This window comes from Opisthocomus hoazin, chromosome 18, assembly GCF_030867145.1.
Source record: "Opisthocomus hoazin isolate bOpiHoa1 chromosome 18, bOpiHoa1.hap1, whole genome shotgun sequence".
In the NCBI taxonomy this organism is placed as follows: domain Eukaryota; kingdom Metazoa; phylum Chordata; class Aves; order Opisthocomiformes; family Opisthocomidae; genus Opisthocomus; species Opisthocomus hoazin.
The window spans coordinates 16,262,349-16,334,437 of record NC_134431.1 but is presented as its reverse complement, the minus strand read 5'-3'; the positions used below and the strand labels follow the sequence as shown (position 1 = coordinate 16,334,437).

The 72,089-nt window shown below is 46.9% G+C and overlaps 1 long non-coding RNA gene across 3 annotated transcripts; it reads right to left on the bottom strand.

Moving 5' to 3' along the window:
- Positions 1–13,987: 13,987 nt before the first annotated feature.
- LOC142363555 (uncharacterized) lies at positions 13,988–41,012 on the bottom strand. 3 transcript variants are annotated; one of them, XR_012765810.1, is made up of 3 exons: positions 40,850–41,012; positions 40,081–40,291; positions 13,988–14,642 (listed from the first exon to the last, which is right to left on the bottom strand). It is a non-coding gene; the product is annotated as an uncharacterized LOC142363555 (long non-coding RNA). The 3 variants fall into 3 exon arrangements; XR_012765809.1 differs by having other exon boundaries at positions 40,081–40,239; positions 40,790–40,862; XR_012765808.1 differs by having other exon boundaries at positions 40,790–40,860.
- Between the last annotated feature and the right edge of the window lie 31,077 nt (positions 41,013–72,089).

Genomic DNA, 72,089 nt, shown 5'->3' with positions numbered 1-72,089 from the left:
TTCCCTTCACTGCAGTCACCCATCAGCGGAAGAGCTGAGAAATAGGTTTTTGCTTATCTTATTTTCTGAAAGGTCCCCTTGAGATGTGTCCTCTACCTGCGCACCTCTGGAGCAGCCGTCACCGCTTGCCTCTGCAGGTACCTCTGTCCCGAGGTGGCTCACGGGGCTGCAAGAGAATCTGGAGAAGATGGGATTATTCTGGGAATCTTTATGGGAATATCTTTCCCTGGTGTTTGCGCTGTATATATCCTCTGGACCTCCTGCCGTCTCAGCTATACACAGATTTTGGTCCAGCTCCGTCCCATTATAAAGATTAACCATGGGCAAGCCCCGGCCAGCTCCATGATTTAGATTACCCATTTCTGTAATGGACCGAGCACTTGCCTGGCTGCGAGATGAGCTGATATTTATAGACACACTCTGGATCCCAGATAAAATGCTGTGTCTTCAGTGGAAGATGCAAGAGATGATTAGTGTCCTTTCTGTGGGATATGGTTTAAAGTTGAGGTACTTCAGGAGTGCCTTAATGCTTTGCTGACCGGGGACCTACATTCAGAACAAGCTTTGAAATTAAGAAAGGCAGAGAAAGGAAAATAATTGGGTGGATTGTGCTGAAAAAGGTGCTAGGTATGTCTGTTCACTCCGTCTTTTTTTAATTTTTAGGCTTTTCTTATTGCATTTTCCCTCCAGGAGGATGAAAAATTGAAAGAGCTGGGCAGACAGTATCTCCTCTTCAGATACAAGTGAGAAGTACACACACGGATATTTATTTACTGGAAGGAGGATAACTCCATCACACAGAGGAGTGAACATGTCTTTTTCAATTGCCTCTGCAAACACGGGGCCGGGGAAGTCACGGAGGGAGCTGCCAGCAGCGGGGGGTCAAGCACAGGGAAATGAAGCTCATGCCCTCACAAGACACTGCGTGCCCTATTTCCAGGTAAAAACTGGGGGTGAAAAAGGCACCTTGTTGGCTGTACATGTGCTTAGACCTGAATTTCATGCTTCGTTAGTCTTAGGGGTCCCTGGAGGCTCCTTCACGCTGCCTGGGGGGATTTGACCTTGGGAGAGGTTTGCTGGTGCGGTGCAGGCTGCGGCTCACGCTGTCTCCTGCGATGGCAGGATCCGTGCTGTGCCCGCCGGGATGCTCAGCCCGGCTCCACACCGGCCAGGACGCAGCTGTGAAATCCCCTTTGGGACAGGTTAGTGCTGCTCAGGTGCAGCCGCTTTGCGGTGGCATCCAGGAGCGATGCTCCGGCACATCTGATGGATGAACCCTCCCCTGACACGTGCGGTAAGTGGGGCTGGGCAGGTTTGCTTTTCACCAAACACTTTCCTTCCAAATGCATGTGAGAGACATTTGTAGTGATGTGATTAGCAATGGAGGCTGGCAACTCTATTTTGAGCCCCAAAAAGGTCTTGCAAGGTTTTGAAATGGACTGCCAAAATCCTCCAAGTGACCCAACCCCTGAGCAACTGAAGTGTAGCAGCTTCAGCAACTCTAGTTTCAGGACACTGACTTGTTTTCCTGCTCTCAGTTAATGCTACAAATCCAGAGGCTTTTCCCCCAAAATACATTAAATGAGGGTGGGTTTGCTGTCCAGTCTTCACCCATGATCCAAACCCAGCGATCAGGAATGTGCTCGTCCTACCCCATACACCCTGGGGCGTTGCAAACCCACCCGCAATAACTCTGTAAGGATTCTAAAAGGATTTCAGGAGCTTTCTGGGGTGCAAGGACAGATCCTGCACCCAAGGAGGACGATGGACCCTATCCCTCTGGCCTGTCCTGCAGCCGATGTGCATCCAGCAGAGATCTCCAGTGTTTGCTTACTCGGTCACTCTGGTACATGCAGACTCGCAGGGTGGTTTCAGCAACTGGATATGGTAGTGATGTGTAAAAATTGAAACAATTTAATTAATGGAGGGCAGAGGGAACAATCCAGCAGATTGTTTGTAAAGATTCAATCCTGCTTCAATTTTAACAGAGCTGTGGCCCTGTCCCCATGCACCCGGGCACTTGCACTCCAGGAATGAATATCATAAAAATGCATCTGCAGCACGGATGTTGGTATGGGTGTCTGAAGAGAGCTCCAGCCGCGTCACTACCCGGGCAGAGGAGGAGGTTTGAACTCTGAGCTTCGGACACCGGTTTCAACATGCCTGAGTTCCTCATAGGTATGTGTGCCTGAGGGCTTGTCCCTTCACAGACACCGGCGCATCCCATGTCCTGTGCAAGGCACCGATGCAGCCGGAGTGTTAGCGATGATCCATAGCATCAAAATAACACATTTGCAGACCAGAAGTGATTTTGCTATGAAATCTACAATTTCAAGCAGTGAAAGTACCTGATCAGAGTATGTTATGCTTTGCTAGTATACAAAGAACAAGCAGAAGAGGGCATTTCATTCAGTAAAGCCACATGTTTTGAAATAACCTGAATTTTTCTGGCCCAAATTACTAATTGCAAATTATTCACCCAGTTCTTGTAGAATGTCCTGTTTTCGCTGAACTAAAACCGACCTTATAATACCCTTTTAGCCTACTGGGCTGATCTCCAGAGCTCAAAGCTGTTCAGCTTCCTTGTGTCTCTTCTCCCTCTCATTTATTTTCCATATGATAAATAATAATAAAAAAAAGTTTTTTTAAAACAGAATAGGACAGAAGACTTCTTTTTTAGTGCACAGTTTGATGGGGTATGGGGAGAAGGCTGGAGAACCTGAACTATTATCAAGAATGCCACTCAAATTACAATATAATTGTCTGAAAAAAAAAATCTGGCAGCTAATTCTGATTGCAGTGCACATTTCTGTGCCTGTGACAAATGATTTCTAAAGTTAGACTCAAGGACACCAAGCTTCCAAGAGGTCACTCATCTACAGGGTTTATTTTATTTACCACACTAAAAGCAGTTTTAAAACAGTTAAATTAAGAGGAGGGGTGAAAATAATAAAAGGAAGAAAAGCATGGATGATCTGAAAAAGATTGAAGTGTTTTGTTTTAAAAGGACTGATGCTTGGAGTCGTAAAGTATGAAATACAGGAGGGAAAGCAGATTTGGGGCTAACCTACAATATCACATTAGACTTTAAAGGTGTTCCAACAGACTAAGCATTTGAGAAAGAATCGGAGCTCTTTGTGATAAGTTGCTCCTCTTATCGGCAAACTGTCATCTATCTTGAGTGAGAACATTTTGTCCACCCTACCAAAACAAGTCAGAAAAATTGGATAAAAACAAAAATATAAATCAGAACGGTAGCTGGGAGCAGAACAGAAATGATGGCAATTTCCTGGCAAAGATCGCTGTACAGCTAAATGTCAGTTGTGGCAGAAAGAATTATATTTTCGACTTGAGGTCAGGAATTATGTGCGAGCATGTGGTGGCCAGACCCCCGGCCAGCGCAGCCAGCGCGGGACCCACGTGGCCTCCAGTGACAGCCACGGTGGCTCTGTGGGCAGCCATGCTTCTGTGTGTCCTGGCTGCAAACTGGCCGGGAGCACAGCAGCTCTCCCATCGCTGTCCCACCGGAGGCTTTCCTCCTTCCCTGCCCTGCTCCAGAGCCTCCCACTGATCTTGGCAGGGTCCACGCTGCTGGATCACACCCCTTCTGCTCACAGCCAGGAGCAGAAGGTCATGGTTCCTGAAGCTTGCTGAGGGTCTCAAGTCAATCTTTGCAACTGGAGCTAAGTGTTGCCGGAGTCACCCTGCACCGTGCCTGGCTCGCTGCAGATGCTTTTCCATGGGATAAGTGGCTTGCAGATAATCACGAATTAAGTGCTTCCCAGGCTGTTTCTAAAGCTAATCATTTCTCTGCATTCCCAAAGCCCTCTTGGAGCTACAGCAGTGTGTGCAGCTCTCCCAGGGTGCGTGCATGTGTGTGGGTTGTGGGGACCAGCTGCACCCGAAGTGCTGGGCTCCTCCGGGTCTCCCGCCAGGAAACCCCGCTCGGGTCGGGGGAAAGCAACTGAGTGCGACCTGCTTCTTGGAAGTGATGACTGTGGACAGCCCCTCTGTCTGCCCTTCTCTTCTCAGACCCGCATCGGGAGGCATTTAGCTGCACACACAACTCTTGGTGCTCCTAGTTCTGAGGCCAAGGGGATGGTGCGTGGCAATCTCGCAGGCACATATGTGCCTCCAGAGCATGGAAAAATACACAGGGACATGGGGATGATATAATGGCACCACCTTGGCATTTGAGCTGGAGGCAAAGCGGGATGTCCATAACACCACCAGGGACGGACTGTGTTCGTCTTTGCCCAGGCAGAAGCTCCGCAGCCCGAGAGGGCAGACATCACTTTGTGCTTGAGGCATGTTCCCAATTTAGACTGGGAGCAGTGGGAGGCCCAGGGACCTCAATGTCCAGGGCAGCACGGGTGGAGGGGAGCCAAGGTGCAGCCCACCAGCCCCTTCCCTGCACTGCACTTGACGCTCCCAAGTGTTTTTCTCCTTCACTTCAACACATTTAACACTGTGTTCCCACCACAGCAGCCAAGCTGGTATCACTGGAGGCAAGACCCGAATCAGATCCTGAAAAAATCAGCTATGTAGATGCAGCAGAGCTTCTCCTCTCTCGGCAGCAGTTAAACCATAAGACACCCAATTGCAGTTTGGAAACAGAGGTACAGTGAGGGGAGATTTGGAGCCACCCTTTTAAAAAATCATCTAATAGGAAAAGACAGATCCTGGGCAGAAATGAGGTGTGTGGTCCATCAAGTCGTGAGTGGCAAAGACGTGGCAACGTCAAAGGCTTGGGCAGCCTGGGGTGAGGAGCAGTACCTGCGAAAGCAGGCAGGGGAGGAGACTCTCCTCTGCCCCTAGTAAACGGGCAGCTGAATGGGAGTCACTGGAAAACTCACTAAAACCCTTTGCGGGTGGGGAAGGGAAAGCTGGAGTTGCTGCAAGGTCTCTCAGTCCCCGGCACCAACTCCCTGCCCAAGCTGCCCCAAGGTCACTGCACCCCAGCACCCAGCAAACCCCTTCCTCGGCCCCCAGCACTGCAAGAGTGGAGCATCTGATACGGCGGGGTTGTTGGGACTGTGTTGTGGTGAGCTGTTCTGCTTCAATTTGGGTTTGAAATTTTTTCTTACATATTATTCGTTTTGCAAAAGTTTGGTCCTCAAGACACTGCAAGTTCTTGTGTAAATCCAGATGAATGAGCAATAGCTGAGCCTTTGCTTCAACCCAACTTGGAGCAAAACCTCTTAACACACGAAGACTGGGTTGCCGGGTACTGCAAAGCCCTGGTGCAGGTACCGACAGCAAGTGTCCATCTCAGAAAGACGAAGCGATTTGTGACAGAGGGACTGGGATAAGCGACAACAATTTATTCCCTTTTGGAAATATCCCAAGGGCAAGGACATCAGAGCTGCCCTTTAAGCAGAAGCTGCTGAGAGGCTGGTGCAAACTCATCTCATAAGAATAACTTATAATGCACATTTTGTTGCAAGAGGAGGGGTGACTCAGGCAGGGGTTGATCATGGCTGTCCTGTGCACCTAGCACATAAACACTGTCCTTCCAGCGGGGTGGGTGCGTACACATATCTATCTCACATACACAGGTATTTATCTATCTGTGGCATGTGGGCTGGGGAGCAGACAGGCTCTCCTCTCACCACGGTGGGGTGTGGGATGCCGCAAGAATTCTCTCCATTGCTTCTTTGGAAATCCTGGCAAGCCCGGGGGAGCCTGCAGTCAATCAGCGCCGTGTCACCAGGCACCGCCATTGGCAGCCGGACATCGCTGCGGCGTTTCGGGCAGCCCTGGAGCAGCCATAGCCCAGACACCCACATTCCCCCCAGCGCCCTAGGGATGGCTGAGTGCTCAGCCCCTCGTGGGCTTCACCTGCGAGGTCGCAGCCTTGATGGTGAGACCTTTCAGTCCCATTTAGAAGTACCTTAATAGCTTTTTTTTTGCACTGTAATGCCCTAACATCTTTGTTGATATGAAAAAGCTTCTGCGTTGGTTGCTTTTGGTTGTGTTGTTTGCTTGCAAGGATTATCTTATTCCCTGCCTGTACTGCACCACTGACAATAAATCCAAACCAACTGGGGCCCGAATTTTTAAACAGGTTTCCCGAAGGGAATGTCAATTACCTTTCCCTTCCAGCACCGCCGACGTCCTCTGGCACTTACAAATCCCAGTTTTATTTTGAGAAATGCAGCCACTTGCTTTAAGTATTCAGCCTGCACTCTAAGACGAGCAAAAAGAAAATACATAGTAGGTAAACTTGAAAAGGCAAGGGGTGGTTTAGATTGGTATGCTTGTGACTCCAGGCATGAAGAAGTACAACCCCTAAAAAAGACAGTGTGTGTGTATGCAGCTATCTGTATGTGAAGGTGTGGAAGGGGTGGGAGAACATTGTAGATGAACTCCTGAGGTCTCATTCTGGGTGACTTTCCTGTCTCAGGCAGCTGAGGTGATTGCTTTTGCTGTTGGGGATTTGGTTAGAGAAAACAGTGCCATGACCTGGCTTGGTATTTCTCTCTCTGCCTAGCACAATTACTCCATTCAAGCCCACCAAGAGCCCTATGCTTTCCTGCGCTGGTGGATGTGGCATCATCAGCTTTGAAAAGGCAAACCCAAGAGCCTTTGGGTCCAGAGGAGGATGGAGAAGAGTCTTCCTTCCCATGATCTACCATCGCCACAGGGACCAAGGAATCCTGCTGATGCTGGTATGGAAACACCGGGAATTCCTGGGAAGGAACTGCCCTCCTCTGTCCTTGGGTGATGTATTCCCCTTTTAGCACTGGTCCTCCAGGTGCTTTGTCTCACTCCATCCCCACACCTTCCCCAGCTCTCTCTTCATGGGCTGCCACACTCCTTCCACATTTAGACACCAGTCTGGCCTTGCTCATTGCTATTCTCCACCCATCTCGTTAGCTCAGCCTAGTTTCAAATGCAAATGCTTTGTCAAGGTGCCAGGCTCCCCCGGTAGAGATGAAGGTTGGTATACCAATGCCATGAATGTCTCCCACAGCATGGGCATCTCTGCACATCTTGAGTCCGGAGAGAGGGACCAGATGTGCTGAGGACCCTCCCTGCAGCAGCACTTCCAGATTTGCAGCCCCACCTCAGCTGCCAGCTTTACTCCAGCATTTGGCTTTCCCCTGTGCTCACCAGCCCAGCTATGAGCATTGCGGTATTTGGGAACCAGCAGACTTAACTGTCTTAAATCTCATTATCCTCTTTCCTACGATCCCCTCTTTGTTCCTCCTTCCACCCCTCTGTGTCTACAGGCAGTGGAGAGCTCTGTCTCTCACTGCAATTCCTCATAACACTACCGCGTTCCAGGACAACTTGCATATGAGCCACATGGGATTTTCATGTAAATCACCCCAAAAGCAAGGACAAAATCCAAGTTTCATTGCTCCTGAATCACAGCCAGACCACAGGCGGAGACACCAACTCAAGAAGATGCAAATCCCTTTGTAGAAATGCCTCTGCCAACATCATGCCCCATTGCTGACAAGGGCTTTGCAGGGATTTCCAGCCTAGTCCCATGGGAGAAAAAAGTGCTGTCATCGTGGGAGACAGAGTCTGGCTTTTGTGATTTGTATTATTTGCAAGGAAAATAACCCTGTTTGTCTCAGACCAGTTCGTTCTGGAATTTTAGAAATTAGGTGTCATTACTAGGTGACATTACTCTGCGGGAGTAAAGTCGCACCTGGCCAGCAACACAGCTATCTGCAGATAGATGAGGAGGATAATTTGATTCCATCTTTGGAAATGTCAGATTTTATGGGTGAATAAAACACATTCCATTTTCTTCTGTTTATCAATATTGGGTGAAAACAGACCAGAAATTACTTATAAATGGGTAGTGTCAAGAGAGAGGCAATCTATTTCCTACCCCAGCACATGCCTAGTACTGCCACAGCCACAGCCACCTCTGCACAGTGTGTAAGAACCACGTAAAGCAACAAAACAAGGCACTGATGGAAGAGTAACCCCAGATACTCTCCATTTACAGCTGTTGCTGTACAAGTAGGTTCAGGTCCGGCAGTCGATAGTCGTGGTCACACAAAATGAGATGGTCTCAAAGCCACTGCAAATTATTGGTCTTGAAGGGAATTTGAAGAACGTTGGTAAGGATGTGCTCACCTGAGCTCTGAGCCAAAGGCAAAGCAGAGACCTGAGGTTGAATAAAGGGAGGCCCATACCCTGCAGAGCAGCCAAGCCCCCGATCGCCCGCCGCCAGAGCAAGAGGGGGCAGATGGGGCTGGCCCAGTGAAACGCTGGTTGCTGGTGTGCTTGAATTGCTGAGCCCACGCCAGGTCAAAATCTGGGCACACAGAAAGGATGTGGTCCCTGACAGCACAGTAATGGCAAAGGGAGAGATTTCAGGAAGGAGAATAGAAGAGTGGTGAATGAACTTTTCAGATAAATTATAGCTAAAGAGGAATGAAACATTATAGTTTCAATTACCGCTGTGCCCAGCCACGCAGGTAGTAATTCAAACAAGAAACAATTGGTGGATTGTCACCCTCAAATCAGACACATACCATTTAATTCCATTTACTGAGGGTTCACTGACTGTATTTTGAATCAAATACAGCCATTAATGTGCAAAGATCTGAAAAATGCATGTGTCCCTTTTACAAATGTGACAGCGAGACGCTAATTCCTGTAAAACCCTTTTTCTTCAGGTTGGGCTGTTCCTATTGCCTGTAGTTATGCAGATATTACTTCTTAAAAGTTTCAGTATGCCAAGCTAGTTCTTTTGAAATGGCTTGTGCCTTTTTGTTCAGAGCACATGAAAAGCACAGCCAAATTCCATCATCCAAAGTTAACAAATTGATTCGAATGAAGAAAAAGCTACTTTCATTAAAACAATTAAATCCTTACTATTATTGCAGTGTCTGGCTATTACAGCACAAATATAAATCATCAGTTACAGGAGCTAAAAGCTTTCAGACAGAAATGCTCTAACATCTGCCCCAAGCAATGGGCAGAGGAAGGATGAGGTGCACCAGGCTGCGTCGTGGGCAATGTTGCTGCCTAAATAGAAACCTGCCATGTTCAGAAAGTGAATATTCTTGTGCAGCCCTGTTTTCGCTCCAGCAGAAAAGCAATGCATGCCTACGGGCAGGGTGAGTGGGAGGAAGGGTGCTTGGGATGAGAAGAGCTGGCACCTTCCCCAGGTGATGCCTCCTCCCCTACCCGGCCGTCACGGGTTGCGTGCGGCCCCGGCTGGGTTTTGCACTACCTGAACCGTGCCATGGCACTACACAAAGCTAAATCTACGCCCTCCCTCACCCAAGAAACAATTTCATGGGTGAAAACGCCCTGTTCGATGTGATATGGTGGAATTGTTCAGGCACAAAGATTTTGGGGATCATCTGGAGTACTTTTGCTTTCCTTTTTAAAACAAAACCTGCATGTATCCCCTGTGTCTGCACTGTCACATGCTCTCAATGGGGCCACGAAATGTGTCACACAATAAAAACACACCGTCCCATGAAACTGCACTTGCCCTTCTGATCTAGTTGAGATTGCGTCAAGGGGCAGATTATTTAAATATAATTTCACTGGTTAGTGAGTGGGTTGTCAGAATGGGGTATGAATTTCAAAGCCTTTTCTCCTCCTGCTCTTCACATCATTCCAGGTCACACTTCCCTACAGGTGCTCCCTGTTGACTCAAGGATGCTTCCAGGCAGCAGAATATCAAAGGAGCAGGTATGGACAGGCCAGCTCCTCCTACACATTTTAAATTTCTTAAAAAGGCCCAGAAGCCTTTTTGCCAAGACAGTCTGTGTCAGGGACCGAAATCAGTGCTCAGCATGTGGCTTAGACAAACAGAGCGGTCATTAGTGACTGTTGTCATTGCCACACTGGTGTAGACTGTTAATTCAGCACAGGAGTCATTAAAAACAAGCCTCACTGGAGAAAGGGTTTTTTGTAAATTCTAGATGACTTGGCACAAAAATGAAGACGACCCTCAATATCCTGTGCTGCTCTGCTTGTAAATTCAGCTCAAAAACTCCCAGGGATTTTCCAGGGACAGGACTAGGCACTTATTACTTTCTTATGCTGAACACTGTTGAAACCCAACCCTGCTTTTCCTCGCTGCATAACCAAGCTAAGCTCACCGGTCGTTCATCTGGTCCCTCACTTTCCAGAGGGCATCACCGCTTCCAAAGCTTTCACCCCAGCTTTGCTCCTGGGTTGAGAAGGTGATATCCCCGTCTCCCGTGCCATCAGCTCGGGGAGACATTCAGCTCCATCGCACTGTGACTGTTCCCATGTGTCTGGGAGCGAAGGGCTCGGTCTGCACCCGCTCCAGGGCTCCAGGGCTTGAAGTGCCTCTGTGCTTGCAGTCAGAGAGCAGCATCCGCTGTGCTGCATGGGTGTCCCTCCGACAAAGTTCCTCCTTCCAGGTGCTTTTAATTTATTTGTATTTCCAGCAGCGATAATTGAGTTATCAATTTTGTGCTCTTTTGGGCCAGAAGCAAAGAGATCAGAGAGCTATTTTATACACCTAATTATAGATTATTTCCCATAGCTATAAAGCCACAGTGAGACAGATCCAGAAAACGTGTCGTGAGGTGCTCTGTGTCCTCTTCATCTCTACTGACTTCTCTCTATTGCTTCCTTAGGCTCCAGGCTGAACGTCCTCCAGACGAAACAGTTGTCAAAAGCAAGGGATACATATTTCCCCACAGGGCAAAATCTCTCCCCACACCAGCAGAGAGCTGCTTAAAAATCAAGCTCAACTTATACTTAAATGATCTGTTTAAGCCTTTAGCACCTCGTAGAGTCAGGCTGAGATTTATTCCATTTCTGTGCAGTTTGGATATAATCTGGCTCATAATGATGGCCCAGGGTCCTGCAGAGGAGTGGTAAAATTGATTTTCTTTCTGTTTTTTGAGGTGTTGCATTTGGTGTGGCCCTTCCTGCCCCTGTTAGCTCCCCACTCCCTGGGTCCGGCTGCGGTGCCGCAGAGCCACCCTCCATCCCACGTGTGCCCGAGCTGCCCTCAGCACCTGCAGATCAGCCAGAGCTGCCTGGAGCACTCTGCAGTGCGGAACAAGTGCTAAAGTCCAGCAGATCCTATTTTTACATTTACGGAAAGAGAAGGGAATCGTCTGTGTGCCGGTATTAGGTTTCTGGTGGTGACATGAAGAGGCCATCCAAGATGTATGACCTAGCAAATGTACTGTAATGCACACATCACATTTGTTCTCCAAGTAAATAGATATTGTCTAGGGTACATTACATCTGTGCTTTCATTTTTAATTTAATGTAAGTGAACTGCCTTAATTTCTCTAAATTGTAGTAATAAACATAATACTAACAGTGATATTGCTAATAATTTATTTTGCAAGTGATTAATCAACAATGAACTATTTTAATTACCTGTTCTGAAATGCCAAACTCTAAATTAATTATGTGTCATTATATGAATTCATGTGTGTGTGCATATATATATATATACTTATATATGAATTCCAAGGCTAATTAAAATGAATAAACCATCAGATCTGGTGAATTCATAGAGCTGAGGGAGAATCTGCTCTCCCCTGCTCTTCTGCCTTTTTGCATTTCATCCCCAGCACGAAGAGAATTACATTCCAGTGCTTTAAGCAAGTCGTTTGCGCTCCTGAAAAATATATTACCCAGAGAAAGCAGCAGCATCCCTGGGTCCCACACTGCAAACAGAAGGGTTGCTGCGTGGCAAGGGCAGGGCCGGGGCTGGTGGGAGCGGGGCTGGGAAGGGTGGGCTGCAGCACTGCTGCCAGGGGGACACGCGGAGCGGGACTCCTCCGAGCGATCTCCGTGCCGGACCTCGGAGCTCCCTGGAAATCAAACCAAACGGGAACCCGAATGGGGGATAAGGAGGTGATGCGGATTCCCTGTCCTCAATTGCTTGCAGGAAATTTTGGAGGGAAACTGGGGACTAAATTGACAGGTTTGGGTCACAACCAAAGAGTTATTCTTTTTGCCTGGGGGGAGGGCTGCAGCTAGAGACGATACGAGGCACAAGGCTGACAGCGCCGGGGTGTTCAGCAGCAGAGGCACCCCTGGGTGCCCCGAGACGAGACTGGGCAGAAAGGGGAGACCATCTCTTGTCAGGAAGACTCAAGCCCAGAGCTCACGGCCAGTAAGTCCCCAGCCACCAGCACTGGCCCGGCCAGCAGCAGTGGTCCCCAGCGGGTGGGTGCTCCCCTGGCACGTGCAGCTCGGAGGGCCAGGGGAACTGCAGGGGAGGGAATCTCTAATTTAGGGATGGGGAGCGAGGCAGTTCTAATGCCTTGTAGCACCGGCTTGAAGAGCAGGATGATTAATGAGAGCAATGGCATGAAGGAACCAGAAAGGAAGTAATGAGACCTTTATTTGATACATAATACCACTGGGAGCATCTATAAAGAGAATACCAGGAGTAGGGCTAAATTTCGCCAGTTTGGGAATGCATCAGGAAGGGGGAAAGTATTGCTGACTCTGCAGCCAAATGCCTGGGCTGTACGCAGCCGGGGCTGCAGTGCTGCTCAAAGGAAGCCTGGGACAGGTTAATTTGGTCGTATATTTTCAGATGGTGGAAAGACACCCTCACTTTTGATTTAGTGTGCTGCATGGATCTGTGCAATGTTGTGGGTTTAAAATGCGGTGTCCAGAGCCTGATTTAGTCACCTGCTGGTTGAATTCCAGCTGGGAGATGAAGAAAGTACTATATACATAACAAGAACTTCCAGCCAAAAATTACTTATGGTTTCAATTGAAGGAGAAGAAGTTGCTGATAGCTTAGGTATGGATGTCAGAAACACAGCAGTTAACAGCAGAGATGAATGAGAGATTGGGAGGTGATAACTTAGATAAATTGGTGTCTCATCCATATTAAGGAGACAGCTCATCCTCGGTTGCTGCTGGATGACATGAACAGTGGAGTGTATATGGATACTAAAATACATTGGTCTTAAAGTTAAATCCCCAAGAACCATCAGATATAAGTCTCAGAAGCCAAAGTGAGATCTGACGCGCGCTGCAAAAATATGCAGTCTGTCAGAGCACACTGCTCTCTCCATATAACTTCCACCGTTTGTGGGACAATTATAGAGAAAACGATACTGTGATCTGTAAAGCAGTTCCTGGAGTGGTTTTATTCACTAACTCAATGCTATGCATAATCATTGCCAGCAACATCTCCAGAGGTGTGTGCATAATAGAGAGACATCAAGTCAATGAGTCAAAACATCAGAAAATAAAATTCAGATGAACATCACATTCAAAAATTATATCATCTGTCATTTAACACTGTGTGAAGACCTCCTTATTGAAATAATACATCTAAACCAAAAGTTACCCCAGGCAGCAATACCGTATTGCTCCGTGTTTAGGATCTACCAGGAACTGGGGTTTTCTGCAGCCGGAGCTGGCTACCAAAGGCGATGAGCTGGGTTTATAAACCCTATGGGGATCTTCAAGCTGAAACACCCAAAAGACTTGTAGAGGGGAAAGGCAGGGTGCTGGGAGGGTCTGTTCCTCTCATGCACCCACTTCAAAGCCTGTCAAAGCGAGTAGTGACCCCCCAGCATTGCCTGTTTCCTTTGCCATGTGGATGTGTATAATAATTTTTCTTTTAACATCCAAATTAACCTCTAAAATAAGTATTGTATCCAAATACAAAACTAATTTACCCTCACTGACATTACGCTTCCTTAGATTAGATTCTTCATTCCTCTTGTTCCAAAACAGCCATCGAGATAAGAAGATTCCCTTTTTGAAAATGCAGGTCTGGAAGACCTTTAAATCCCCTAACTAAATTCTTATCTTGCCGTATTCCCAAAGCACCAGGTATAGCATCGCCTCTGCGCTACAGCTTGAAAGGAACAATTCCCTGCAGGCGCATGCATCCGAGGCCGGGAACATCTGCTCCCAGGTGCTGTGGCAGGGAGATCACAGCACGGGCCGTAAGGTATGTGTCTGTATATGTATATAATGTATATGTACATGTATATGGATTTTTTTTCTAATATATATACACACGCAAGTATTTCTTAAAAACCAAGGCTTTTATTCTAGGCTTGATTTTCTGTTAAACCATATGAAGCCGTAGTCTATTCTGTTGTACTAAAGGGTAATAAAAATTGCCAAGCTGCTTATAATGTCCCACAAGTTCCTAGTTGTAGGTACAAGGAGAATGATAGTTTTGCCCCCACCTTTTTTCTAGCTGCCTGGATCTCCGCACCAGCAGCGAGCGCAGGTGGGAAGAGCGAGTGCCGCGTAATAAGTCCACGTTGCTGCGGGGTGTGAGAATGAGCAATGAGCATCTCTGCTGGAAGCGAAATCAGGAACTTGGGTGAGCTTTGCCACTTAGAGAACAAATCACTGGGTGTGCTTGAGGGTTCATTTTTCATTGGAAAATGCAGGTGAAACGAGTATTTTGCTGCTTCTCTTTATTGCTCATCGGTGCTTCTTTGCACTTCATTTCTTGGAAAAGGCATGGGGCTGGAGCGGGTTGGAGGGTGGACTGTGTGAAAGAACTAAGCCACCTTTTTAATCCCAAAGGCTTCGTAAAGGGTTCATTTTGCTCTCCAGGAAAATCTCTGTCTTCCCAATTCACTCGTCTCCCTCTCTCCCCCATCCATCTAGGTTGCCTTGTCAGCATCTCAAGGCATGCTTGCCATCCTTTGAAGAGGTAGTCTCCTCTAAAAAATCAATAGTTAACATTGTCTTTAAATAGTCTGACATTTACCTTTACTGCAGTTTCCATTTCTTTCTGGAAATGGTTAGACATTTGTATTAGCCATGTACCTTCCTTACTTCTCTGCCTGTAGCCACCGAACAGGAGCTCTGCAAGAACGGCAATCCTGGTGTTGTAGCTCACGGCCACAAATAAGGAGACTTTAGCAAAATAGTTGAGAGGACTGGAACTCACTAACAGAAGCATCTTTAATTTATGGAAGACATCAAGTGAGAATAATTACAAGCAAAAGGGTAGCGTAAATCCCTGAAGAAAATATATCCTGAATGCAGCTTTCCCAACAAGCAAATCTGAATGCTGGCCCAAAGGTCAAAAATAAAAGACTGTGAGCTGCAACCTCTCGAGCCATCCACTTTTCCTTTCCCCCCTTGTCAAGAAATTGTCTAGGGGTTCATTTAGAAAGCTGCTTGTTCAGAGCAGGGCTGTTTGCAATCTGGGAAAGTTAAGCAAATTAGCAGAATTATTAGGTAAGAGGCAATTCTCCACAGCCTGCAAAGCAACTGCTTGTTAAATTAGCTCACACGAGAGAGTTGCGCTGATCGAATGATGGTTGCAGTGTTTGCAGAGAGAAGGCTGTGCAGGCATTTTCTCTGAAATAACACTGCTGTACTCTAGCTGGAAAATAAAAAAGGGGAGTTTGTGCAGCTTCCCTGGCAGACTGGGACAGGCTCCTTGAGCAGACGTACTGGAAGACGCCTTTGTCTTTTACACACATTCCTGCTACCAAGTTCCTTCTGTGATGATAAAAAAAACTAATGAAGAAGAAAACCCCAATACCTTCAAACTAGCCACTTCTGAAAATAGGGAGGGCTGCAGGAGAGCCGATGCCGGGAGAGCCCTGGAAGCAGGTGGCTCCTTACACCCGCTCCCCTTGGGGACTTGCAAGGACACCTGGGGCTTTGCAGCCTCACCGTCCTGGGGCGAATCTAGGAATGGATCTTTCGGCAGCAGAAAGAGAAATCAGAGTCCTCCAAGAAGCCAAGGAGAAGGTCACTCACACAAGCCAAGGAGAAGGTCGTTCACACATGGTTTCTGATCACTCAGTCTCATTTTTATATAGCCTTTGGCTATTGATTTGATATTTTTATACCTTATGTATTGCACTTAGAAGTGAAAAAAATGGATTAACCAAGTAAATGCGCTTTATTAGTGGGTCTCTGATGGAAAACTGTGTCGGTTTTCCATTTAAAAGGTGCATCAGATTAATCCACTCATGAATCAATTTGTTCATGCATGAAAACCTACTAACATTCCACATAAAAATTCCTAGTGCCAAACTGCAAGCTGGATACAGTAATCAAAGTTTTAAAATGACGAAAAGGTGTTATTGGGAAGGCTTTAGTACTTCTAAAACAGCTGCGAATGAAATGCTCGTTCCCAAAGTCAAGTGAGGGTGTTACACCAGGCTTAAACCCAGCTTCTCTCATAGGAGACGAAGCCATCTGAATAAAGTCATGGAACTGCATCCACCAACAGCAGCGCAAGCAGCAAACCGCTGGGCTTTTCCAGCCTCACCCTGCCCATTCAGCAGGGCAAAACGCACGCACAACTGCAAGTGGAAGAGCTCTGGAAACAAACAGTGCCTAAAACCAGGGCCAGGACACCTGCCGGCTCCTTCCTAACTGCACCACGTAGTCTGACAACCCATTACAAGCCCGAAGAGCTGGCAGTGTGGCTGCCGCGACCCTGCAGTAACCCTGCCAGCAGATCGATGGGAGGCTTCAGCGAGCCCCAGCTTCTCTGCAGCCCTGGCGAAGGCAAGGCTCCCGTGGGTGCCATGGGGGGCATTTGCCCCTGGGGAATCTGCAAAGTCAGGCTGGATGCATTCACCAGATAAATCCTCTGCAGTTGCTGGTGATGGACCTCAGCCACGATGCAGAAGCTCTGGATCCAGATTGAACTAATCTCCCAGGTTGAAAATGTACAGGGTCTGGAGTCGGTTTAAGTCTCTGCCCAGCTTTCAGTTAATAGTTACATTCTGGCTGTTACCTGGTTTCCTAAAATCCGCCTTTTTTTATTGACTGCTTCACACTCCATCATCTGCTTTAAAATGGAGAAAGATACAAATATTAAGCATCTACAGGGGTAGTTCTGGGGTCAGCATCACGGGATTTGGGAAGTGCTGGCTTTTGGACACTGTCCCATGGCACAAATGGAGCAGTTTGGGTTTTTTTTCTTTTCCTGCTTCTTTCTAAGACTGTCAGATGTCCCAGCTCAAAGGGTTGTCCCAGGTTTTTCTCTCCTGGGCTTTTTTGGTTCATTGGGCCACGCTCCTCATTGTGGAAGGATGGATTATGCCTTTACTTTCCAGGTGATTCACTTTTCCCCCTAAATACTTAACAACTAACAAGTTCCCCTCCTCTTTTCGTTGTGTAAAAACCTCATACTTTCTTGCAGAGATAGATGGAGCAAAGTAGCTATGATTACTGTCCATCTAGGAATGATGCTGCCATGGTATTAGGCAAAAGTCTACTTATATTTCATCGTTGTGTTTTATTACTAAAGCACAGAGCATGCTGGAATTTCACAGAAAAGGAGTTTAGCACAGGAAGGGAGAAGAGGGCTCAGGGTTGGAAATTCAACTTCAATTCTGCAGGGGTCCCTGTAGTGGAAAGTTGCTTCATTAGACATGTCCCAGCCATCAGCACTCGGACCCAAAGCGATGAGCACAACTTGCTAAAGCAAACAGGCAGGTAGGTCAGCTCAGCGCAGGGCACCACCAGCCACGTAAGCCACCCCGTGAAGGGACACAGCTCTCCTTCCTGCTCTTTGAGTAAACTAGGATGGCACAAAATCAGGGGAGCAAAAGGGATTGAAAAGAGGGGTTGTCAAACTTTAGAGCGGGCGCCTGGGGAAACTCAGACCTGTTTCCATCCACAGTCAGGGGCACGAGCAGACAGCGTGAGCTAATCGTCCTGCAGTAAATTGTCCAGCAACCAAGTGTCCCTTAGCAAGGGGTGACAGAGGCTGGGAAAAAGCGGGCTCAGGGGAACGAGCTGCCTCACGAAGGGAGGGTAGAAATTAATTCCTCCTACAATGTTGAGGACAGACTGCAGGATAATTCATTATTTGTTCCTGTGCATGTGCAACACGGGGCCACCTCTTACCCCTGGCAGGATATCAGCTCATGGCTGAATATTTGCATATTTGGGAAATAGTTTCAAATCTCTCCCTCTCTCACTATTTCCCCCCCCCTAGCAGTAAAAGGAGAAAGCAGAAGCTATCTGTCATGCACTGCACAAAATGATTTATGGGAGTGGGAGGGCAGAAAGAGCTGGTGGCAAATTTTATCAGAGGAAGGGGCTAAGTGATGTGAAATACCTGTCCCACATGGAGGTGGACAAGAAGTTCTTGGTGTTCAGTCTCTTGTACCTTCAAGAGAAATACTGGCCATGCTCTTCTCCCATCATTCGATTATGCAGCTCGGTGTAGCCCATCTGTGGGCACAGCAGCTACTGTGCTCAGCCCCAGCTCTGTGGTGCAATCCCACCTTGCAGCCCTGGGACTACATGGAACATCATAGTGGGGTTTTTTTGGTGTTGTACAATAAAAGACAACTACCTATAGCCAGCTGAGATACCTGGGCATACATTAACATCACAAGCATAAGAGCAGACGAACATTAAAGTAGCGAGTCTGGCCAATCCAGGCAGACCAATTGCACAAGATAATAATTTGCATGGGGCATTGACAGGCTATTTTCTGTTGTAATTCTGTTTGCTGAATACCCCAAAATGAAGGATTTTATTCCTTGCGAGGAAAAGGAGGACTTCTCCACACCCCAGGCTGCGGTGTTACTACAGCTCAGCACTGCCGCAGTAACTGAGGTAATGCAGGAACCCACCAAGCTGCCACGACCGGCTGCGCGCTTGCTGTCTGGCCACGTCAAACATGAAGGAAAGGACGTTTGCTTAAACCCCAGCCAAAGGAGTACACGTGGACATGTTTTATCTCGCGGTCACAAATAGCTCAGGCTGAGCAGGCAGTCGCCGTCGCACAGCTCGTCGGGACTGGGCGGCAGAGGAGTAGCCCGCACGTAGGAGCCGAGGCATCCTTCTTCTGTTCTTGCTTGGATGTACAGAAGATACCACCATCCAGCCCTTTATTCCTTTGGAAAACACGTGCAGCACATCCCGCTGTTTACATTTAATCCAAACAACGTCCTACGGCTATCATATGCATAATTATGGCAGTCATTTTTAATTAGGGGTTATGTCAATAGTATTGACATTTTTATCACTTTTGAGGGAAGTAGAGGATATTTTCCTGCAGGTGAAGTCCCCTCTTTGCAGTTCTCTGTCCCTCCAGCTGCACCCACTGTACGAAAGGGCTGTACAGCTTATTAAAAAAATGTGAGAGTATTAAAGCCATTATCTGTGCAAGTAAATTACAGCGACTTATGCAACACCAAACTCCAGGAATGCAGAAACACAAATTCCCTCCACCCTATCACAAGATTTACCATCTTATTCTGAGTGCAATATTTATTATTAACAGAAGTAGTAGCAGGACCTGGGCAACGCTGGTGGCCCTGTGATGAAGAGGATGCATTCAATAGCTTGCTGGGAAGTGAAGTCAGATATGAATGAATGAAGCCACTCATGAACACACCACAGGACCTATCATTCACCCAGAAAGAAAGGGGAAGGGAGATCATTACATTTATTGGTCATAGATTTTCAAGAGTCAGCAAAGACCCACGAGGAAAGGCATGGTTAGTAACAGGATTATATATATTTTTTGCCTATCTTGAAAATACCTTTGGCTCAACAGCTATACGTAACACCAGTAGAAGGCCTGTTTTCTGCCCAATATGTCAGGATGAATCTTCGCCCTAGATGATGGTCCTGGTGTAGATGGTGTTTATATTGTACAGTTTTTAATGTCTTTAACCATCTTTAGCTTTGTGTCCTGATAGCCCCTTCAGGCTATCTGTCAATGTCATCTGGAAGGAAAAGAAGAGACTTCTGCTCAAGTACTATGGTAATGCAGATCTCTTGACTAAAATTGTGCTTCCTTCACTTGACAAACTGTCAGCACAGAACAATTATCTGCCTGTTGGTTTGCTTGTCCCTTCTTTTCTCTCCTCTCAGAAAAAAAACAGACGAAAGAAAAGGACGCACATAATAAAGCTCCATAGAGAGAATCCAGCTGATCTGATTGCTCCATCCAGAGATGTGCTTGCAGATGTATCAAAGGTAAAAGTGAGTCCCTTCTTTACCACCTCTTTTGCCACCTTCTTTTCCTACACTTGACTGATGAATGCTTTCAGGTCTTTGGGACAGATAATGTGTCTGGTTTTATCTGTCTTAAGTCCTGTATAAATATGGTGGATATTAGAGCATTAGTGTATTTAGGCTGATGTGTTTAGCAGCTCTAGATTATGAATTGCTCCTCAAAATAGTGTTTGCATTTGCCAAGAAAGGTCTTTATTACAGAAAAGGGTCAAGAAAAATTCCTGCTAATTATTCACTGTTGTTTAATATTTACACAAAATGTTTGCAGGACTGAGTTCTCAGGATTGCCTTGTCTGAGATGCTGATAGGGTTTCCAGGAAAGCAGCAGTGTCTGGTGGGCCATCAGAGCAGCCTCTTAGTGGAGATGGAGGCCAGTTAGATTTGATGCAGTTAAAGGTGGTTGGCTAAAGGCTTATAGTGACTTTGGCAGGACCTGATCCCGGGGTTTTCAAAATCAGCAGTAAAACTTCCACTCAGAGCTGTGCTTTATGGGAAACTGACTGCAGCCGATCCAGTTTTCAGACCATGGGCAGGTTCAGGGCCTAGGCAGCTCCCGGCTGCAATGGGCAGCCATCAGCCAGCTCCATTTGCTCCGAAACCCTGCGGTGCATCAGGAGGGATTTGGGAGTGAGCAGGGCTGAAACACAAACTGTTGGGAGGGATTTTTATCATTTTTTGGCCAATGTTTTCTGTTTGTCTCTATATGTTAGCAGTCCCTAGAGAGTTTCCCAGAAGTCTACTGGCTGCCTTCTACATGGGCCTCGTATTTCCTCGATTAGACCATGATAGCCTGTATTCTTATAGAAATTCCTTGCTAAGTGAATTGGATTTCCCATTCCATAAAGATATAATTAGACAATAAAACTACTGGCAGAAATCTTCACGCATAGGTGCCTGAATGTGGGATCCACATTTAAGCATCTAAATGTACAGCCCAACTTTTGTAGCCCCCATGTATTCCTGTCTCCTCCAGCTTCAAGAGAACTGGAAGCTTTCCCAGGCTTCGAGGCTCAGGTGACTTTGGAGGTACCTAAATATGGACCATACTGCTTTAAGGAGAAAGCATTTTCATTTACTTTCCATGGTTTTGTTCAAATCACAATGCCTCCAGCTTCCCCATTTGACATTTTTTAGTAACTTAATTATCATTACCAAGGTAGAATTTTAATAACGGTGTTGTTTACATTGGATGCAGCCCTAGGGAATGAGAGAGAATAACCCATGTTGCAGGAGCAAGAGGGAGGAGCATGGTATTTTGGAAACCCAGGCCACAGCCTGCTGGAAGCATCTGTTTCTACTCAACCTTTTCCTCTAGAATCTCGATATCGTTCACAGCCCAGACTGTCAGCAATTAGGGACTTGTGCTCAGGATTCCCCTTCCCTTGTCCTTTTGTCCCTATCCCTCCTTGTTCATGAATCTCGGGACTGACAGCAACAGCGTTAGGGTGACGTTTGCTCAGCGACTGCTACTCATGCAGTCACTCCTGTCTCAGCAGATGCCTTCGCTTAATGCTTCTGAGATGGAAATTGGGAGGTGGGACTGGGTAGTGTTCGGAAACCGGCACTACTAATTGCAAAGCAAAGAACTGGCTGGGAAAGACACTATGGCTTGCAGCTACAGAGCTGGTGGCCACTTGGCTATTTTGCCAAGGGCAGAGTTGTGCTGTGTGGCTGCAGCTGGAAAGCCACGAGCATTCTTACTACCCATGGCTGCAAACTGGCTCCAAGCTAACGCAGGGATTTGTTGGACCTGCTCATTTTCCTCTGTTTGCAGGCATAAATTTCAGCAAATGCATGTTGCTAAGGCTAGGGTCTCTTCTATTAGGCTAGGTCAAAGCGCTTTTGCATGCACTGTTGGGTGTTTGGAAAGAAGTTGCATTTGTGAAAAACAAGTAAATAAAAACCCCAGTAATTTCTTTTACAAGTCTCCAAGAAATCAGCTGGTGACATGAAGGAAAACATCCTTCCCCAAGAGTTCATCCGTTGCTTCTCATTTTTGCATTTTCAAAAAAAAAAACCAGAAAATATTTCTGATAGGTTCTGATAGAATTGCTTCTCCTTGCTGGTGTATTTACACTTCAATACTGATGAACAGCAAAAAGGGAAGAGAAGTCACAGAACAACTTAGTACCTCCATCTTCCCGGCAGCTCCCTGGAAATGTGTCTGGCATACCCGCTGTACAGACCTGGGCTCTGGCAAAAGCGGGTTTCACCACAGACGATGGTCGCACCGCATGGCAGCTATAGAGGCTATAGTCACATTTAAGGAAATTTTGACATCTTAGCAGTCTGTTCAGTATGAGAACTGATCACTGCATCCCAAAAGAGAGAGCTGGAGACCTGAGCTCTCAGTTCTGCTTGTGCTCTTCAGTCGGAACTTGTTCTTGGGCAGAAACACTGTGTACGTGCCTGATCTAATCGAAGTATGTGGACAAAACCCAAACATGTAGACTTCAGTAGGATTTCAGAATGGATGTTTAGGCACTGTTAAATTGCAGAAAAATGAGCTAGCAGAATTGGGTAAGCACCGTTTTCCTTTTAGCTGAGGAAAGGTGTTCCTGCAGTAACATTGCTCCTGATGTCTTTGCCTTTTAAACATCCAGTGACATAAATATTAGATGCATGTTAAGCCTCAGATCCAGCAAATAGCTCCTTCTCCTGAAGCACATAAATACTCTTGGCCCTAGTAAGAACATTTAAATGGTACCTAAAGGACCGGAGACGTGGAGCCAAGTGAACCAGATTTCCGGTGGGTGAAAAGATACAAATCTCGGCACTGTCTCATGCCAGGGGTTAACCTGGGCCAGCTGTAGTTAAGAAGTAAAGACCTGAATAATCTCAAATCAGACCTGCATCCAAACAGCTCATTATACCAGCAATATTCATGGCCTGTGATAGTCCTATAGATTTACGATGGTTAGGAAAAGATGATGCCCAGCTTACTTTCCCACCAATCATTACTACACGGGGAAGTGAGCGATTTTCTTTAAGTCCATTAGCATAACATTAGTGCGTATAAGGGCCAGACTGGGGCAGACACTTTACATGTCTTTTAGGTCAACAAAGTCAAACTGGGGACCCTTTTTTCAGGAGCATAGCTTTTACCTCCCAGACAAAAAAGCATTATTGTCCAGTAGGCTGTGGATATTTGCAATTTGGAGCAGTTAGGAAATAGCTGGTGTTCCCAACTCATTCCCTGCTCTACTAGCCCCGTAACTCCCAATTCCTTCACTAGAGCCTATTAAATGAGAAGCTCGGCGCGTGGTACAAAACACAAGCAGGGAACTTCAGATCAAAACCTTTATTCTTCACTGCAGCAGATGAAACACTGAGGCACAGGGGTCCCAGGTGGGCGTGAGTAAATACATAAGAAAACGCACAGCATATGCAGTTGAAATACAGAGTCCTGCGTTGCAGCTGAGATCAATACAGGAGGACGATAGAGATTATCAATCTCGAGTGGTCTCCGTTAGGCAGAATTGACTGGCAACCACATAATGACTCGGGCTCAGCCCAACAGTTTAGAGCCCGAGTGATAGATCTGCAGATGCCAGTCATCATAATTTCCTTATCGGCAGCATCCACGTGGCCATATGTCTTCTGCTACCTGAGTTGTGCTGGTCCAGTTCAAGTGTTTTTTCCTCCAAGGCGCGTCAGAGAGATCAATGCACAGCTACAGCTGGTTGAAGGGGACCAAATCCATTGAACAGTTGATTTGGTTCCATTTTACCAGCTTTAGCAAAGCATTTGGCCTCATGGGCTGTGGCCAGCACAGAGGGGAATTCCTTGGGGTCTTTTCTTTCCCATTTGCCTGGACCTCTTCTGAACTTGCTGCCTGCCGTTGCACTGGTTCAAATGGCTTCACTTTCAGGCAGTCAGGATTTATTTAAGCTTCTTAGAGGCTACGGTTGAAGAGCAGGTCTGAATTAAAGAGGCAGGTTTAACAGCAGTGGAATAGTCTGCAGCAGTAACCACCAGCCTGCAGCATTTTTAAACCTGATATTTGGCTCCATCTGTTTTGAGAGCTACATTGCTATTACAGCATGACATAAGTAAAGGCTATTGTTTTAATCCAGATACTTTAATTGTCACCTTCTGCCTTCTTCCTCTCAGTGTTTTATGGTCTGCTGTCCTCCTCCATGTCGGTATCTGAAGTGCCACCTAACACGCAGCAGCAGGTAAAGCAGAGAGATGTCCCTTGCCATGGCCCGCCCAGCCCGCAGCTGAGCAACTCAGGGCTGCAGAGCTCTTCTCCCCTCGGGACTCTCCTTGGCAGACGGGAAGGAAAAGGCTGAAATATGTGAAATCTTTTTTAGAGGTTAACAGACTCTGCCTTCCTACCCTGTAGCCTCCCGTGTTTTCTCCTCTGGCATTCAAATCAGTGGTTTCAGCGGTTTTAAGATCTGTTTCAGACGAGCAATGGTTGTATTTGCCATCACCAGAAACCAACAGGAAAGGGGTGGAAAGGAAAAGAAACACAGATGGGAAACAGAAAAATGGCTTTTCTTTCTTGCAATCTCATAATCGGGCAATTTGCCCCCGAACGGCCAAAGCAAGCCCCTGCCCGGCAGCCTTGCCACACCGCCGCTGCCCAAGCCACTCGCCCGATGGTTCGTGTTGCCGTGCTGGGGAGTTAATTGCTGCTGGAGAGCCCTGCAGCATGACCACCCCACCGGTAAAAATAACTCGGTAAATCAAATTTAAAAATCGCAGCAGCTCCGATCATTTCTGCAGTGGGAGCCAATAAAGTCAGGCCTTTCCTCCTTAACCTAGAGCCATGCGCAGATATTGCACATTGCCATGTGCATAACCTATTTAAAGAATTTATATGCGTCATAAGGCAAAGGTGACTTTTCCCCCCTCTTCCTCGCAGCCCACCACGCTGCAAGATGAGACTAGGAAAAAGCACCTGCGCTTATAACCACTGCACACAGAAATATTGCAAGTGGGCCAGCATTATAGCTCCCCAAGAAATACAGGCTTTGTATTGTAACGGTAAGTACTGCAGATCACTTAACTGCCCAAACCCGTTACTCTAAGCTGCCTATAAATAAATGGAGAGAGAGAGACAGAGAGAGAGAGAAAGAGAGAGAGAATAGCTTTTTAAAAAGAGCTCTACAATTAATTTAATCGAGTTATCTCTAGGTACCTTTTCAAGAGACAATCAAGCCAAGCAACTAAATGGAAACTTAGACAGTGAGGACCTGGAAGTATTAAATTCATCCTTTGGTGAGTTACAGGAGGCAAAGGAAAGTAATTATTTACTGGTGATTGTGGGGCGGTGGAAGTGCCATTGGTGACTGATGCTGCACTGAGGGTGCGAGCTAAACCCTGATGGGCACACGTTTTTTGGGGTAGCGTGCACCAAGCTGCCTGAGCATCACCACTGCGCCCTTAAAACATGCTCTACTCCCCAGGAACGCGTGGTCTGTCCCAGTCCCATTGATCTGGAGAGAGTCATTTGAAAGCAGCGCTGTGGGAGAGTAAGGAGGGGGAAGATTAAACCGAGCATCTTCTGCCAGGGACAAGTGCTGTCCCCTCTCCCCCACTCTGCTTCGGGGAGTGCCCAGGAACACATCTGAAATCAATGCAAGTCGGCATGGATGCTCTGTAACGCTTTGTTTAAATTCTCTGCGGTGAGTTATGAGTGAGATTTTCCTTTTTAGAAAATTAGTTTTTCTCTTCTGGATGCCATTAATCAAAACTAATGATGTCTCTCTGGTGGTGAGGCTTTCCCAGCAGCCGAGAAAGAGCAGTCCACATTGTCGGATGGAGAGGGCTGCAGCACGACGAGGCTTGTAGCCTCCCGGCAGGGCAAGCACAGCTCTCCACCAGCCCAGGGACCACCAGACTGGGCTCTGAGGCTGTACAAGCCGTCAGGACAAGGTGAATTACAGAGGCTGCACTCAGACATCTTCAAAAGTCTGAGCTGTGTCGAAGGTCCAGATCTCTCCCATGAGGCAGTGCTCATCCCTTGCGTGCCTGTGGGCCCCCAGCCCTGTGAAATGTGGGGGTACGGGGTTCACCTCTGCCTGCTCAGCGCTGCCAGGTTCAGCAGGCAGGATCTGGCAGAGAGCTTTGCCCAGCTCTAACAGCCAGGCAGGGGCTTGCTGTCGCTCTCCTCTCCTGCCTGTGCTGTGTTGTAAGTACAGTCTGCGACAGCACCATGTCCCGCGTCCAGAACCTCAACCATCCAACACCACCAAATTTAGGTTTGTTGTCCAAAGTGAAGCCAGGTCCTGTCATTTCCTTGTGAAATTGGGTCTCACATGGGAAAGGTCCTTTCTGGCTGCTCTGTCCCCAAGGGCCAGGGTCAGCTGCTGGTACCACCCTTCGCAGGACCCTGCTCCAAGCCCTGCCTGCCCATCGCACCAGCACATCCCCAAGCTGGGCAAAGTCCACGCACGCTGCAGAATGGCATTGGGGAGCCATAGGCACACTGATAAGCAACTTATTAGTGGCAAATCAACGCCAAAATAACAAAATGAACCTGTGCATCACTTCTCTCTCTCTGTTGACCATTGTGCAGGGTCTCTGTTTTGCTTTTGGCCCAACAGTCAGCTCCGCTGTTAACGATCATGGGCATGAGAACAGGCAACATCCCCGTGTTACCAAACCACTGCCATGGCAAGCAGCATCAGCAGCAGGCATCGTAAGAGGATCTGATCTACTGAAGACCTTGCCACTTCAGCCTCAATGTTCTGATAAAGACGTGTTATAGACAGTACAGCAAAGCCAAAGAATTTATCAGCGTTTGTCGATATTCCTAATGAAGCAGAAGATTCAACATGCAATAGAATTAGCCTACAACGAACCCTTGCATAGGGCCCATCCTTCTGAGCCCAGAAATCTCCTGCCTATTCCAGTCCGATACCCTTTTGAGAAATGAGCATCCCTTGAAGCCATTATCATTATAAGCTAAAAGGCCAAATGAGACAAAGTACTGTTGCTCTTCATCTGAATAAACAAATCATTTTTAGATCAAATGCATTAACAATTTATCATCCTAAAATCCAATCAAAGGGAAAAAACAACAATACAGAACATTGATTTCCTACAGCTTTATCTTAATGAAGTGCACATTCCCTTCGTAATTAGCTTTGGAAGGGTTTTTTTTCCCCTTTCCTCAAGCTAATGTGTTATTTGATTTCCATCCAAACATTACTAAATCGGAGGAAATTTCCCCAAAATTAAGTGGCTTTTGATAACACAGGAAAATGTCTCCTCTCTCACTTTGCTATTTTTTCCACCAAACAGCCATACTTGTACTGCAGATGATTCAACTTTATTGCACGGTGTCTTTGCGAGGATGCTTAAATCAATGCCACAGCCGCTGTATTCTGCACAATGTGCCATTTGTAAACCAGAAAATACAACCTCGCTGCTTTTATCCTTTGCCTTACAGACATCAAATATTAATTTAACTTACATTGTTGCAGGGAAAAAGTGGACTGTGTTTTATTAACATTTCTAAAATTATAGATATTCAACCCAAAAAGTAGACTCCAGACAAGGCTTGGGAGTCTTCCGCTCAGATTTTATTTGACTTAATTAAAAAGCACTCAGCTCCTTTGTGCACTAAAGTAGTTGCTGACATTGCAGTAGCCACTCAGTCTTTCAAACCAAAACTATTACCTGAACTTAATAAAGTGTCTGTTTAATTTATACAGCCCCGTGAACTCACCTGTCTCCCACAGACACAACGTGCTTCTTGCTAATGACCAGCGAAGGCAGCAAGTTGATGCCAAACTCACCAGCACCCCGGGGTAACTCAGCTGCCCCGGAATATAATTTCCATCACCTTCTACCTGCCTTCTCTGCTGTTAATACAGTTATCCAATATTCATGATCCAATGACCCACTGCGCGATGCTGGAAATGCTTTTTGCCAGGCCACCTCTCAGCTCCTCCCCTAAATCTCTCTTTTAAATCTTTTCTTCTTTAAATGATGCTGAACAGAGGACTATTGCTTTCATCCTGCTTCACTGAGTATTTGATGAAATGCAGTGGCTAATTTGATAGTCCAGTTTTATTGGATGTATCACCGAGGTACACAGCAATATCCTTGTTAGAGGATAAAGCCCCAAAACCTGCAGTTATCACCTTATTCCTTAGTTACACAGAAAGTCAAAAGTGACCTTATCAAAATCGTGGCTCTCAATAAGACAGTCTCTGTCTTAATCCAAATTTTGTTCCTAAGCCTCTTGTAAAAATAAAGGTCCTGTTTCAAGCACAGACCTGATCTGTTCTGGCCCTGCAGAGCATCGGTACCTGGAGGGAGCTGCAAACGCTCTGGCTGCACGTGGGACCGAGACGGACCCTCCGCAGCTCTTTGCCTGGAACGCCAGGCTCTGAGCAGGTCTCCAGGAGCTGCATCTCCCGAAACCAGTGGTGGAAATAGTTGTGGCGTTGGATTTTGGTTTTTTTTTCAACTCACACACTCAAAAGAGAACAAAGCCCTTCCCTAATACAGTTTGTGCATTTTATGGACCAAACAATTAAGTAGGTTTTAAAACATCTGCTGACTGCATAATTCCATACAGGGGAGTGTACTCAGCATTTTTAAACAGCAACTGATAGGAGATACCACTTAATAGTACAAAACACCAGCAGTCCCGTTAAAATCAATAGAAAATTAGATGCTATGAAAATGCAATATGTGCCCAATTAGTTATAATTGGAGCAAATGGTGATGCAGATAAACTCTGGGAGGAAGACGTGTTTGTCCAGAACGCTCCCTGCCTGCTTTCGGCACGGCACAGCGTCGGCAGCGGCGGGCTCTGCTGTATCCTATAGCATGAATGATGATCCATCTAATACACGTATGTTAACTGTTATCTAATTATGGAGTTGCTCGGAGCCTGCCGGACTGCCTTGGTGCACCACTGTGCGTGGTGAAAAATGATCCTCTGTCACACGGAAACCTCCCTGTTGGACTTGACAAATTATGCCAGCAAACCTGTTTAAGAACTAAAAAATCCTTGGACACGGTGACAGGCATTGAAAGATGCTGTCTGGGGACAGTTATTTATTTATTTATCCGGCAGAGTTTAAGAATTGTGGCTCAGTCCCGTGGAAATTCACTTTTTTCCCTGCCTGTCTGTTGTTATATCAGTTCAAACTCCTTCTCACCGACTATTTTTCAGGTTTCTTTCAACTCCTGAAAACTCAGCTGCACAGCAAAATGGGAACTAGGTTATGCGATTCTAACGCTTTATTTTTAACATCTTTGGTGCAACATATTGGCCTCGTCTTTGTTTCATCTTCTGACTAACGAAAAAGTGCAAAGCTCCCACATCGCAGCAGCACCAGAGGTACACCCCCAACCAAGCACCGCTCCAACCCCTTCGTGTCCTCACGGTGGATAGAAGCACGTCACTTGTGGTACAACAAACATTATTAATTTGGGGGGCATGTCTTCATTTAAACACTATAAAGTATCAGTTATTTTACCATAACTATTGGTTGTGAGCTAAGAAGCAATAACTTTCTCCAGGGTTCATATTCCCTTTCTAAGTTAATAATTCAAATTTTTAAGGACTTATGGTCACACACAAAAAAAAACTCATGTTTACCCAGACTCAAAACCTTTTTGTGTTATGGGACACCGTTACTTACACTGCTAAGGGAACTGTCTCTCAAGAAAGGGAAAAAAAAGAAGTGGCAGCTTTTATTTGTTACGCTGACTCAGCCGAACGGTGGAACAAGAAATGTTAAGACCCAATCCATAACTTTTGTGGCCGCTCAAAGGACGTATTCTTCCTCGACACTGATAAAAGTTTAATACGTAGTTGCCCAGGTTTTTAATAAACTTGTCAACAAAAGAGCAAGGCAAATTGATGGGGACCTTCCCAGGAATAAATTCAGCTTCAAATAGGCCAAATGAGCGTGGAGGACAGGGAGGGGACAGCACACGGGCGACTTTTGCTGGTCTTTGCAAAAATGGCACAATAGATTTTAGCGGGTGCGGGTGCGAGTGTGTCTCATTGTCTCAAAGACAAGGCTTTGGGACAAAGCTGGCTTAATTTAAAGAAAGCAAAGCGGTGCACCTCCCCGTCAGGGAGCCCTGACACCCATGAGGAAGGGAGGGGACAAAGTCTGGATATAAACACCCCTTTCACCCTGCCTGCCCGCGCATCCTGGTCCCCGTCCTGCAACAGACCTGCTCAGGGCCGAGCCACAGCGTCACTCCCTGCTTTTTATCCGCAGTGCCCCACTGCACATCTTTTAGGACTTTCCCCTCAGGTATCGCTTCCACAGCCATCTCCTCTGCTTGGCCAAACCATCCCTGCTTCACTTTTTCCCTTCAAATATTGAAGGCTGAGCTTAATTCCAGCAAAATACAGTCCTTTTCCACTGCTGTTATGGGAGCTGGGTTGTGCTCCGGCAGCCTATAGCTACACGTACCCCCCAACATATAGGGACCACTTCTATTGCATCCACATGGACATTAGCTACACACACTGTCCACCTTCTGCAAGGTTAGGAGTGAAAACCCTGCACGAGATTCATTATTTTCTATTAGCCGCAATCAAGTCAGTGCCTTAAATTATTAAGACTCAGGTTTTTTTGTTAATTTGTTTACCCGAGGTAAACACAAATGTTAAATCAGAGCTTCCAATAATCTCACTGCCAGCAAATTAACCCAGAAGGCGACACCAGTCTCTTCATCTCGGCAACTCCTTGCGACATTTTGCTTCCCGCGTCGCAGCTCCCTCCCGACGCCTTCCTCAGCTCGCACCGAACAGCGTCCGCAGCCGAAGGCCAAGTCCTGCCTCCGGTGCCCGGTCGCTTCCCAGATTGGAAGCGCTGCCCCGGCCGCCACAATGAACTTTATTCTTGATTGCTCTTAGGTCACTGGATTCCTGCTCCCATACTTTATCCGACTCCCCAAATGCCAGGGTTGACTTGCCTATGTAAGGGCTTTGCAGGGATGGCTCCTGTCCTTACAGCTGCTGGGTGACTTCTGCGGTCGGTGGTCACGAGCCCTGCGCCTCTTGGCTGCCCAGATGCCACCTAATCCAGTCCCACCAGAAGGGCAGCTGAGAATGAGCACTATTTATAGCAGTTGTTCCCCAGTTCCCCCAGGCTCATCACTCTGCCCAGGGCGTTTTTAGATAGCGGCACGGGTCCCAGCGCAGGCCATATCTGGGCATGGCGAGGCGTTTACAGGCACGGCCCTGTGCTTCAGGAAAAAAAAGAAGGGAAAAAAAAGGAAATCCCTGCATCTGTCAGGGATGTCAGTCACTCCGCTTCCCCCGAGCCCCAGCGCCTAGCTTGCCTCCTGAGCACCACCAGCAACTGCTCCAACTGCTTACACCTTCGACTACTAAATTCTGCTTTCTTCAAGATGTAGCTGTGTCTGAAAGCCTTCCCCTCGTACACAAGGATATCCGCCATCAGCCTCTGCTCCTCCATACAGACCGCTTTGCAAAAATACAGATTAGAGCAGGGATGCACGCCGACACTGGTTAAACAGTGCAAGCACAAATGCCTTCAGAGCACCACGGGCCGCAGCAGCGGTCGGGAGGAGGGACCCCACAGGGATGCTGCTCTGCCTGCCCACGGTACCCACCGAGGTGCTCATGGCTGGGCGGGCACTGCTCAACCTCCCCAGCGCCGGCAGAGCCACCCGGCAATGCGGCACAGCGCAGCATGGGGCCCAGACTGGCAACCAGCCCCCGTGAGACAGCGAGCAGCTCCGCGGTGCTGGAGCATCTCATGGACCCCGTCACCTGGCTCACTCCCGCTCAGGTACCGCCCAGGCAGCCACAGCCCCGCGGGGTTCTGGTTGAGGTCCGGCCTCTGCGTCTCGCACCCTGCACCCGCTCAGAGATGCTGGGGATCCCACACAAGAATTTGTCTTTTGTCACAAGGGCAGAGGGGGCACAGTCCAGCCAGGCTGTGCCATGTCCCCAGAACCCGTGCTGGACATCACTGTGCAAGCCAACACCAAAGCAGGGAAGTCCTTACAAACCAGAACAAGCTTGTCCTTGGGTAGTTACATCAACCCGCCTTGGCCTCCTCCGGCTTTAGCCTCACAGTGCAAGCAGTGGCTTTAATAGCTCCACAGTGAGCACCTGCTGTGCCTCTGGGGGAAACTGAGGCAGGGGAGCTCCACGACTCGTTCGCAAGCCCAGCGAGCTGGCAGGGGAGCCTGTGCCCTCGGCTCCCAGCCCTGGAGCGCAGGGCTGCTCTCACCATGACCGCCCGCATCCCAAAGGGAAAGCATCTTGCAGCATTGCTGCCCGCTTGGCTGAGGTCAAGAGCAACTTCAGCCTCAAGCAGCAAACATTAACGCTACCGTCTTCACATACTTAAATCAGCCCTGGGCTTTCAGGGGAGGGATCAGAGCTGAGGAGCGAGGATATTTCTCTTGCGAGGAACACACCACCCCCTCGCCCACAGTCACTGCTAAGTGCAAGATGTGGTGAAAGTCTTTAAAAATAGATATATTCCCAAGCAATTCATGCCGCTTGCATCTGGCAGGGCAAACTTAGCATGGCAGCTCTTGCTTACTGACTAAAAAGGATCATTACCAGCCTGAGGCTTGTACAACCTTGACTCTCCCCTCCTCTCTTCAGGGCCTTCGCTTGTTCTTGGCCTAAACCAGTCCTGGGAAACACAAGGGAAGCCCTGCCCAGCTAGGCTGGTGTCAAAGGCAGGGAAAGATACTGCAGTGCAGTGCTGATCTCTTCTGCAATCGGACGTGCAGACTAGCCCGAATGCTGAGTCAGCACAATTTCTTTTTTGATTGGTTGATCTGAGTAACATACTTTCAATGTATGCTAAAGGGGCAGCAATTAATACATTTCCCCCCTTTCCCCACCTTTCCAAACCTCTTCGAATTGAATGCACAAATCTTACCCCCAAAGTCACTCTCTGGTCCTAAATATTCTAAGGCTCTTTCATTTTTAATTTAGGGCATTAAAAAAAAAAATTTGCAATCTAAGCGATGCTCACTTTGATCGACTTGTGCTGCTGCAGCTAAAATATCTGTCCTGCAGGTCAATCTAATCATGCTTAATAGCAGTTTATTCTTCAACGCAACATTTTTCACGTTGGGTCGACAGTTTTAAATGAGATTGCTGATGCACCCCTTTACTAATGCTTTTACCAGGGCCAGCACATCCCTTGAAATACTTGTGCAATAAAATGCTTTATTGCTCTTGATGAATGCACTATTAAACTTGAATTGCAAACATGCCCCCCCTTTTCTTTTTTTTTCAAAAGAGGGTGCTGGAATTTATGGGACCACCTGTCTTCCAGTATTAAGTAATAGTAACAACAGTAATAATAGATCATCAACATAACAAACACAAAAAACTGAAAAAAAAAACCCTGCCAGGAAAAACCGCATGGCACAAATTCGTCCCTGTGCTCTCGTGTGCATGTGCAAAATATCCATCTTATACCTGCCAGTAGTTCCGCTTACATGCGGAGAATTCATCTCAAGAACGGCTGGATTTTGTGAGGCATAGAATAGAAAAATTTAACTAATTTGGTCCACTGGATTTATGGCTTTTACAATTCTCAAAGCTCCTGTTTCCGCGCCGGCACTGCACAGTCCTTGGCTCGCAGGATGGATGGGCGCTCCTGAGCATCCCGGCGCTGCTGCCCGGCAGCGGGTCCAGCACCGATGCTCCTCCAGGTGGGGAGATGCTCACCAGTTTATGAAGAGCGAAAGAGAAGTGGCTGAATTTTAACTACCAAATAGAGTGGACCTAGTGCAATGCAACAGTCACAGTTTTAATCCAAAGAGGTGTAAAAGGGAAGAGGAGCTGCCGCAAAGCGGAAGAACAGCGCAAACTGGTTGCTGAAGGCCTGCAGCCATCATCTGCTTCCATCGACGCCAACAGCAAGCAGCTGCCGTGGCTCTGGGGGAGCCATACACAGACACCCCATTTCATTTTTAACACCATCCAAGCCTGTGTGCCTCTGGACATGTGCCACAGCGAAGCCTCCCCTGCCACCTCCGCTCCCGTGCTGCAAGACAGCGCTCAGAATTATAGCTTTGAAAATATTTACATAAAAAATAAATCTGAGCACTTAGTGACTTCCTAAAGTTAGCAATTCCATGTGATTAACAAGCGTATTAATTCAGAGAGGGGGGGAAGGAGATAAAAATTGCATTAGGAATGCAGGTATCTACTGTAAATCAGACCACGAGCACCTTCGCGAGAGCAAAGCAGAGTGTGGCACAGGAGTTGTAGCAAACCACGGGCTGAGGCAAGAAATAAAGGGAATAAAAGAAAGAGAGAGAGAGAGAAGACGGAAAAAAAAAGAAAACAGAAAAGGGAAGAAGGGAGGAGAAGGTAAAAGAGAAGAGATGGGGCAAAGGGTCAGCCAGGAAAGGAGGGAAATTTTGTATATAAATTATACATAACATATGATTTTATGTTATATCCAGAATGGTGAGAATTGTCCTCATTTTTCATCCAGAGACTCAAGACAATGTTGGTGATTTACAAAGGAGCAAAATCACAACCCCACTTGGGCACCAGAGCCTTCCTGCTTGGGCTCAGCTCATTTCCCAGCATCCACCAGCTTCACATCTAGATCTGACCCCAACATGGGGCTGGAGACCCATAGGGCCCATCCTCGCAGGGACTGGGGGCTGGGGACTGTCCCCACGCAGGGTGGCTGCTGGTGGGGCTGAGCCCAGAGGATGCTGCATCCCTGCAGCGAGGCCCCGAGAGACCCCGCTGCGGCCAGCTGGGAAAGCTCCAGATTTCCAGGGCCCAGCATAACGGGAGCATCCTGCAGTGCGAACGGGATGATGCGCAGATCAGCCGTCCTCCAACGCAAACCTGGCCTGCCCAAAGCCACCCGGCAAAGAAAAGGCTCCTCCTCTGCTAGGAAGGGGCTCAGTACTTCCCACGCCTCCATCAGCCACGGCATTTGCTTCAAACAAACAAAAAGTTCTTAATAAACCCCACCGCATCCCATCCATAGGAAACCTTCCCGATAGCCCAGCCTGCCCTTTCTAACCCGCTGTCCACGAGTGCCTGCTTACAGCTAAACGCCCTTCTGCGTACGTGCAACAAGTGACAACGGCGCTCGCTGGGAACCAAGAGGATGAAGACTCCGCAAAATCCAAACTCTGAGCCTCGCCTGCTCCCCGTGCCCGGGAGAGGATGCTGCGACGGGTAAGACTCGATTAAGCTCAGTGCGGGACGCCGAGGCATCACACCTCCCAGCCGATGCCTGAGGAGCCCGTTAGCCAAGCGAAGAGGGGTGTCATGATTGCAGAGAAATTACTCCAAAGCAAAACGGTGCTCTCAGCTGCCCCGCGGAGATGGGAACGTCAGTTTGGGAAGCTGGGGAGCGGCTTTCTGGGGAGTTTGGCTTTGCCCGTAGTTACGGGCAGCACAGAAGCGTGAGGATGTTCGGGGCTGAAAGCTTTAAAGCCTCGGACGCAGCTCCCACCTAGGCAGAACATTACACTGCTATCTAAACCCAGTTTCTTTCATCTTGCCTTATTATTGTAGGATCCTGGAAAAATAGCCAACTACTTTGCATTGGAAAAGGTTAAAAAGGAAAAGTGAAAGCCAGTGAAAGCTTCCAGGATTAAAGCAGCTCATTTTCTTGTTTTCCTTTGGGAAAAGATGACCCCTATGTTCAGAGCACCCCTCTGGCTTTAGCTGTGATCTGCTGACTCGATGGCTCATCGCACCGACAAGGAAGGTCTCATTCTCTCCAGCGTTAAGCACAAAAAGTTTTAATGTGGGAAAGATTCAAAAAGCAGAGTTTGCACATTAATTCGAAGCTAACACACTGCACGCCCAAGTCACAACTGTTGTATCCTTTTGCTCTCTCTTCCTCTCCCCTACTTTTGTTTTTCCTAGATTTAAATATCAGCCAGCTCTGTTTGCTATCTAGCCTTATTTTGGGGAGAAAAAGGGTCGACGGGGAAGCAGAAAAAAGGAGCGATTGGCCTGCGTCCCCGTTAAAGCCCAGGAGTGGACAGCCAGCTTTCCTCTGGCATCGCCTTTCAAAGCCCATGCCGCAGTCAGCATATTGAATATTTAATGTCCTGATGAGCATTTCCACCTGCTGACACAGGCAAAGTGACAGAACAATACACGCGCTGGAACAAGACCATCAATTGACTCCCCAGTCGGTCTGCCAGGTCAGGCAGTTAAAACTAAAATTAAATATAAAATAATCTGTCTGTCTTTCTCCCTCATTTGCCCGGGGTCACACATTGTTCCTCTGAGAAGGGTTCCCACCTGAAATACATACTTCTTTACATTCCATAGCTTGCCAGGTCCATATGGGCATATAAAGAAGTATGTCTCTCAAGCAGGTAGTTTCAATATGCGCATTTATATGGTCACAGGAGGAAAAATAACGCCGATTTACAATTTACATCCCGAGAGTGAGTTATGGCTCAGTTTAAGCCAGCAGACTTTCCTCCTGCCCAGCCCATGTGCTGAGACACACACCCACCCCCCAGTTCCCACTCCTCGCCAGTAATCCCGGGCTTTGCCCTCGCAGGTGATGGATTTTGGTCCCTGGGAAGAGGAACTGGACAATTCACCGGACAGAAAGCAGCCACAGTCCAGTGGCTGCCCTGGCAGGGGCTCTTTGTCACGTAAACGGCACAGAGTAAAAGCCAACCTCCCACTCCACTGAAAAAGTAGGCTCTTCATTTGAAATCGTAAACTTTCAGCAATTAAAAAGACCAAAATGTGGTTTCATGGAAAGGATTTGCTTTATATGCATAGAGATATAATTACAGACAAAGCCATGTGGGGGAAAGTTAAAGGTATATTATTTTCCATTTGTCTCCATCCTGTAATTTGGAAACAAAAAGCCAATTTGTTTTCAGAAAGCCAAAAATCAAATGGCCAGCTACTGATTTACAAACTGACACCGGCAAGGACTGCTCCATTTGCCAGAGCAAGAAAACTCATCAGCTTCAGACAAGCAATTGCTTTCATCAGTAAGTAGAGATTAAAGCATAGGAAGAAGAAAGCGTCTTACCTAGTGAATCCAATGATTTTTCCTCTGCTGGTCACTGTGAGAGAGACACTACCTCGCAGATAAGCAAACCCCAAAAGATAGCACACGCCTTTTGGGGAGTTCAGGGTATTTAAAAAAAAAAAAAAATTAAAAAAAATTAAAAATTGCTTCTAATAAGTCATCCGGTTGCGCTCCACGCCAGCTAAGGGGTTTTTGGGGAGACACCTGCAGATGTGCAACAGAAAAGGCAGCCAAAGCCAGGTGGCAGGAGCTCGGGCCAAAGTCTCTCCGAGTTCTTCCTGCAGCTCCCATGGGATGCGCTTGTGCACCCGTGGGGCTCGACCCCGCACGCAGCCTCTCGCTCTCCCCCTCTCCCTCGCCTCCCCGCAGCTGCGCTGAGCTTTAAAGCTCCCCGAACAATGCTGTGGGCCGAGCGGCAGGGCTGCGAACGCCGCCCGGGCTGAATGGCAGGCGGTTATCGGCGGGGTTTGGGCAGGCAGCGACGGCGGAGGTCACGCCGGGCACTGCCTGCTCGCTGCCTGCTCGCTCAGCGCGGCGGGCAGGGCACGCTCACCTGCGCCCGCCGCCCCGTTGCTGCCGATCGATACCAATTTACAGGCAAATGCAGAATGGCTGCCTTCGTGTTAATGAATTTTACCGTTTCTCTCAGCCTTCTAATGAACCCTTTAAAGAGGGTTTAAGTAAACTTAGCAAGTGGCAAACTAAGCGCTTTGGAATACCTAATTGCATCGATGTTTTTCCACTGCTTTTTAAAATATCACTGCCAGCTGGGGACTAAATATTTCCCAGCTCCCCATCGACTTCTAGCACTACCGAAAAAGAAGGGTCGTGCGGAGCCGGGGTGTAACCCCCTGTGCTCGGCCCCCAGAATGGCTTTACACCCCACATGCAACACCAGCAAATGCCTCGGTCCCGCTCTCCTCCTCATTCCCTGGGTTTGTTGGCCCTTTTCACCATCATTATCGTCTCATTTCAAGGCAAATCTCAACCTTTAGTTTGGATTAAGGGGAAGAGAGATGGAGCTGTGGCACCAGTGTAATTCATGACTGCAGCGAAATTAAAGCAAAGGGAGAGCTGAGGAGTGTGAGGGAAAGTCGGAGTGCTTCAGATGAAAAAAAGCCCAACAAAAATCAAAGTGCTGGCGGGGGTTTTTGCACAGCCAAGGCACTCCATGGTATTGTATTTCCTACAGACTGACAATAGCTACTGGACTTCTTGGACCATCAGACATTTGCAACTCATACCCCATTTGCTTTCTTCAATGCATTTGACACAGGCTGTCCTGATGGGCCCCCAGCTTCTGGAGGTGAGCGGGACAGCGGCTGCTGGCCACTAAAGAGAGCTCTATGAGAGAGTTTAAAAAATGACCTTTTAAATCCTTACTAAAACTGAAGACAACGAACCAACCCCAGCAGCTAAGATCGTCCTGGAGATTTAAACCGGCTTTGAGGCTCTGTGTGGAAGCTCATGCTTTCCAGGGTTGTGCCTTTTGGTGGAGGAGCAGATAAACGGCGTGACGGTGCTTTTAATGGTGACGCCAGAGGCAGCCGGTGGTTCCCATCCTACAGCTACCACCAGGAGTAAGTGGTGGTGGGCAAGCGTCATCCAACACCCTCAACCCACCCAGTCTCGCCAAGCTCCTGGGCTTGCTCTTAGCAAAAAAACATGTGCAATAAAATCATGGCTGTTCTGGGGAGAAAAATGGATGGAGACCTGGATAGTGCAGAGGCCAAGGGGCAAAGAAAGGGGAAGGGAAGAGCCTGAGGTATCGCCTGGAGAGGGAAGGAGGGTGGTGGGAGGGACGGAGAGCAAGGTGCTGTACATTATATCCCTGCTCTGCCCCAGGCTCGAGGTGCTGCTCAGGTTCAGGTGGCAAAGTCAAGCTGGAGATGTTGAGCACAGAACTTTGGGGACTTGGGAGACAGCGCGTATTTAGGGCTGGGCGTTGGGAAGGCAGAGGCAAGGGGGCTGAGGCAGAGGCAAGCGCTCACCCCAGCTCAGCCCACGGCAGAGGGGCTGGGCTGGGCGCGGGGCTCGGTCCTTGGGAGACCCAGACATAACCATCTGCTCGAGAGAAACCCAGCAATTAAACTGACAGCACAAATCACAGATTTCTGCCTAGACAATTACACACGATTGCTGAGTGTACACTCTCTCCGGCACAGACATATACGTATATCCATACTCTCAACGCAGCCTGGAGAAGTGTTGTACTTGGGTGATATGTTACACCTGCTTATATATAGCATTTATATAGCTATGTATAAAGATGTGTAAAATATACATATGCATGCTATAAAACATACCTAAATTTGTGTGTGTGTATGTGTGTGTGTATGTAGCGCAGTATCCATCTCACAATACGGATGTCTATATATTTATGTGACTAGGTATCACCACTATCATATAAAATATAATGATCGTAGTCAACTCCGAGCTGCAGAAGCAATAACAGTCAATTGATGTATGAAGTGTAACCCGAATTCCTAACCCTTGCAGGGAAAACCTAACTTCTCCTCCTCCTCCTCTCTGATCCTCCACAAACCATGCGCCTGTAATTAACGCTCATTCCTCAGCATTTTAACAGTTAATCACCGCAGCATTGAGATCATTGCAAGTTAAGCTAAGTTTAACCACATTTCACCCTTTTGCTCCGGCTGGTATTAGCTCATAGCACTAGTTTGTAGCAAAGACCTGAATAAAGCCCCAATCCCCCCAGGTGTCATTAGCCAGCCTGTGTCTGAATTAGGCGTTTAAAGGCCGGTTTAACCTTGCAGAACGGTTGCATGTCAAAGTTCTAACATTTCAGTTCAGATTATTCTAGTGCACTGCTTGCTCTGCAGTTTGTTAGGGTTTTTTTTTTTTTTAAATGCGGAGTGTGCCACAGCAGAACAAAAAAGAAAAAGGGGGGGGGGGAAGGTCTCCTAACCCATCCACAGATTAAACGCACACCCAGCACATCCCCGCACAGACACACACATACATTTGCCCACTGCAAAAGCCCACATTTAAGTCCCCGGGTAAGTTGGATGGGCGCTCAGTCCTGCATTGGCCAGAAAAAGTGTTTAAAAACAAGCTGAGCTGGTAGCGGTTAAAGGCAAGGCAGAGAGAGCAGAGGAGGGGAAGGGGGAGGAAAAAAAAAAAAAAAAAGACATACCAGTTAGGAGCTTCTGTTGCAGCAGAGGAGTCACCAGAGCACTAGCTGAAAGCTGAATCAGCTTTCGAGAGTTAGGGATGCATAGAGGAGGGTCATGGAATCACAAGGTAATAATGCGCTTCATGCTGCAGCCGTCAGCCTTCTCCTTACAGCCAATCTCTAATGCAGGAAGGGAAAAAGAGAGCAGGCCCGGGGATGGTATTAGTCCTCACTTGGAGAAAAAAAAATAAAAAAATAATAATAAAAAAAAATTTAAAAAAAAAAATTCGTCAGGCAAACCCTCCCCTCCCCATCCACCCTTAGCTCGCCCCCTCCACCCAGCACCGCTACAACTCCGTCCCCGCTGCTGCATCGCGGCTCGGCGGGGGTGGGGGCGTGGGGGGGGGCAGGCGGCAGCGCGGTACCGCGGGGGCTGCGCGGCGGAGCCTGGGCGGGCGCCGGGGGGTCCGGGCAGCGCTGCCACCGGCCGGCGAGGCAAGGGTTAAGGAGAAGCAACCTTGCCCGCCCGGATTGCAGCACACCTTGATGCGAAAGGGCTGCGCCTGCAGAATTGCCCGCGTCCACCCCCCCGCCCCCGCCCCCCCTCCCCTCCGCTTCTCCTCCTCGCCCCCCTCCCCGGGGGTCAGCCCGGGCTGGGGTCAGGCTGCCAGGAGGGATGCACACCCCCCCCCCCCCCGCCTCCCCACACCCCCCTAGCACCCACACACACCCCGGGGTGGGGGGGCTGGCGGAGGGGAGGGGGCAAGCGCTGGTCAGAAAGCGAGTCCACCTTTCCAGTGCTTATATACCCAGCGAAGCATCCGAAACACGCACTCCCGGGCCAGCGGCCCCTGCTCGCACTCTTCCCTCCCTGACCATATTTAGTCAACCACGGCAAAAAATAGCCTGTCAGCTGGAGGCTGCTGAGCAGTATTTGGAGTTCAATCGCTCCTCGCAGCCCATTGACTACTGGTCCTGCAGGGTCCTGACTCTGCCTTTTTTTTCCCCTCTGCTATTTTTAGCTAGGCCAAATAAAGAGGGAGCTCATCTTACTACTCTCCGCTGGCCCGAGGTTTCGCGAGGCCCTGGCTATGTTTGGTAAGTGGCGGCGTTGGGAGACGCAGAGCAGAGACCTTGTCCGTGCCGGAAGACCCCTGGCTTCCTCCCGTATTTGTTCTTTGCTTCTCCTTTTCTTTCTTTCATTTGTACTTCTTCCTCCATGGTAGAAAGGTATCTAGGCAAGAAGGTGGGGAAGAAGCTCAAGGGATCTGATTTTCACCCTACAGAGGGACAAACCGGGATTCAAAGACCTCATGCTGGGGCCAAGTCCCTCACCACGAGGTCCTGGACACCTTGCTGTCTGGCCACATCTGTCCTCCTATGTCTCCAAAGGTGCTGAAGGCTGGGAAGGTGATGGACCTTCTGCCCTACATGGGGAGCACTGGGGACCCCCATCACCTGCCAGGGAACCGCCCCCCTGCCATGGTGGGTTCATGTGGGTCACCAACACAGTGGTGTCTCCTGGGCCTGGAGGCTATGGGAGCTTTCCAACCTCGAAAGCTTTGCCCGGCACTACCATGAGGAGGGGTGATTTCAGCAGCACAGGCACTGCCCTTGGCTTGCACCCGGAAAAGCAGGTGAACCGCTCTAGAAACTCATGTTAGACATGGCTTCAAATTAAAGATGTCCAGGGCAGCAGAGCCCTGGGGAGATTACCTTGGGAGAGTGGATAAATGATGACAGACATGGCATTGGCCACATTCAGCCAACCAGTCTTGATCATTTGCAGCAGACCCCTACCCTTGAGCACTTCCCAAATCCAGCGGCCTCCCCTGCCCTGCCGACACCAGGTCTCCACACCGTGCAGCCTCATCGAGGCTCACCCGGAAGGACCGCCACACGTCCTCACACCCTAAGGGCACCTCAAGCTGCTGATGGACCATTGCCATGGGCAGGCTTTGGGGGATCAGGGCTGGAGGGGCCAGTATCTGCCAACACATGCTTGGGTGGTGGTGGCTGGATGTGGAGATGGGGTGGGAAGTGTGCATGAACCCCATGAGGTGCCCAACACCCTCTTCTCCCATCAGACATCAAAGAACGTGGAGCAATGTGTGACGGAGACGCCCACCCATGGGTACTGTGCACCGCCATGCAGAGACCCGGCAGTGCCGGTCCCAACAGATACCTCCACTTAGGACATCCCTGTGAAACCATCAGGCAACACTCATCTGAGGTTGTTTTACTTGTTGGGAGCTGATAGCAGGGCATCTAAGGATGGGAAACACTGGCAGGAATCACCCCACAGTGCCACGAGGTGGGAAGGGCTCCCAGGAGGTCCCAGTGGTGCTTCCCCATGCCCTGATGATGCCTGAGCTCCCCAGCTCTGATCACGATGCCAGAAATAGCTGCTACGGCTGACGTGCCTGCTGTCCATCCTGGGCTGCTTTGGCTCTTTGTCTCAGCCAACAGCTGTCCTAAACCCACACTGGGAACTCACATTTCCCTGTGCACCCTCTGTCCCAAGGACACGCTGTTCCACACTGTTACCATTCGGATAGCCCAGGATGGGGTGAGTGGCAGCAAAACCATGAAGTCTGGTGTCCCTGAGGTGCCAGGGACATCTCTGTGGTGGCCATAACATGGAGCAGCCCTCAGGCAGCTCTGTCTGACCCCAGTGACCAAACCTACCACACCTCATGTGGCTGGCAATGAGGAGAGACCCTGTAGAAGTGGATCTCCCCCCTCCCCACTCCTCTGCCCCAGCGTGGTCGTTGTGACCACCAATGTCCCCTTTGCACCTTCAGCTGATTTCCCTGCAGAACAGCTGGGAATTCCCTGCAGTGGCATAAACCGCATCCACTGTTTTTTTCTCCTTCTCTTTTCTATCACAGCAGGGATGTTCAAGCCGCTCCCCCTTGGGTATCAGCCAAGACTTTCAATGCTTTCCAAGCCTGGGCCCTTTCAATAACTGAAGACGTGGAAGCCCTGCTCCACCCTGGCTCACCCCAGGGCCACCCCAAATTCATCCAGGAAGGCCTTTACCCAAAATACCAGCCCCGCCAGCAAGGGGGTAGTGGGTTGTCTGTTACCCTCTTGGGAGCATCTTGGGTTTTTTGAGAACTCGAGTGCCAAAAACGACAGGTTCTCGTGCTATTTTCAGCCCCATCCAAAATCGCAAAGTCCCTGGGAGCAGCGGCTCCCCGTGCCCTGGTGGTACCCTGCACCGGTGGCAGGGGAGCTGTTAAGAGCCTCTCGCTATCGCAGGCGCTATCGTGCCCTTCTTTGGATTGAGTGAGTTGTTATCACATCCTTGACAGGTTCCCCGGGGTTGAGAATCCAACCCGACACCGAGATATGTTGGGAACAGGAGCAAACTATAAACAGAGATGAACGAAAAGCAAATCTCCGAGATGTGAATTAAGAGATTGTTTAAAACCCAAACCTGCCTTTTGCACACAGATTTCTTCCCTTTATTATTTGATTTACACCGTACTCTCCCTTGAGCTGGCAGGGAATGAAATATCTGCATTCCTTTCCAAAATGTGTGGCATCTTTGTATCAGGACTTGGTTTGGAGCTTGCTCCATGTGCCGAGAACACTGGGATTTGGCATGCGGAGAGTGCCAGGAGAGATGCGTCCTGACTGTGCAACCACTGCAGCCTGCTAGACTTTATATATATATACATATATATTTGCATATACACATAAATCTATACACATACACATATATACGTGTACGTACATTATAATAATGCACGTATGTGTGCACATAATAATTCCTCATTAATGCTCCTTCAGCCAAAGAAACCTGAGGAAGATGCACGGCAGACTGTAAAACTGAACCGGTTCAAAATGTTATGTGAGAGATTGCAACACTCCAAACAAAATGCAAGATGTTACTTTAAAAGAAGCAGGCTTGGGCTTTTGAATTTATGTAACCTAAACTGATTTTGTCTGTTTGAAATTGTTGTTGCGTGTTGGGAATCTCAAAGAGGTGAGGAGCGAAGCTACAGAAGTTTCCTTTGGAGTCCAGGATTACAAGCCCCTTTACGTCTCCTTGCAGCTCCAAAGCTGTTAACGGTTTGCTTCATTTTATTAACAGCGGACAAGAAAAAAAAGATTCCTCCTCGGAGCATGTGTGAGGTGACAAGCTGGATAATAACAGCTCCTTTGGAAGCTTTTATAGTACATTAGGCAAACACAGTGGATGTTTATAGACTTTTAAAAATGCTGATTATATAAAAATGCGTTTATAGCCTTCTAAAATACCAAGCTACTGTAATATAAATATTTCCAACAAGAAATAACTAAAAATGCAGATTATTGACCCAATTGGAGCATTTGTTACATTGATTTCTGGTTCTCTTTGGAGCTTGAACCAAAAGATTGGACAATACCCTGTGATAAGAGTCAGGTCACTCAGGTCTTCACACCCTGCAGAGGATGCTGCACTTTCTTGGAATGAAGCCAAACTGACTGAACCTGGCACCCTGTTCACCCCCCCAGCACCCCCGAACACCTCCAGCTCGAGGGAGCTCCTGGAAAAGCCGGGCACCTCCCAGCAACCTGCTGGCCCAGCCACCTTCCCACCTCGCTGGGGATGAGGAGGCTCTTGGTCACCCAGTGGTAGGTCTTCCTCTGTTCTCCACAAGAACTCGTATGAATAATTAATGTTTTATTAGCACAGAAGCTTGAAGGTGGCTCTGTCCTGTTCCTAGCTGATAAGGTTGCTGAGGATGTGCCTTCTCTCAAAATTTTTTGTTCCTTTTTCTTACTTCGATGTGAAATTCCATCAGTAGGTGGAATTAGCTTTGGCCAAAGGCAGTTGTCTCAATGCAGATAAATTCTTCCCCAAAACTAAGATCTTGACAATTTGCGCATCCCTACCAAAAAACAAATACCCCAAACACCCAGTGAAAAGATGAATTATTCTGTATTTTACAAAAGCAAATCTTTTCTTGGCTTTGTCCTTTATTAATGACTGGGAAAGAACAATTTTGGACTTTAGAGCTGCCTGCAAAGTCCCCTAAATCAGCAGGAGATCTGGCTCTTACATCACACAACTACGTAGTTTGACCCAAAAGAAGAGTGTTTATTTCAGTTTCATCTTCCTGAAGCTGATTTTCTTCCTTTTGGTGATTTAAGTTCATTTTTTTAATAAAAAGCGCCTTTTCTGTGCAGGGTGCCACCACTCCATTAACTGAGCCCCCTGCAAAATTTCACATTACCTGAGAAAATCTCAGCCCCACCAGCGAAGACTGGGAAGTAGCTGCCTGTGACTCTCCCACCAGATGAAAGCAGAAATTCTATCACCATTTTGAAACGTAATGGTGCTTAAAAACACGTGTCCACTAACTTCTCCCAGAGGCCAGCTCCAGCCTATTCCAATGTATGTGGATAGAACATGTCTGTGGGACATATAGTTCATGTGCATATGATGCAAAAGGTGCTTTTTTTTTTTCCTCAAGCTTCTTCCTTTTCTTTGGTGTTTCTGCCAAGAGAAAGAAAATAAAATTGTTTTCAAAACTAACGACAAGCTGAAGCGGTGTTCGTGGACAGCACAGAGGTAGCACCCTTCCCTCTCAAAATCATCACGTGGGAAACAACGGTGCGATGCTCTCCCTTTTTTAGTTGGGAAACTGAGGCAGGAGAACGGGAGCAAGGACATGGCCGGGGGGTGCTGGGGCAGCCCAAGCTGCTTCCCCGCATCCTCCCGGGGAGCCCAGCCATCTCGGGGGCTTATCAGCATCTCGCTGTTGGCGGATGAAATGGTGACATTCGAGATAACTTCGCCAATTACCTACCAGCTGACTGGAGCTCATTCACATGTTGAGGGCTTTTTTTGTTCACCAAGAGGTAAGAGTTGGGTTTTTCTTCGACTTTTCAGAAGTTGTGAAATACAGCCGTCAGATGCTATCGTAACGATGAAATACGGCTGTTTCACCGGCTGGCTGGGAGATTTTCGGTCTCTCTGTATGCACATCTACACAAAACCAGCACGTCGGTTCTGCAGTTTGCGTGGGTAATATAACGCTCTTTGTTTTGGAAGATATTTCTCTGAAGACACTAACCACCTCACCTCCAAACACAAATGTTTTTCAGTTATTACAGGGTTTTTTTCCTGCATTGTGGGAGCAATATTAACAATGGGCAAAAATGCAGCAGAACAAAAGATTTTCATAGTGGTCTATCTGTTTAAGTATTTATAAAGCACCAATCTCTCAGGTACTTGGCTCTTACCGTGGTTTTAAAAGATTATTATGCTATCATACTATAAAGGAAAGAACAAAAGACCACTCATAAATTTAACCAAAAACCCTGTATTTTCCAATCTGTGTCATCTCTCTGAAACCTGGGATCTTCTTTTGTGTCAGGGACATTTATGTCTTCTCCGATGTCCTTCCAACAATAAGCGTTCCAGCAGCAGAGATCACATTATATACTGTGGTTTTGTTTGTGGCAGAACAAAATTAAATGAGTACATAAATTACTCTGCTCCTGGAATAAAGAAACAAGCAAAAGAGCATTTTGTTAAAGTGGCTTTTTCTTTTTCTGATAGGATGAGATAGATTTCCTGAAAGCATGTGCAAATTAAAAAGTTCACAGTTCAGGCTTATTGTGAAAGCTAAATCTCAGCCGCATTTTGAGAGGCAGCGTGTTTAGGAAGACACACTTGGATTTGTATGAGAACTTGCAATTGGTTTCCAACATCTTCCTTGAGTGAGCATGCCTCCTGCTCCCTCCCAGATTAACATTGGTGGTGTTTAACAGCTAAAAGGACACTCGTGCCTTGGTGCACGCTACAGAAATATCTCCTGACGCCGATGGAGCACTGCAGCGTTCCTCTGTGAAGACCTGCAACCTCGAATAACTCATACCCGAAACGCAGCGGTGCCCTTTGCACCCCCAAATGCAGCCTGCTGCAGGGTACCATCCTTAGCAAGGCTTTGAGGAGCAAGAAGAGCATCCTTGGAGGGATCCGGACTGCGGCAGGGACATCAGCAGAGATGGTCCAAGTCCCCTTGAGCACCTCCATCCCACCCCACTGAGCATAAACCTGCTCTTGGGTTTCCTATTAGGCTCCTCCAGTGCAAATCTCAGGCCAGGGATGCCTGGGGTCACTGCTGATGGCTGGCCAGAGCCAGGGACCAACCGGACTGGTTTGGGAGCAGAGGAGATGGGGAAGTATGGGAGAGAAACCAGATCATGAACTGACATGAGAGAGGCACAGGCTGCTAGGAAAAATAAAGCGCTGGAAGGGCTCCACGCCTTTTTGCTCAAACACGTCTTTTCCGTGCATACAGGATAAGGTAACAAGATGCATGATTTATTTAGCACAGAGAAAGCAGCTGTTCGGAGGAAGCGCAGGAGTTTTTAGACAATCATGTTCAGTTCCTGAGGACTCCCATTTACAAACGCTCACCACGTGTTTTTACTCCCCTCCCTGCCTCTCGTTTCCCTGCAGTTATCTCCCCATCAGGCTGTGCTGCGCGCGTGCTGTAGGCTCTCACCCAGTCTTTACTTCTGGCTTCACTTCAGTTCCCTGAAGTTGTTGGGATTGCCTGGATTTGAGGGTTACCCAACCATCTTTATCTAATCCATGAGACAGTTTCTCAGTTTCTGACCAAGTCTGGGCCAAGGAAATCCTGCAACACTGTGTCAAGGGTGTTAAATACGAGCAACACACTGCAGTGAGGGTCATTTGTGAGGCTTCGCTGCCTGCCCAGGAGCAGGCAAGACCTCCTCCGAGGGACCTGTGTCAGCAGCTTTGTGCCCGATGCTCTGCTGAGCCAAGCCCTTGCTCAGATCAACCACTCCCTACAAATTCACCTTTCCTACAGGGTCTGTGTTCCCTCCCCCCCAAAAATGCATTAAACAGGATTTGTGCTACTGGAGGAGGTCAACTTCATCCATAAGGTTAATATCTCATCCTCTTTTGTCCAGGGCTGGGAATGAAACCACATCACTTCGAGATTCAGTGTCAGTGGTGCAGAGATCACCAGCTCATCAGGACTCGGGGCTTAGGAGTTGCCCTGGAAAGCATGGCACGTACCCACAGCCCTTCTGCAGAATTTCTAAGCAGTCTGGAATTAACTGTTCTCCTGCAAGTAACTCACTGATAGACGTGATTAGCAATTAAGAAAAACATTATTATCTGTCGCATGGGATTGAGGAGATATTCATTGCAAACCTGTGCATGACAGCAGCAGGAAAAGCATCCAGAAAGGCTAAGAAAATATCAGTAAGACAATGTCAAGGAGGTTTTAGTAGGCAAAGACATAATAGCGGGAGAGGGAGCCAACAAGATGATCCATGAATTTCCTCTTGGGATTGTTGGAATAATTGGAGCAAAGGCTGCTCTTCAGGACACAAGTAACCCTTAACCGCATTCTGTGTGAAAAGGATCATCTCATCTAGAATGGCAAAGAAATTCCCTTCTGGGCAACATCTGGAAAAGAAAGCTCTGACGCAAATCTTGTGGAACCAATTGGCATTGGAGTCAAACCTAAGTAGGCTGTTTTTTGTTAGGATGTACCCTTTGTGAGTCATGAGCTTACAGTGGCACCGACAGGCTTTCTCCCATTCCTTTCGGTCATGCTTCTCTATTTATTTAACGTTAGCCAATTTATTCAAGTGTAAGTTAAGAACCAGTGGATTATAATAAATATTTATTGAAGTTTAACAAATCTGTAGGACCTGTATGTATATTAATCCTCATTATAAGTGCTGTCAGTTGCTACTTAACCTACAGTAGCTGTCTTCCAAATTTATTATATTAAATACATATTTGAGATGACTAATTTACAGCATTAGCAGAATACATTTATGTCATATCCCATATTCCCTGCCTTTGCGGGCTCCTTATAAAGAATCTCTCGGGAACCAGGCAGCAAGCCCCAAAATTGGGAGTGGGATGAACATTGTGAAAAGTCCACCAACCACCTTGTAGACCAGGAGTCCTGAGCGAAGCAAACCTGTGGAGGACACTGCTAAAGCCACAGGTCTCCTAGGAAGCTGAAGCAGGGAACAGATGCTGCAGCATACCCTTCCCTGGGACCATCAGGAGTCCGTGCCTTTGCCTCAGGCACAGGCTTCGCTGCAGCCTGGTAGAAGTCAATGACCTTCTGTCTGCTACTCCTCCCACAAATGCAGATGAATTTGGCTTTGAGGTTTGAAACTTACTTAAATGCCCACAGATCATGAATGCCTAATCTACCTTCCTTCAGGAATCCCTGATAAGAAACCTGAGGGTCCTGATCCAAAGCTCACTGCAGTCAATAAAAGGCTCATTTTAATGCCACTGACACAGACCCAGATTTTCTAACAAGTCCAGCCACTAACAGCAACTGTGGTTTTTGCACACATCTGACTTGGGACTGCAATTTTCCAAGCAAGCACTGGATCTCTCCTTGATTTTTGCGCTTGAATCGAGCATGCATCACAGTGTGTATGCAATGAGGTGTGTGCCCATTCGAAGGCAGAGGTGAGGTGTGTTGTTTTGCAGTAATGGCATGGTAACTCCATTAGAAATAATGGTAATTATATTGTGACTCACCTTAACGCTACTACATTATATCCTAATGACTGTTCAGTTAATTCCTTTTTACTGGCTGTGTCTTGGAATGGAGCTTTGGAGTATGCTGCTAATGCATTTGGAATTAAGAGTGTACACGGGCTCGTGGGGTGATTTGTACCCAGCTGCGTATTGGTGCTCCTGCCTATGGCAAAGAGACTGTGAAATCGAATGGGATTTATGCAGGGAATAGGAAATGCAGCCTTACCATGGTCAGTAATGTCACCCTTGTTGAGAGGCACTGGGAAATGCCAACAGGGCTCCTGCTGCAAAGAGCTCCCTGGAAAACTCAAGTAGGCATCCTTGGATGCAGGAAAGGCAGAGCAGCAAATGAACCGTTGCTTGTTTTTAGGGGACAGTGACTGTGGGAGACATGCTGGCAGCATGCACGGAGAGTAACCGCCTGGGTCTGCCCGAGCTGCAGCCCCTAGGACCTCCTTCGTTAACCTTTGCGGTAATGAGAGGTAATGACCAGGGTCTTGGCTGAAGCTGGAGCCTTGCCTCCTGCTCCTTTGCTTAGAAGGAAAGGGCTCCTTTGGTCTGTTGTCTTTGTGCTTCATTATGACCATAATTCATTCGTGGACAGTGTTTTTGCAAGGTGCAAATCACCTCCCTCCAGGGAGGACCTGACTTCAGAGCGGAGTCTCCACCGTTCGGGTTTATAGCTCTCCAGCCATCCGGACTGATCACCGCAGGTATTTTTAGAAGGTCATTCAGAAGCAGTAATTTCATCTCGTGATTTTATCTTCTGCCTTTTAGCAAATATTGTTATTTTTTCCCCCTGCTGTTTCAGATGGTGACAGATTTTAATGTCAACATCAAATTACCCCATATTTCTCAGCCCAGTTGCTGAGCCAGGACCTCTGCTGGCACATGGAGTCACGCTGGTTGTCATTCCCAGCAGAGGGACCAAGACCATGTGAGCCAGGGTGAATAAATTTCTTTCTTCACTGTAGAGGTGGTCCCCCGAGACCGTTCTTTCAAGCAGAGGGATTTTCCACTCTGCAGGACAAACAGTGCCATTCACAGAAAAAATATGTTAATAGAATGGAGCTTCATGCCAGAATATCTCTGCATGTGTATCGGCCCCGGCAGCAATGACAGTGCAGCTCCAGCAACAGGCTGCTTCAGCTAGCCAGGCTTGGAAGCTGCAAAAGGAGAAAGGACTGTGTTTCTATGGACCCTGACAAAATAGAGAGCACTCATACTTCTCTTTTGATCTGCATCTTTTGTTTTCATTTTGATTTAACTGCAGGCATCAAATTTACAAGGGCAGAGTGTCATTTTTCTCTAAAAAAAAAAAAAAAGACATCCAGATTTCACGTAACCATCCCATTTAATAACAGCTATTTTAAGGTAGGTCAAACCTGTGGCCCAAAAACGCTGGACAGTGTTCCTTTGATATATTCCATTAGCCAACAAAGGGTTTGATGTAAACTGACTTACATCTTTTAAAAGAGCAAACTGGATTGCCACAGCTGATAATCTCATTTTGTTGAAGGACTTCTATCATGTTACGTTTAGCTCAAGGCTGAGGTCTCCAGCAGGAGTTGGAGACAGCAGCAGGTTGGGGAGGAGCCCGACCCAAAGGAGGGTTGGAGCATGAGAACCATGCCAAGCCCAGCAGCCTCTTCTCACAGGGCAGCAAAGTGTAGCAATGCTTTTGAAATCCCTGCAGAGTCAACAAGTCACCCAGCTAGGAGCTCATTTAACCCAACGTAGCTTATTTCTCCTCGTATTGGTGAGAACAGCACTTGGAGGCAGTCACAGGTGAGGCAGGAAAGACTGAGTTAGTTTTCTCTGCAAGGTCAAGGAGAGCCAGGCAGGTGTGAGACTGTTCCCCTGCACCACAACTCCATCCAGGCAGCGTGAGAGGTGAACCAGCCCCGATGAGGTAGTTAGTGCAAACACTGTAGGTGGCCAAATGAGGATGAGCTTCTGACGGCAAGCTCAGCCAGCGCCTCCCCACCCCTGCCCAACCCTGCCACCCATCCCTCTTCCCGGTGCCACTGTGAGCAATGTGTCTTGGTGTTGCTCCCCCCATGCAGAAAAGTGCCCTGATGGAGGCAGGGAGAACTGGAGGACGTCGTTGATCCTCCCAGAAATCTTGAAGTCAACAGGTATCACGGTTGGCAGTGACAGCTCCTTACTCCATGACGGGTCTTGAACCACCATGAAGTGCTTTTCGTGGCACTAATGGGACATGTACCTTGGTCCTGGAGCCTTTTTCCAGTCCTTGCAGCATTATTAACAAATAATTTTGTTCAACATGTCCTAAAGGTATCAGTTACATTTACCATTCTGCCAAATAGCTGTTTTTTTCTGGTCTGGCACGCAGCATCTCATTCAGGAGAGAAGATAATTGTCTGGCTCAATAGCTGATCTATTTTCTACCCAATGACGGTTTCCCTTTTCAAAAATTGATGATCGATCAGTTACATTAAGGATCACCAGGCATAATATGTTTACCACATATTATATTTATTCCAGTGTGGGAGGGATGCATTAAGCTTCCTATCATTCAAAGGGGCTATTTCAGATTTGAAACTGTGCTGTATTAATGAGACTACCCGTCAAAATGGATGGGTCAAATTAAAATAGAACAAATTGCAGACTCCTGCTTAGAAGTCACACTGGAACCTCTAGCTTACATTATCTGTAAAATTCAAACTGAGCCCATTTTTGGCTCAGACATGTTTACATTCTGATCAGACAATATATTAAATTGTATTTAACGATATTCATGTAAAAAGTTGTGTAATTTTTTTGCTTGATGCCACCCAAGACAACTGAAACTCAAGCTTAGGACTTCAACATACTACTGTAATTCAAATACTGATACTATCTCTGCAAGATAGGTCTGGGCATGGAAACAAAGCCTTTCCTCTTTTCCAAAAGAATCACAGTGATTTAGGAATAATTTCACTTCCTTTTGTTACATCTCAAGTTTTACATTATATTTTAATAAGTCTGTCATACTGTACAGACAAAAACATGTTCAGCTTCTACCATAATTAAAGAAAATGACTGCAATGGATAACATCCAGTTAGCAGATTTCAAACATCTTGCTTTCACCAGTCCGAACTCCGCTGCTCTTCGCATACTGAACTAAAACAAAGCCAGTCTCTCAGGAGGGTTCATCTTCCCCGACTTCAGCTGCAAAAGACGGCCACCAAGCCAATCATTCAGTGTCTCACTGTAGGATAATTTGTCCCATGTTAGCTTAGCCACCTGTGTTAAGCCTATTTATTTCTTCTTCACTAGGTCTGGGAGCAAACTGGGCAGGAGAATGGCAACGTGTCTCCGGCAATGGAAGATCACTTTGATGCATCCCAAGAAAATCCCACGGGAGAATTATGCTTTTGGGGCTCCCATTAGCATCCCTGGCCGGTATCCAGAATTTCTCCTGGAATTTCAAGCTGCATTCGGCTTGTTAGACTAGACCCACTCCTGTCTGCAACCACCATCGCCCGGTCAGAGCATCCCTCTGCAGATGTGGAGGACATCTTACCAGTGCTATATTTCATAGATTTAAACAGACAGCTGAGCTGTCCTGTAAGATTTTTTTTCTTCCTCTCCATTAGATGAGTTAGCTGTGGAAAAATCACCTACAGTTAAAGTTAGTCCATTGGAAACTGTGAATATTATATTGTCCTTTGAGCAAGAAAGGAATTAAAGAAATGGATTTGGCCTTGATTTTTTCATTTTAACTTCTCTGCTTGAGCTGCACTTTTCTATTACCTCTGCGACTCTGCCTTCGTTATGTTATTAAAAGAAAAGTAATTTATGATTGCCAGTCTTGCAGTCTCTAATTATTTCTGGCTGTGCATCACAATTATTAACTTGAGTATCCACCCTTTTTCTAACAGGATGAAAGCCATTCAACCTCTTTTAGGTGAGTTACTCGTAGGTAGCCATGCATCCATCCTTGCAAGCCACTGTGTCCGGTCAATAATGACACATTGTCATTATGAAATGTTGTTTATACTCGGTGCAAGCCAAATGTTGGATTTACAGTAAAGATGAAACACAGTCACTGGTTACTCCAAGCTTGGGTTTAGTACGCGGGTGTACTGAAGCAGCTTGCACTGTTCATAGTCTTGTTCAAGACCAGACAATAAAGTACCACTCAGCATGAACTAGAATACCAACATATCACTGCTGTTCTCCTTTTTTTTCCCTGGATTGCACTGGTTTTCCATTTACTTCTGGCAGGTAATGAAAACATCCATTCTCATCCCAGCAGCTCTCTGCAACTTGCTTTCTGAGAAATGGAATAGCACTCTTTTGGCGATTTTGATCAATTGAGGAAATACTGCCCTGTATCTACGGAGCTCAGGACAGTCATCATATTCAGACACTTCTATGAAAAGTCCCAAGGGACCGAATGGGAAAATCAGATTTCTGAAATGAGTTCAGATACCCCAGAGATGCTTTACAAATGGCTCTTGGGTAAGAATATCTCAAGCAGAAATGCCCTGGACGGGTGTAGTGCTCGTGAAAAGGAGCAAAACTCAGAAAAGGCTGGGGAAGACCCCACCTTTCACAGCAGAAACCCTAAAACTGGGGAAACTCATTTTGTGTCAGTGAGCGTGCTTCCTCCATCCCCCATGGCCGCCCAGCCCCTCCGTTGACTCGTGCTGGAGCAAAAGCCTGGGAAGCGCTCTGCTGAATTCCAGATTTCATCTGCATCAACTATTTCCCCATGTACCAGCACAGAAATACGCTAACTGGCCCAAATACAGCAATCAAAGTGCTCCATGCCAAACAGCACATCTCTGTGGGTGAAGCCAGGCTGAACTGCTTTTTGGGTCCAACATCTCACTTTTCTGTAACAAGATCATTCGTCTATAAAGCACACCTCTTTTTTATCGTCTTTAAGACAGCCTTTATGGGAGGTGTAACTACATGCAAAGGAAGGAGGGGGGGAAATCTTTAAGTATTTTGCATTTATAGTTATATGTAGCTTTATTGCATAGTCAGTAAAAATCCCTGTTGATTATGTCATTGCTGAAGCAATCAGGTGCCAAAAATATTTTTTTTTATTTCATCTGAGCAACAATCATTTTCTGCCTTAACAGTAGACCCAGTTATTGTTTCTTCCCTTATGTTTTCATTAATTAGAAGGAAGTGGAGAGGTAACAAACGACTCCCTGGATGCTGAAGTGTACATTTTTCACTGTCAGGTTATAAGAGGCAACGGGCAAAGACAATATATCCTGTCAGATGTGAGAGTACTTATTGTCAGCATGGTTTGTAAAAATAGAAAGTGAGGTAGCTTTTCTGGATGGAGTTGAAGCTATCTATGGATGGAGTTTAATCTGACTAATTATAACTAAAGGCTTTGGCAAACAGCATCTTGTAGCTGCGAGAATACTGGATAGCGCTTTTTTCTTATCAAGTCCGTGTGAATGTTAATGTGTGTAAGTGTAAAATCGACTTCTCTTAAATCTTTTAAATTGCCATGCACTTCTTCACCCGCAATGCCTCAGTTCTCCGTAACTGCGCTGCGGAGTTACTGGTAAAAGTATTAAAACTCTTTGAAACAGTCATAGATCTTCTGGTTTACAGGAAGTGTTTCAAGTGAAGAAAAAAAACAAGTATAATTTCTGTGGAGCACTTCTCTCTTGCAGCAGAGCAGAGAGGAGAAGGGAGTTTCATCTACCGCTGAATGGGTGGCCAGGCTCCATTTTATCGAGCAGCTCCCTAAATCCCACTGCGATGAATACAGCCCTTCTGGAGGAGATGTTGTTTCCTGTTGGAGAGGCACCAGGAAGCAAACCCTGGGAATTTCAGGGAACTCCAGGAGCTTTATTGACCCTCTCTTGCCAAGATGCAACCCCTCATACAAACACTGGGGCATGCAGGAGCCCAAGACAGCCAGGACTCCAGCCTGACCTCCAGTCAAGTGGAGATTCATGGAGAGCCTTTGCTCCTGGAGGCAGGAGCCAGGCAATAGAAAGAGATGAGCATTGCATGGAGATGACCACTGCCCTTCTCACACTGAGCATTACCCCAGCCCCTGCGCTGGCTGCACTGCCCGCCCCAAGGCCACCGCGCTGATTCCCCAAGGTCCTCTCTAAGAGCTGGCAAGCTAATGCAGAATACGAAAACAGGCAAGAAAAAACAAGCTGAAGTTTTCCTGGCATGCACATGACAAGTTGAGCTCTGCTTTGCTTCTGCACTGGCAAATCTTATCTTAATTGCATCAGGCTGAGATTCCCAGCTGCAGAGCGCTCTGTAGCCAGGCGATCTCTGTAGCCATGACCATTCCCACCTTCCTTAGCTCAAATATTTGGTTACAACCACCAGTCACCCTTTGCTTTGACAAGATCTGAGCAACCCGTAAGAGCCAGGGAGGAGCTTTTCTGCATGGTGTGAGCTGTCTCATGCACTTCTTGGAGCACTGTGAGAAGGACCCCTCTCTAAGACCACTCCAGAGTTCAACACCCTGCAGCGCAGTCCGCTTTCACAGAGAACTTCTCTCGTGTACAGGCAGAGTAGCGCAGGCATCTAGAAATCTAACAAGCTGAGCATCAGCAATGCAAAACACCGTGCCACAAACCCAGCTCCAGGCCTGGGGAGAGGAGGCAAGAGAGGAAATCCGCCGTGCATGACAGATGTGAGCTGCACCACTTAACACACACCTGGTAAGGTGCACTATCAAGGGTGGTGAATAGAATAGAATAGAATAGAATAGAATAGAATAGAATAGAAATCATTATATGTAATTATTGTGTACCAACCTGTGCTTTGCAGGTTAACAGCTTTACAGATATGTCTCCCAGATATCCATTTTTAAGACATCCTATTTTCTGTTCTAAGAATGGTAGCCATGCAATCCACTCTGGATGTCCCAGGAAGAGGACGATGTTTAGGCAACTGAAAATAACTCATTTCATTTTATTCTGATGATTCAGTTTCCCTGCCTGAGATGAATCTGAGACCTTTTCTTAGTTTCCTAATGAATAGATAGTTACTGACTTAGAAGAAATGTTAATACGTGGGAAACAGCAACCAAGTTACAGCTCAGATCCTCACTGGTTTAATTTGACTTTTCTTCACTGGCTTCAGCCAGATTAGAGATCAACCGAGCCAAAACCTGGCATTGCTCTCTTGGCTGTGTCCATCCGTAAATGTTATGGCAATATTTCCAGTGTAAAGCTGTGGGTATTTCACGTCCCAGAACAACTGCAATGACTGCTGAAAGCGTTTGCTTGATGGCATTGCTGCTGCTTGGGTGGCCCTAGAAGAGATGTGCATTTCAAAAAAATTAGAGAAAAAGAAAAAGAAAGAACAGAGAGAGAGGAAGTAGTAAAAAGAAAACTAAAATTTATCTGAGTTGAATGAAGATTTTATCTTCCATTCCGCCTAATGCTAAATGTGAAAGGTCAGAAACGACAGCGTGCTATGAAAAGGAAAAGACTGTGGGGTTGATATAAAGGAGACTACCAGTAAATTGCAGCAGTTTTACATAAGACTGCAGCTCATACGTGGGAAATTAGATGACGCCGACCTGAGGGGCAGAGTCATCACCCACGATGGCCGGGGAAGCCTGAGCTCTGGTCCCCGTGCAGCCCCCCAGAGGCTGTCCCTTGGGTCGTCCCAGCGGGGTCCCGCTTCCCCTTAGGGCATCTCTTTGCCAGCGTCAGAGAATCCCTGTATGATCAGAAAGACCTGTCTGTTCCCAATATTGTGGTAAAATTGGTAAGAGGGGCCTGTCCTTGCTGTTCTATCATAAAACACATCTGCAAAATGAAGAAGGAAGAAAGAGAACAAATGAGGAAAGTGGCATTCTGTGCCATCGAGCCTTCTGCCTGCCTGAGAAATAGTCCTTGGAGTTGCCTTTGCACCATATGTGATGGGTTTTGAAACGAAAGATGAGGACTGAGCAAACCGTGTGGCCATCAGAGTGCTCTTCGCCCAAGGACATCCCTCCTCAAGCCCACACACACCGCTGGCAGCTGCCAATCACTGCAAAGAAGATATTTTACCACAATAACAGTATGAAGTCTCTTGCAACATTCTGCAGTTTTTGTTTCCCCCGCCTGATTCTCGATGGCTGTTAAACACCATGGACATTGAAGGCCTTTTTCCAGCGCATGCTCAGCATTATGGTTCTCAGAGCCAGCACTGCCTGCAGTAATAAAAAGTGATTGTTTCCAAAACTGAATATTCCCTTCATTTAGGTCATTCCTTTAATTGACTTCATTAATAAAGGAAAGGCCCTGTTTGAACATAACTTCATCTTCCTGGCAGAATATAAGCAGATGTCATAAAGAAAACAACATGCACTGTTTTTAACTCAAAACTTTCATACTAAATTGCATTAACTAATAACATAAAAACACCAACCATCTGGCTTTTTGGTAGGAGGACTCTAATTCCATTAGGACTTTAATAAATGTACTGCACTGTGGAGACATTTCACTTTGATAGCCTGGGCAAAAATGAGTCGCGTTTACAAGATTAGTATACGCAGCAGCCCTGGGATCTCTCCCTTGGAATGGCTTTAGATGGAGCCAAGGGGACATCACTGAAGGACAGAGATGATGTAAAAAGTACTGGCTTTCGGGGTTGTATTTAGGGCTTTCACGTGCCCTTGGGTGCAGTGCCCCGGCATGTGGCTGTGCTGATGCCCAGGGAAGGGGAAATAGCTGGTGGCTCTTGCACTAGCGGGGAGCTCAGGCTTTCAGCAGAGAAACGATGCAGGAAAGGAGTGGATTGCTTCAAGCCCTGACATCGTTGTCTCCATGGGGTGACCACTGTCACTCCCAGCGTGAGGCCTTGGCCATGCCGTGGTGGCTTTCTTGTGCCTCACTCTACCTCCCACCATCCTTGTGTGTTTGCTCTCCTGATACATCTCCTGAAGTCTCCTGAACTCCTTGTCTGAGGCGGCCCATGCCAGCTCTCTGTCTGTCCGTCTGTCTATCCAAGCCCTTGTGCCCACATTAGTTATTTCTTCTCCTTCCCTTTTAGGAAAAGAAAGCACAGCATAAACTTCGTGCTACTGACTGCTACGCCCACGCGAACGGCACGTTGATTGCATGAAGGGTGGAGCCTGAAACATACCCAGTCACCAGTAAACTGAATTTTTGAACTGATTAATCACTAATAGCAGCATTAATTTCCCCAGTGCACTGGCAGGACGAAGGATGCAGAGTCCCATTTTGCTCTTAGGATGTTATTAAGGTGAATTACTCTGCATATGCTGTGAGACAGAAGGGCAGTCCTGTGTCCTTCGGTTGGGTTGATCGACAAACCCTGACTAATGCAACGGTCTGATTTCTGGCACGCCAGGATTCCCTGGGTGAGGAGCAAATGGAAAGCAGTGAAGGAAAAACCTGACGGCACGATTTTTCACTGAGAATTAATATGCGACAAAGAATTGTAGGTCTTTCTTTAAGTCTTTTGTTTTCCCCAGCTCTATTTTCTTGCAACACACTCAGAGCAGCTCCCCACCTTCCTATGCAACCAGCTCATCCCACGGTGAGAAAGAGTACGCAAAAAAGGTGAAGAATATCCATGCATCTTATTATTAATATTTTTAACAGAGTTTATCAATGATGGGCTTGTTTGGGTTATTTTGAACAATCTGTATTCCAAACTGGTCTTAACGCCAGATGACCCTCGTGATCACTTCATCACAGTAATTGCTGGAGCCTCTTTAAAAGGCATCCTGTACCCAGAAATATTTGTGAGTGAAAGCGCATTTCCATGTAGGTATCATTGGAACACAAAGTCGATTTGCAAGGAGCTATAGTGTCAGACGAAGCTTTTAAAAAGTTGGATGTCTTCCAGATTTTAATTTACATGATCATTAATACTGACTTACTCCAGATATATCAATCAGTTTAAAAAACACCATCTCATTCCCGCTTCAGGAAAGAATCCTTAACCAGGTGAATGCTTAAGCACTCGCTTAGCTTTAGGCAAGTGCTTAAGTCTAATTGAATGGCTCAGTGTTAAGCACATTTTCCATTGAGAGAGGGTTGGAATTCAGTTTTCAAAACTGCAACACCCAGACCTGGTTTGAGAACAGATCGCCTGGGAAAACTCTGCATGGGGCACAGGCGTTGCTCTGCACCCCACAGCCCCTGAAATCTGAGCCCCAGCCACCCTGGGACCAACGCGAGGATTTCCAACAGCCTGCTTGAGCTTGTGTTTGGACACACTGCTACAACCGAGCGGATGTAACTCCTTTCATTAAGGCTCCCTATTATCAGCTGAAATAATATTTCCCTCTGCTGCCAGCATTTGCACAGCATGGTGTTGCCGTCAGCCAGGAAACCCCGCAATCCCTTTAACCTGCTGAAGGAGGAACCTGGTTTTTTTTTAGACATGGAAAGCTGTAATAAAGCCATCCAGAAAATGACAGGTTACAGGGCTCTGTGATTTGGAAACCGTTTCTATTAAGTTGCCTTCCTGTCCAGTGGCGGCGGGAGGGATGCTGATGAGGATCCCTCGTGTGCTTAGGCTGGGACCCAGCCGAGCGCTCGCGCACGCTGCTGCGAGGGTGGCTGATGCCCCGTCTCTCGTGATCCTTGTACTCCTGGCTGTTAAAGCCGGTTCTCTGTAATACATTGTAAAATAAACACCCTTTGGGTTTTTTACCTAAATCCACAATACAAAAGGGGAGTTGACTTGAATTGCATGGCTGAATCATTGGAAAATGAATGCTTTAGGGGGAAAAAAAGAAGAAAAGAACTACATTAGTGATCCCCCAGCTTGCCTTTGTGCCTTTACTCTTTCAGAAATCTCTCATGTTGCTGCTCTCTGCATTTTTCTTACAGTATTGATACATGAAATAAAGCGTAAATAACCTCCCTTTCTGTTCTTAAGCCTTCGATCTCGGATCACTCTGAACCTCTTGCCGATAAGACCATTCTCAGCGTCCACTGGCCTGGAAGTAGCCAGCGATGGTCGATGAGCTTAGGAAAAGGTCTGAGTATTTGCCCAGTCACCATCCGGGATGTGCTGTCATCCCATCAGGCATTTCTTTGGTCTGCTTCCAGGTGGACAGTGGGAATTTTTTCATCCTGAGGTGAGTAGTCATGGGATGTGCTCAACATTTTGGGGGATTTCAAGGGCATGGGACATGCTGACATACTGTCAATGGTTTTCAACACAGGGGCTGCCTGGCTGTTGCTGCTCGTGCTTTGGTGACGGGCACATTTTGCTCAATGGGTGTAAATTAGTGCATCCCAGAACTGCCCACATACATAGCTAATTTTACATTAATTGCACTTTCTTCTGCTCTTACACACAAAGGTTTCCATTTGCAGTAAGCTCTCTGGTGAGGGTGTAAAACTGATGATATATAAAAAGGAAAAAGGGGGTTACTAGGTATAAGTCCATTCTGATTTTACTGCTGTCCACCCTTTTTGGTGTTTATGTGGAGCTCCCAGAGACGCTGTTGATTGCTTTTCAAGGTCAACAATTTCAGTTTTACCACTCTTTCTCCAAAAGGACAAAAGAGCAGTGGACAGGTAGGCAGAGATGCATGGATTAAGCAACAAGATCAGCTGTTAATTAAAGTCCTTTAGTAGGAGGAAGAAATGACTTAACCCTTCCTATCACCAGGTGAAGCCCTTTATTAGGGCAGAGTGAATTTTTCCTTTCCTTTTGTTTCCTGTTATTCTTGTGGGTCATAGCCTCTTACTCCCATGCAGTCTCCATCAAAGTGTCTCGTGTGCTCTGCTTCTCAGTCTCCATTACAACTTATCAGAAAGAAACTTTTTTACTCAACATTTCCTGACCAGCTCAGTGTGTAATTGGCTCTCCTCTTCCCTTTTGGTGACTGAACAGCAAACATTACAGATTTTATATATATATACACACATATACATACAAATGGTGTGTTTGTATATATACATATATTTATAAAAAAACTGAATACAACTGGAGGAGCAAAAAGACACAGGCCCATTCAGAGTTCCTTCCAGCAAGTCCCTTAATCAGATAGGACATTTCACTCCTATATTTTACCTCCTCACTGCTCCCAGCCTGACACTGGAGGCTGCTTCTCAGTCCCACTGAGACCTGGACCATCAGCTCAGGAGGAAGAAATCCAGAGGCCTGTAGCTGGGAGAAAACATTGCAGCTTGTTTGGTTGAAGTACTGCAGACTTACTGCAGCTGCCTAGTGGCCGTGACTTTCTTGCAGGCTGAATTAACTCCCTTCTCTCTGGATGGACCAGTCACAGCTTCATTTCTGCATAGTCTTTGGGCTTTTTTCTCTGGTTTCCTTGCTGCTTTCTTTGGGTTGTTTTGTGACTGGCAAAACAAGCCAGATCTCTTGACTGAATGTTAGTGGTGGCCTGGAAATCGATCAAGAGGGAACAGTCTTGGACCTAGTGGAGAGGACAGAGGAGGCTCAAGGTCTTTCTGAAATTAGGGCAGGTGAGGTGTGGAGCAGGAAAGGGTGGGGAGAGGGCTGGGCTGCTTTTCTCCCACTTAGAGTCAACAAGGGAGATGCTGTGGCTGTTGGGAGCTGGCAGTTTTCCTTTCTCACTTTTGTTCCACCTTTCATCCCCTACACCTGGGATCCTTCCGTGGAAGGTGCCTGTTCTTGTTCTTCAGGGCAACTTTCATGTGACGGACCTACAGGATCACGCAGTAGAGCAGGATGTGTTTTATTCTCTCTGTAAAGCCCGTAGGAAACTCATAGCACGGGCTGCGTACAATGGTGCTGAGAAACCATTCCAAACCATGGTGATTTATATGCTTGAGAAGACCACTGTGCTCTGGTTCAACTAGCACCGGGGCAGTAAATTTATTCTGCAAGGGTCCTGTCTGAACTTACATTGATTCTGATTTTGTTGAAAATCATCCATTAGCCAAGAATTACTACCAGTGTTAGTGGAAATGCTGTAGTGTCATTAATTGGAATTAATGGATGGGTAGTTTTTATAGGAGATTTGAATGAAGGCAATATTCCTTTCAAAAACCATTTTATTAGAAATTTGCTTGCCTGCTGTAAAAGGCAACGCCACAACAAGCCATTCCACAATGCTTTATCCATAGCTTGATGTGTTTTTAATTAAGGAAAAGCAAAGCACTTCAAAGTGCTTTTATTAAAAAAATATAGCTATATAGCAGCTATTTATTTACTGCATAATGGGGAACCTGGACCAAGAGAGGCTGGGAAGGGTCACAGCAACACTGTCCCTGTTTATTTACTGGACCCCGAATATTCTCTTTCTTCTGGGTGTTTGAAAGGACTGCAGGTTATTTTTGGTACCTTATAAATTTCTCCATTCCCACAGTCCTCAAGAGTGAAAAAGAACAGGATAATCTGCTCTACCTCTTTTCTAAGGGCAGGTTATAACCCTGAAGAGTCAATACTGGAACTGCTGGAATAGCCCCACTTCTGGCTCAAGTGATTCAAGCCCTGTTGAGAATGTCTCTTCTCCTGTGTTCTCTCCCCTTGGAAAGGGCAGAAAATGGGTCAAACTGATGATGCTCCACTGAAGTCAGAGGAGCTCTCCTGATCCACGGTGTGTGAAGATCTTTTGCCCTGCCCTTCGCACCTCATGGGGATACAAGACCCGGTTTTATATGCCTCTGCCATGGCATTTGGAGTGTTTTACCAAGGCAGGATAAGACTAGTGTTCTCCCTTTATGCTTGAGGAGGCAGAGGTAGAGGAGGTTAAAAGTCTTGCTCGAGACCGCAGAGCAGGATCTTGCCAAGCTAATTGTAGAAAAATTACCCACCCATCCACCAAGAGAACATATGAAGATTCCTTATAGTACTAACTTTAGTTTTTAAACAAAACCAGATTTTTTTAAGTGTTTCAATGCTACCACAGCTACTTGCTGTCTTCCTTTACCTCTTTTATTGAGATTGCATTTTCCATGAAAAAACCTCCACTGGCACAGCACCAGCATCCTGTACCTGACACTGGCAGCAGGAACACACGTGTGCTTTGTGTGACCTGTGTGCAAAGACACTTTTTCTGTGTTTCTTTTAAGTGGGGGGGGGGTTGTAGGTTTGAAATAGCAAAGACTGAAGTGAGAGTATCAGGGTCTCGCAGCAGTGATAGCAGCAGGGTTTAGGCAGAGGTAAAAGGACAGCCTGTATTAAGCCATGTGTATACAAAAAGGGAAATTGCACAGCAGAACAGTTGAAAATAGTAGTTTGCTCATCATTTAGGTGGCTGGCTTGTGAAAACACAGCGCTCACACCTCGGGTCGCTGAGCTGCCCACTCCCGGAGCTCACCTGGAGCAGCGGTCCCCAGGCTGCTGCCTGCGGGGAGCGGCTGCCACCGCACACCAGCGCGCTGTCAGGAACCCATCGCAGTCACGGTCAAGGACATTCCACGCAACCAAGCCTACTTGGAAATGATCTTGTTCCCTTTCTCTTCCTACATCACTTCAGTATTGCTCTCCAAATGGGCTCATTTTCCCCTAAACCTATACACAAATGTGTATTTTAATAAACAGCAAGGAGCATATAGCAGCACACCGCTTCCTCCTGCCTGTAGTTAGAAACAAGGGCTGGGAGCGGTTTCTGCAAACGCAGGGCTGTGTGTGAGCTTCACACACAGAGGGGGTGTGAAGGACACCTTGCCTGTCCTTGGATGATGTGGTGGACGCGGGGTGTGCAGGGCTCGGGCAGGCACCCACAGGCAGGGGTGCCCGTGCCCGCTCCTCTGCTGTGCCGCCGGCCGTGACCCTTTGCACAAGAGTTGGGCAGGTTTCAGAAAGCCGAGGGGAAGCACGACAGGAACGAAATGGGACTGTATGATCAGAATCCTAATTAAGGAGGAAATATTGGAAATATGCCATATTAGAAACGCTATTACGATTAATAGTGACAATACCACTCTCGGGAAATAGGCAAATTTACACAATAGCTATACATAAAATTTACTTTAGCGTATTCCCCTCTCTACCTTGTTTGCACACTGTGATAACAAATAGCTTGTGTACTGTATGATGGTGTTCTTTTTATATTTAAATATTTGAGGCAGCGAGTTATTTTGTGAGGAGAGAAAGGCATGCAGAGGTCTTGGAGCTACAGAGCAAAGTAAATGATGTGCTGTGATATATTTAGCAAGTGATAATGTGAAAAATACAAAAAAACCCAAGTATGTGTGGACAGGAAGGTAAACACAGTAAGGAAGAGCTTAGTTTGGGGTTTCCCTAGCAAGAAAGAAGAATGATCCTGTATGTAAGAAAGACATGAATCTGTCAGTCATGCTACCACATTTTGCAAAGTTAATTTATCCTTCAATTCTTCAATCTCCTTACTAAAAAAAAAAGACGGGGGGAGGGTCAGTGAAGTCTTTGGATGGTATTTTCACATCCAGTAATGAAAAGTATTTTTTGGTAGCAAAAAAAGACACAATTATTTCCTGTTGCAAGTTCTTTGTGCTGTTTGACTGGATCATTGCCCTGTCAGACAAAGCATCCAATAGATTTCTCATATATGACTGTATAGATGTGTTTATACATAGACATATAAGTTCATATACCTATGGAATATATCATACATATATTCCTCTCTCTCACTTTCCCCTCTTTCTCCATATATACCCATACATACACACAGAGGGGAAGGTGGTGTGGAGAAAGACGCTCGGTCATCATTAGTATGAGATAGCTGTGGAGCTCTCTCCTTCCATGGGTAATTAAAAGCTGCTCTGTGCTTTGAGCTGTAGGAACTAGGAGAAGCTCTCATTTGCATGCAATCCTGCAGCACAACGCGAGCTGGAGGGCAGTGGGGAGCCCTGCTGCATCCCCTCCCATGCGGGGCTCCCGGCATGTGCCGGGGAGGACGTTCAGCCCCACACCGGGCTGAGCTGCCGGGCTGGATTTGGTGCTGTGCTGCGCTGGCTGGGAAGTGGGGGAAGATCCTCGGCTCCAAGGGTCTTGTTCCAGACTGGCACTGGGGTAACAAAATTTTTTCTGATTAGTGATATTGGTTGAGTAAAAAAGAGAAAGAAGGGTTTCTCTTTACATAGAAAAAGAAGACAAAGAAGAAAACAGCAGGCTGGAAGCTACGCCATGGTGCAGGCAATAAGCAAGCCAAGGCTTGCCCTTGAGATTAGACCCAGCATGAGTCTTTGTCCCACATAACCACCTTCATGAGTGGAGCTGCTTTCACCTGAGGAGGAGACAAGATGGACTGTAGATCCTTTGAAAAGATAAGAAGATTACCTATTACATCCCAAGCTCCTGGGGTGGTGGTGGCTTGCTGCTGGCATTTACCAGGACTATCGCCCACGAACCCTTTCCCAGCCCCACATGAGGAGCAGCCACAGCAGACACAGCAGGGTCATGATGCTGCATTCACAAACCAAGCAATTAGTCACATGAAAATTGATTTTCCCTCTCTCTTGGATTGTTAGGTGACATCCCCTTACCAAAATACAGCCAAAAATGCAGTGCCGCATTAATCCTTATTGGAAATGCAGGACAGATCCCCACCTAGTGTAAGCTGTCAGAGCTCCCTGAAGCCTACAAAGGTTTTATCATTTGGATCAACTATAGATTGCCCCAAAGGCTTTAAAACCAACTATTCGCAACACCAGTACAATGCCTACAACTGATCATTCTCAAGACACCCACCTTCTTATTTAATAAAGCCTTTCAAGTCTCTTTGTATTTTATTCATAGGAGCTGTAAAAAATCCAAGGACCCTGTATAAAGAATCATTTATTCTCTTCTACATGGCACTATAAATTTACACTGCATTTGCAAACTAAGAGCCCATATCTTAGGGCAAAGCTGTGCTCCAAAGTGAGAGCAAGAATGGCTTTCAAAAGGCCAATCTGTCCCAACTAGAGATTGTGTCAAGAGCTGAAATTTACAGCCACAAACCCTGAAAATGAAGATGAATTAGATATAGAATTTAGTTTCATTGTTAGAGGTGGTCTGGCTGTTTTTTTAGAAAAGCACCTTTTACTGGATTGCAAAGGTGGAGCTGTTTCTGCATTCGCGCCTTTCATGCATAAACATACAGTGAGGGGGAGCGGGGCTGGAAATCCGTAACGTGGGGCAGAGACACTGAATGCCCGAGGCCATTGCGGTGAAACCCATTGCACATCACATTGCATCCCCTGCGTAAGAATGACGTGTGGACGTAGCTGGAGAAGTCCCTCACTACTTGATCGAAGTACGCTGGGGTGGCTTAAGACACTATTCATCCCTCTTCGTCATCCTCCCTCAGTTTAAGTCACCAGAAAGCATGACCCAGGAGCCACATGGACCAGCACTGGGATCTCCAGAGAGAAGCACTTTCAGCACCCAGTTCTGCTCCGTTCCCTTCTGCTTTCAGCTCCCTAACAGGCAGTGGGGCTGGTTCCAGACAACCCAACTTACAGAGCCACCGATACCTCATGCAGGTCCCGGCTGCCCTTTCTCTCCATCGACATCCCCTCTGCATCCATGAAATTTTCCCATTCTCTGCTGTTCCTGGCTCTCCCTTTCAGTTCATTCAAGTAAGCCGTAAAATGGCACAAATCCAATGTGATCAAATGCTTTCTTAGTGTCAGTCTTTTATTTCAAAGGACAGAAAGGAAAGGCTGGGTGGTGGGATATTTATGATAGTGTCAAGCTCACTGCTCTCACCAGAAAGTGCTCTCAGGCTTCCTTCCTCGCTGGGGAGGGGACAGAGCAAGTGTCGAGGAAGGACAGCCACCTTCATGGGGGCTGAGCTGTCATTTGCGAGGTGTCTTCACATTCATAACAGGCATGGTGACATCACACAGAGTCACCCCCAGCTGCCAGCCTGGCCCCAGCACTGGCAGGTTGCAAATGGGGAGTTTTTTGAGCAGAAAGGGGTTGGGGAAACATCAGGTACTACTCCTACCCTGTGTTCAACCAAGGCATCCAAGCAACTTTCTGCAGGGCAGGAGATGGGTCTGAATTTTGTCCTGGCAGCTTTATTTTCCAACTTCCCCAGAGGACAAGCGCACCATGAAACATTTCCTATTTGCTTTCTTTTTCAGTGTAACGTGCCACACATACTTGAGATAAACTGAGCAGGGGACTGTGCTTCATGCTGCAGTGGGAAGGTGGAACGGTTTGTGTTGGGCTGTGTATCCTAACATGGCGAGTGTACTTGCCCTCGCTACAAACCAACATGCTTAAATCTGTTCAGAAGTGGGGAAAATACTGTTTGCTTCTTCTCACCTGCATGCTGACGCTTTGCCGTGTTGCTTCACTGCAGGAAAATGGTTGAAGCAAATTATAAGCAGTGCCTCCAAAACCAAAGGCCAGATCCTCATCGGCTGCACATCAGCACAATTGCTTTGACTTAAACACACATTTACAACTGCTGAGGAGCCTCTAAAATGAGAGGACTGTAATTACAGCTGTATTATAATGCCCCTTGCCACATCAAATGCAAGGCTATTGACAGCGAGCAAAGACCTGAAAAACACAGATAAGAATGAACTGCAAGTCCAGTCCTCCAATGCGATTCCCCACGATCCATGATTTATGAGCTCAAATTAGCTGTCTCATCTTCAGGAGGAATTGGCCGATGGTGGCTTTTCTTGGAGTGCCGTGCCAGGAGGGGGCCAATATTATATGTGTCTCTGAGCGGTATCTGACCTGCCATTGATCTTTCAGGGTCACAGATGTCCTCCAAAAGATTTCCTTTAAGCTCAGGGAGAGCGGCATAATTTAGTGTAATGATGGTTGTCTTGCTTGCTCCTCATCTGAGAAAAACAGTGGCTCCTTTAGAGCCATTGCCAGGAGACATCAGAGTCTCCCTCTGACCCTTTTGATCCATCGTCTACTTTCCATAGCCTCGGGGAAGGTGGAAGGACTGTTTTTTGAGCAGTTCTGTTGGTGTTTTTGCTGAAGAGCTTGTTAAGTATGCTGGATCTCTTGGCCGGCTATGGTCTTGGGCACACTGATCTGACATTTCACAGGGAGGACATCAGAAGATCACTCCTCTGGTCCATGATGGGAGCTCACAGTTCCTTCTCTCAGGTTACCAGTAATGTTGAAATTTCTTGGTCAATTATAGGGGCGGATGAGATCTTCTGAGGCAATCAAATTAACAGTTCTCTAGTTTTAATGAAGAGGATGAAGGCAAGAAATTTGTGATGAGTGGTGACCTTGGAATCTGAAATTTTCTTCTCTTTTCATCCAAAACCATCTGAAATGCTTGGCCTTGGTTTAACCCGCAAGGTTTTTCTTTTTTCCTCCATTTTTACGAAAAAGAGCAGTCAAGCCTTAGTTCTTACAGGCCGGGGAAGTAATAGCTTGTCACTTGATAGAGGTTTACGAGCTAAGATTAGTGACACTTTCTATATTATGCATGTACTTAGGGGGAAAGGTGGGACTTCACGCAATGGCAGCGAAAAGGCTCATGCACATTTCAATGGAACTGGCACTGTACTGTCAGAGTGGAAAACTCATAACAAATAAAAGAGACCCTAATCAGTTATTCAGCATGTGACGGTGCTGAGAAGTCAGTCCCTCAGAAACACAAAGAGCAAAATTCTAAGATTTATTAATGCTATCATGCTTTCCCTAAAAGGATAATCGATATACCCAAAGTCTCTGAATCAATATTTGTCCTTCTTAGGCATGGTATGGTAAGGAAATATTCCCGAAAGCACTCACTTCTAAGATCTGGCTGTGTTGCATAACATTTCAGTCAACTGCAGAATGTCTCTGATAACGACGATAAAGAAGTATAAAGCCTTCACTGGTTTATCGTACAGAGGAAGTAAAATAGATACCCTGTGTGACTGGTAACAAAAGCTCAGCCCCAAGTAGAGTTGACCTCATGATCTTTTAAACGCATGGCAAAGACTTTATCCACTAGATTTAGGTTAACATTTTTGGGAATTTGCAGGTGTTAAATTAACCACGAGAGACAGTTTCCAAAGTGGAGCAGAAACACACTGAGCATGATAAGGAATAATAATTAAAAATTGAATTAAATTGCTGTAGAGTTTAAGGAAAAGTGTGTGGCTTTGCTCATATAAAAGTGGCACATACTCAGGAAATAGGCCTGCTGTTGTTTGATACCCTGGCTCAGTAGTTCAGGTACAACTCGTTCAGCTTAGTAGCGACCTGGCCGTGGCCCATGTGCCAAGGCAAAGACCTATTTCACCCAATAGGTGTGAAATCTGGACACCCCGTAAACCCCAGCGTCCCCCATCCGCTGTGCTGGTGGTGGGCAGCAATCTGGGGAAGAGGACAGGGCTCTGAAGTCAGTAGGGGCTCCATCCCACAGCACAATTTTGCTGCTGTTCAGGAAGATTCTGCTTCCCTGCTCAGAGCCCTCATGCAGAGCAGGGCTTGTGCACTGACATCTCTTAGCTATTTACTTGTTGACCCACTGATCTAGTACTGACACCTCTTAGCTATTTACTTGTTGACTCATTGATCTGTTTTCTAGGTTTACTAAACACACAAGTAAGCAAATGCTGTTTCAGTCCAAGTACAAAACCTAAAGTATATGAAATCCCCCAAATCATTATTCATTTCTTTTTCTCACCCATGCAGCCTTCTCATTTTCCAGGTGTGCCACTTCTTGCAAGCATGCTCGACATGAGAGACTAGACATCGATGCAAGCTTGGCCAAGATTTAGGCTTACGGACAGCGCCCAGTGCTATCAACTGAGCTGTAGCTCTACATACATAATTACTGCTTTAGCAGGGTGCTGGACCGGGATTTCCTAGCTCTTGGGTCCTCGCTTGGTTGCCTCAAAGCCACAAGACTAAGGCACTCTCAGGAGACTGAAGCCAGGGGCCAGGGTGGCTGCAAGCAACCCATGTTGTTGAGGAGTGTGGGGCATAAATACAGCCAGGGCTACAGGGATAAAATTCAGCATTTCTCCTCATGATGGACAGAACCACCTCCTAGGGTTGGTTCTGGAAGCCTTCTTTTGAGGTGCTTGAATCTACACTGGACAAAACTGGAAAATGAACCAGTGGGAATGGTGCTTGGAGCTGCTGTGTCAGTCTCTGGTGTCCATGATTCACATAGCCCCAGTACATAACAGTCTCCTGTTCCTGGCAATCACTCGGTAATGATATTGGAAGTTGCCTGGTTATTGAAGCCATAATTACTGCATAATTTGCAGCCGTAATATCTCATGATAACCCTCTCCCTTGCAGAGGGGAAAAAATAACCTGGTGTTTTATTTACTCTGTCAACATGTGGAACTTGCCTTACAGTGTAATTACATGGTCAGTAGTTACATGGCTCTCTGGTTGATGTTGTCCTGTAAACTAATAAAGACCCACAAATTCCACCTGTGGGGATTCAGGCACTACATAAAACTGACAAGGTTTTTAAAGCCTCCTCGCTGTGTGCAATACTGCACCCACGAAATGCATGCCCAATTCTTGCCCTTTGCTCCAAGCTGTGCATGAAGGATTTGTGCCGTGCAAAGAGCTTCTCCTTGCAACACCACCTAATCTACATGGTCTGTACCTCAGGTATTCAGTCAACATTACAACATCACCTTCAGGGATCAAAATTAGCTCAGCAAGCCTCTCTATTACACATCTGTACCTATATTATAGAATCAAAGAATCATTTAGGTTGGAAAAGACCCTGAAGATCATTGAGCCCAAAATTGGCCATGTATTGAACACACAATTCATTTGCAGCCTCTGCCACAGCAAGCCAACGGCCTACCTAGTTTATTCAATTTACTGATGGACAACAGAGTGGATCCCCCATGGATCCCAGGAACCTTGTAGTAGAGTTAGGATGAGGAGCTGAGTTTCCAGAAGACCAGTCTAGCAACCTGATCCTCAAATCCCATCTTTTTCTCTGCTGGGATATTGCTTTTGGTGACTCCACTCCCTGCTTTCGAAATCTGCTTTGTTGCACACCCTGGGAATGTGGGGCAGGTGGCAGGGGGAGGGCCGAGATAAATATAAAGCGGTTTCTTGCTTTGTTTATTTATATGACCTTAAAGATGATGTCTGTGCATAATGTTGAACATGACAGAGAGAAGCTGACAGGGCAGTAAGTTCTGGCTACCGCAGAGCAAAAACAAAATTACATAAAAATATCAATTGTAAAATTACTCAAATCCATTAGCTTAATTAGCATCGTTAATCAAAGCAAAACATTTGATGTGTCGTGTATTTCAGAAGAGATAAATGAGCCTTTGATGAAAACCCAGCAGGTTCCCCTGCTTTTGGATCTGCCGGTGGCTGCCTGGACACGGAGGTGCGGCTCAGTGGGGCGCAGGGCACGCTGGCATCTTGGTGTGAATGTGTCCTCTGAGCAGGTTTCCAGCTCAGCGAGGGATTGGCACCGTATTTGGCCAAATCTGGCCAGGTTTTAATACTCTCAGGTCCATCTGCAGGAGGGTAAAACTGCCTAATGGGCTACACTTGTCCAATATCATCCCCTGGTCTTGACTGGTTATGAGACAAGGTTAGCAAGGATATAGCAAGGATATTAACTGTTGTAGCAATTGCAATAATAAATTTGTCTTTCTTGAAGAAGGGAGGTGCATT